Raw genomic sequence first — 72,089 nt, forward strand, 5'->3', positions numbered from 1 at the left:
ATTAAACACGCTTGCTTTTAAACCCTGTATTATATTTACAAAGGTACACTCACCAAAGGTGCCTTCTCCGGCTTCATGGCCTGGGAGCCTGCCCTGGAAGGGTTGGGAGGGTATTGGCTCCAGGGTGATGAACAGTTCCTGGCTGCCATGGTGAAGGGATTCTCAGCTTGCCTGGTGTGCGCTATCCTCAACCTCCTCCTCATCTTCCTCACCCACAAATCCATGAGTTCCTCCCTATGAACTTACTTATACAGTATAAGCAAGTCAGCTTTCAGTCTTTCAATATATTTACTTTTTAAACCACTTCTATATTTAAACTGAACAGACTGAACATTGAAATCTCTCAGATTTAAGGTACTGTAACTTGTGTGCTTTAACTTCACACCTTTAGCGTCACACCATGTAGACAAGCCCTTAATAAGGGAAGGGAATAAGGGGAAATGAGGATAAAAAAAACTATGTTAATTAGTCTAGTTTAAAATGTTTTAACTGCTTTTCCATAATATCCACACAAATGGGGGGCTGCAGACATTCAGACGCAAATACTTGTCATGGCAAAGAAGCAGCACTCGCCCCACATTCAGTATCAGAGTTGTCAAGATAATAATAATAATGTTTAATTTCGCATCTGAGTCAGCATTATAGTCTGTATCCTCAGTGCTAAGAAAATGTGTAAAAAGAAAAGGAGTACTTGTGGCACCTTAGAGACTAACCAATTTATTTGAGCATGAGCTTTCGTGAGCTACAGCTCACTTCATCAGATGTATGCCATGGAAACTGCAGCAGACTTTATATATACACAGAGAATATGAAAAAATACCTCCTCCCACCCCATTGTGCAGCTGGTAATAGCTTATCTAAAGTGATCATCAGGTGGGCCATTTCCAGCACAAATCCAGGTTTTCTCACCCTCCACCCCCCCACACAAATTCATTCTCCTGCTGGTGATAGCCCATCCAAAGTGACAACTCTTTACACAATGTGCATGATAATAAAGTTGGGCCATTTCCTGCACAAATCCAGGTTCTCTCACCCCCTCACCCCCCTCCCAAAAACCACACACACAAACTCACTATCCTGCTGGTAATAGCTCATCCAAAGTGACCATTCTCCCTACAATGTGCATAATTAAGGTGGGCCATTTCCAGCACAAATCCAGGTTTTCTCACATCCCCCCCACCCCCATACACACACAAACTCACTCTCCTGCTGGTAATAGCTCATCCAAACTGACCACTCTCCAAGTTTAAATCCAAGTTAAACCAGAACATCTGGGGGCGGGTAGGAAAAAACAAGAGGAAATAGGCTACCTTGCATAATGACTTAGCCACTCCCAGTCTCTATTTAAGCCTAAATTAATAGTATCCAATTTGCAAATGAATTCCAATTCAGCAGTTTCTCGCTGGAGTCTGGATTTGAAGTTTTTTTGTTTTAAGATAGCGACCTTCATGTCTGTGATTGCGTGACCAGAGAGATTGAAGTGTTCTCCGACTGGTTTATGAATGTTATAATTCTTGACATCTGATTTGTGTCCATTTATTCTTTTACGTAGAGACTGTCCAGTTTGACCAATGTACATGGCAGAGGGGCATTGCTGGCACATGATGGCATATATCACATTGGTGGATGTGCAGGTATACGAGCCTCTGATAGTGTGGCTGATGTTATTAGGCCCTGTGATGGTGTCCCCTGAATAGATATGTGGGCACAATTGGCAACGGGCTTTGTTGCAAGGATAAGTTCCTGGGTTAGTGGTTCTGTTGTGTGGTATGTGGTTGTTGGTGAGTATTTGCTTCAGGTTGCGGGGCTGTCTGTAGGCAAGGACTGGCCTGTCTCCCAAGATTTGTGAGAGTGTTGGGTCATCCTTTAGGATAGGTTGTAGATCCTTAATAATGCGTTGGAGGGGTTTTAGTTGGGGGCTGAAGGTGACAGCTAGTGGCGTTCTGTTATTTTCTTTTTTAGGCCTGTCCTGTAGTAGGTAACTTCTGGGAACTCTTCTGGCTCTATCAATCTGTTTCTTTACTTCTGCAGGTGGGTATTGTAGTTGTAAGAAAGCTTGACAGAGATCTTGTAGGTGTTTGTCTCTGTCTGAGGGGTTGGAGCAAATGCGGTTGTATCGCAGAGCTTGGCTGTAGATGATGGATCGTGTGGTGTGGTCCGGGTGAAAGCTGGAGGCATGCAGGTAGGAATAGCGGTCAGTAGGTTTCCGGTATAGGGTGGTGTTTATGTGACCATTGTTTATTAGCACTGTAGTGTCCAGGAAGTGGATCTCTTGTGTGGACTGGACCAGGCTGAGGTTGGTGGTGGGATGGAAATTGTTGAAATCATGGTGGAATTCCTCAAGGGCTTCTTTTCCATGGGTCCAGATGATGAAGATGTCATCAATATAGCGCAAGTAGAGTAGGGGCTTTAGGGGACGAGAGCTGAGGAAGCGTTGTTCTAAATCAGCCATAAAAATGTTGGCATACTGTGGGGCCATGCGGGTACCCATAGCAGTGCCGCTGATCTGAAGGTATACATTGTCCCCAAATGTGAAATAGTTATGGGTAAGGACAAAGTCACAAAGTTCAGCCACCAGGTTTGCCGTGACATTATCGGGGATAGTGTTCCTGACGGCTCGGAGTCCATCTTTTTGTGGAATGTTGGTGTAGAGGGCTTCTACATCCATAGTGGCCAGGATGGTGTTATCAGGAAGATCACCGATGGATTGAAGTTTCCTTAGGAAGTCAGTGGTGTCTCGAAGGTAGCTGGGAGTGCTGGTAGCGTAGGGCCTGAGGAGGGAGTCTACATAGCCAGACAATCCTGCTGTCAGGGTGCCAATGCCTGAGATGATGGGGCGCCCAGGATTTCCAGGTTTATGGATCTTGGGCAGTAGATAGAATATCCCAGGTCGGGGTTCCAGGGGTGTGTCTGTGCGGATTTGATCTTGTGCTTTTTCAGGAAGTTTCTTGAGCAAATGCTGTAGTTGCTTTTGGTAACTCTCAGTGGGATCATAGGGTAATGGCTTGTAGAAACTCGTGTTGGAGAGCTGCCGAGCAGCCTCTTGTTCATATTCCGACCTATTCATGATGACAACAGCACCTCCTTTGTCAGCCTTTTTGATTACGATGTCAGAGTTGTTTCTGAGGCTGTGGATGGCATTGTGTTCTGCACAGCTGAGGTTATGGAGCAAGTGATGCTGCTTTTCCACAATTTCAGCCCATGCACGTGGGTGGAAGCACTCTATGTAGAAGTCCAGTCTGCTGTTTTGACCTTCAGGAGGAGTCCACCTAGAATCCCTCTTTCTGTAGTGTTGGTAGGGAGGTCTCTGTGGATTAGTATGTTGTTCAGAGGTATTTTGGAAATATTCCTTGAGTCGGAGACGTCGAAAATAGGATTCTAGGTCACCACAGAAAATGAAAATGTGTGTCTCACAGTCTTGGACTAATTAACATGCATTAGCTATTCCCCTGTAAAAACATGGGGGGAATGCCAAATCTGGGGCGGTCAGAACTATGCCCCAGACCCAACCAATGCAAAAAAAGGATAATTCAATTTAAAAATCCTGAATTTTGGCAGCACAGAACAATAAGATTGTCAGAATGAAGAACATCACTGAATTGTATCATAACAATTGATGTAGCTTACATACAAAGCTAGGAAATTAAAATATGCAATTAGAAGTATAAACAAATGAGTAGAAAAGCCAACATTTATAGATGTAATAAATAAACTAACAGAAGAGTAAAGTGTTCATTACAGAGTTTGCAAGATGGGGAAATACTTACAGAAAAAAAGGATTTTTAATACGTTTTCTATTACAAAAGCATTTTCAAAAGCATCTAGGTCTGTAGCGAATATTTGGGAACCAAGGTCTACATGGTGACATGTGAAAAGGCACTAGGGTAGAGAGCATTAGGATAGAGAGGCAAAACAACAGTTGACAAAGGCAATCCCCTTTGGAGGATTAAAGGAAACTGAAGGAGTTTTGATACAAACCTATGAAATCTGTCAGCCTTGATATCATGTGGTCTGAAAGAATAAACTTGCACAGAAAACAAAACAACAACAACAACAAAAATTTAGAATTAAAAACCAATGTTGCCATACAAACAGGAAGTGCTATACTAGGAACACTGGGAGACGGAATTGCTGAAACTACCAGCAACAGAATATTTTCAGTGATCTCTTGCTATTAAAAATATACACAATGACACATAAGAACAGTCCTCTGCACAATGTAAATGAAGGTATATGATGAACTGCTCAGAGTAATAAAAGTAACAGTTTAAAAGTAACAGTTTAAAAAGGATGACTTAAAGGAACGAAACAACATTACAAGAAAAAGACAGAGGAATTCAGGCAATAGAACAGCAGCTAGGACACATTTGTGAACTCCTATGAGGTTTTAAGCAGACACAGAAACTGATAAGGGATTCTTGTAAACCCTAAAAATATGCCTGACAGTTATAATGTTTGGAAGGGACTGTATTTAAAATATTCACTCAATCTAGTCTCCTAAAATCCATCATTTGAGATAGAGACAAGGTGCCTTGTCCAGGCATTGGGTGACACTGTGCCATTCAGATTACAGCACTGGGAAGCTGACACTGGGTTGCCCCATCCTGGAAGTGGAAAAAAAGCCCTGTGCCCCAACATTCTATTTTTGCAAAGACTGCAGATGGCTCCCCCACGTCTGGGGTCACTTCTATCGCCTCTGCCGCTCCCTATCATGGGGTTTCCCCTCTGCCACTGGCTGGCAGTGCCTGTATCTGTTCTTAACCCCGCTGCCTACCCCCTGCCCTGATGTTGCCCCTTGGCCCCTCTCCTGGCCCTGCCTCCAGCTGTGTGACACTCCCCGCCCAGTCAGTCTGGCCCCTGCACGGACTTGGCCCCTCCGATTTGCCCCCTCAAGCCCCAGGAGCGCGTTGTGCAGGAGGGAGCCGGACAGGGATTTCCCTACACCCCCCCTGAATTTCCCCAAATGCCCCCACCCCCCGCCCAGTTTTGTGAACTAGTTACATGCAGTATTGCCTGTTTAGTGATTGGAAATTTGAATTGAAATTGAAACGTTAATACACACTTTAAAAACATATACAGTGTATGATAAAATACGTGTATCTGAAAAAGTATAATAGATTTGAAAAGTATAAACATAGGGCTTGGCTACATTTGCAAGTTAGAGCGCATTAAAGCAGCGCCAGGCACCCTAGCTCACTACCCGTCCACACTGGCAAGGCACGTAGAGAGCTCTGACTCCATGGCTAGAGCGCTCCTGGTGCTCCACCTCAGCGAGAAGATTAATGCTTGCTGCGTCTTCGCTGAAACACCTGGGTGTCAGTGTGGATGAGGTGTTGCGTTACTGCGCTCTGATCCAGAAACGTCCCATAATCCCCTTAAGTCAAGTGGCCACTCTTGTCATCGTTTTTGAATCGCTGCAGGAATGCAGATATGCTCTTTGAAAGCTCCATTTCTGATAGCCGGCTGCTTATCTGCTCTGAGACAAAGCAACCATTAGTGTGGAATGCTGTATGTGAGAGAGGGAGGTGTGGGGGGTGCCTGCTGCTGTCTGAACTTACAAGACAGCATGCTGACATGCTCTCAGTCCTCCAAAAACCCTCTCTCTCTCTCCCCACATATGCACAACACACTCCCTGTCACACTCCACCACCACCTCCATTTTAAAAGCACGTTGCAGTCACTTGCATGCTGGGATAGCTGCCCATAATGCACCGCTCCCAATGCCGCTGCAAGTGCCGTAAATGTGGCCACGCCAGTGCGCTTGAAGCTGTCAGTGTGGACAGACTGCAGCGCTTTCCCTACTGCAGTCTCCAAAGGCTGGTTTAACTCAAAGCGCTCTACATCTGTAAGCGTAGCCCCATAGACTAGCTTCCTTATACAGCTGTTGTTTTTTATGACAATGTCAGTGCATTCATTTCGGTGATGTTGACCAACCTAATAATTTCAAGCAAAGTCTGAATGAGCTCTCCCTGACAGCAGGTGATGAGCTGGGGCTGGGGGGGAAAGGCTTCAGGACCAGACTGTATTTACATTCACACCTAATCTACCTAGGTGTCCAGCAAACAGAGCTGTGTTTCCCAAGTGATAGATTTTGGCTGGGTTTGGATTATAAATCCCTTGAATGTGGGGAAGGGGGGGTAATGAAATGTTGTTATTCTTATTGTATGAGTAAAGGGCAGTACAACTGTACCTAGCCTGTGCTGATTGAGGGCATCAAGAGAGAGGGTGGGGACAGGTGTTTTGCTTGATGGTCTGCCTGTGTCACAAGTATGATTTGACCTGCCCCCTCCACAGTTTAAAGACAGAGCTGATTAGGCTCCATAGAGAGTCTTTTGTTTTGTTAAGTGACCACTACAGCTTAAATCACTGATAATCAGGTCTAAGTGCTTAGACCTGCTGTGGGACAGTGTTTCTGTGGAAGAGATGGCCCAGTCTGCACGAGCAGTGAGGTTCCCCCACTAAGAGCTCAGCTGAAATCACTGAGAGCTGGGTGGAACCTCAAGAGACCAAGTCGCAGCGGTCACACTGGCAGGTGGCAGCAGAAGGTGACGGCGCAGGGCCATTGGCAATAGAGCGATGGAGTGAACGGTGGTAAAACGAACAACAGTGGCCAGAGTAAACAGTGAGCAGCTGGAGGAACGAGCAAGGTGCCTTCTTGCCCCTCCACCTGGGAGGTGAACTCATGTGGAAATCTCCACTTACCAAGGACAACACCAGTGAGTGTTAATGAGGTTGTTAAGAATGCTGGAGACACAACACAGTTCATACAAACACACATGGCTGTGGCATCATACTTTCTATTTAGGCAAGAGATACCGCACATTACAAACTGGAGGCCAATGTTAAGTGCATTTTCACTTGTTCATCCTGAAGTTGAACACTGGTTCCGAACAAGACCAGCAAATGCTCACTATCTTTCTGCAAGAAACTCAACTGACTGGCTAGACACATGTGGTGCAACAGTGAAAGATTCAACAGTTGAAAAAGTGAAGAACTCTCTCACGACAAAAAAAATTTGCATACATGGCTGATGAATGCACCGATGCAAATGGGCATCAAGTATTAAGTCATTGGGTATGTTATCTTGATGTCAGTGGCAGGCCAGGAGATGCATTTCTAGATCTTCAAGTTATAGAAGGCAGATTGGCTGCATCTGTGACAACCCACATCTTAGAATTAAATGTCTGTCAATTGGACCCCAAACAGATGGCTGCTTGTGCATTTGATGGAGCTGCAAACTTCTCTAGAAGACATGGTGGAGTACAAGATTTGCTCAGAGAAAAGTGTAACCCTAATCTCTCCTATACACGCTGCAGAGGCCATCTACTCCAACAAGCGCTAGTACGAACTGAAGACTCTTCAAAAGACATTTAAAAAGCTATAAATTATAATGTCTTCATTATGTTCTTTTTTCAGCAAGAGTCCATGTCATAACCATACAGCTAAGGGTAGCCTAGAATTCCTCCTTACCTGAAGAGGTTAAGAAGCTCAAATAACCTGGTTGGCACCCAACCAAAAGGACCAATGGGGAAATAAGATACTTTTAAATCTTGTGGTGGGGGGGAAGGCTTTGTTGTGTGTGTTCTCTTGGGAAGCAGAGAAGCATCCGGTCATAAAACTCCTTCTCCTATAAAGCATCCTAAAAGTCTCTCATATTTCAGAAATTGTAAGTAAAGCCAGGCAATGCGTGTTAGATTATCTTTTGTTCTGCTTGTGAATTTTTCCTTTGCTGGAGGGAGGTTTATTCCTGTTTTTTGTAACTTTGAAACTAAGCCTAGAGGAAGTTGTGCTGTGTTTTTGAATCTTTTGTTACCCTGTAAAGTTATTTTCCATCCTGATTTTACAGAGGGGATTTTTACCTTTTTTTAAAATAAAATCCTTCTTTTAAGAACCTGATTTCTCTATTGTCTAAGACCCAGGGGGTTGGGTCTGTGATCACTTTGTAGCCAATTGGTTAGGATAGTATTCTCAAGCCTCCCCAGGAAAGGGGGTGTAAGGGCTTGGGAGGATATTTTGGGGGAATAGGAACTCCAAGTGGTCCTTTCCCTGATTCTTTGTTAAATCACTTGGTGGTGGCAGCATACCATCCAAGGGCAACGAATTTGTGCCTTGGGGAAGTTTTAACCTAAGCTGGTAGAAATGGGTGGGAGGGATAGCTCAGTGTTTTGAGCATTGCCCTGCTAAACCCAGGCTTGTGAGTTCAATACTTGAGGGGGGCCATTTAGGGATCTGGGGCAAAAATTGGGGATTGGTCCTGCTTTGAGCAGGGGGTTGGACTAGATGACTTCCTGAGGTCCATTCCAACTCTGATATTCTATGATTTAAATAAGCTTAGGGGGTCTTTCATGTGGGTTCCCACATCCGTACCCTAGAGTTCAGAATGGGGAGGGAACCCTGACAGTCCAAAAAGACTGAATATCTTGAAAAATACAGAAGATACACTGAGACTGAAGTTCAAATTAGTCCAGCCTCGGAAACCCTCTGGCTTTCTCATGAACGATCCTTGGCTGTTGTCTTAAAATTACTCCAGCTTTGGAAAGTATCTACCAAGATGGGATGGATCTAAGTAGTGAAGCTGGTGGATTACTTTTGCTACTACATTCAGCGAAGACTATTGCCATTCTCTCTCTTCTAAGTCTACTGTTGGAAACCACTTGGGTCATTAAATAATACCATCCAGGCATCTGCTACAACAGGAGTAGTTCTTTGTCCAGCAATAGAAGCTACAATTAGATCAATCAGAGAGCTATCCATTGAAAAAGTACTGGAAGAAGCAAAGACTTCAGTCCAGAAGTTGAGTAATGAAAGCATTTATATTGAATCCTTAAGTGAAGGGGACAAGAAGTGTTTGTTAAGACAACTGAAAAAGTACAGACTTGATTCTTAAAAATCTACAACAGTGACTTCTAGATTCTACTCAACCTCTACGCAGCTTTCACAGATCCCTGTCCTATAAAACACCGACAGCTGAGTGGAGTGAGGCTCTACCAGCTATGAGGCTGCCCTGTGCTCAGGACAGAATAGAGAATCTGAACACACAGTGGAATATCATACGATGAATGAATGAAGATTTGACTTCTACTTCTTTTTTATCATCACTAGTGGCTCGACCCGGTCTTTGCGCTGTGTTTCCTGGGATGAAAGAAGTAGGAATTCATCTCTTGTTACCCCCAGTCACAACCGCTACAGCTGAGCGTTCTGTTGCCTCATTGAATAAAATTTTGTGTTCTAAAAGAAGTCGCCTTCTGCCTGATCATGTGAATGATCTAATGAGCATATCAATGGAAGGAATGGAAGTACTGGACACAGGAGAAGCCACCAAAGATGAACGCATTGCATTCAAGAAGTTCATTAACAGAGTTGTGCAAAATTATAACAAGAAATCAAGAAGGATGTAGATGTAGTGCTTCATAGAAGCCTTGATTAGCCAACTTTAATTTTTGTGATGATTTTAAAACATGAGTTAAATCTAATTAAATGGTCATGAAACATTTTTCAGTTTTTACTATGGTGCCATAGAGCCACCTTCACCCTCAGGGTCTCACCCCTCATCAGCCCTGACACCCCACCCCTCCCCCCACATTTAAATTCCTGGGGAAAACTCAGCCCGGGCACCAGCAGCTGGGATGAGCAGCCTCGGTTTGCAGGAGGCTGCTCAGGAGCAGCAAAGCAGCAGATGGTGCCATAGCCCCGGCCCTTCCCCCGGGTCTCTCCCCTCCCCTGCAGGCTCCGGCTCAGGGGCTGGTGTCGGCAGAGCCCGGGGCTGGTTCCAGCCCCCGGAGAAAGTCCCCGCGGCTGGGCCCCGAGGGGCGCTGGGGAAGGGCTCTCCCCGCACACACCCCGCTGGGCAGCGGCAGCGGCTCAGCCCGGGCTCCGGCTCACGATGGAGGCGGCGGCAGCGTCTGACCCGGGAAGCTCAGCCCCGGAGCTGCGGAGCAGCAAGAGCCAGAGCAACTTCCCCGCCCCCAGCAGCGGGCCACAGGGTTAACCCCTCCGCTGCCAGAGACCAGCCACAAGCCTCGCCCTGCTCCCCGTCCGGAGCCCAGTGACACCCCCGGCGCGACCGAAGCCGAGAGAGTCCCCGAGAAACCGGCCCCTGGCGCTGCTGGGGCGGCTTGTTCCGAGTATAATGTAGGAAACTGGTCCCTGTAGCAATGTGCTCTCTGTAGCAACAGTTACTGATACGCAATGGATGTAAGAAACTGCTGCCTGATGTTCCTACAGGGAGCAGGTTCCTGTACTACCCTGGCAACGGGCCGCCCCGCTCTGCAGAGGTCGGGCAAGTGGCTGCTGTTACTCCAGAAGCCCCCACCTCTTTCCCGATGCTCCCCGCACAAGCCGCCCCAGCAGCGCCAGGGGCCGGTTTCTCGGGGACTCTCTCGGCTTCGGTCGCGCCGGGGGTGTCACTGGGCTCCGGACGGGGAGCAGGGCGAGGCTTGTGGCTGGTCTCTGGCAGCGGAGGGGTTAACCCTGTGGCCCGCTGCTGGGGGCGGGGAAGTTGCTCTGGCTCTTGCTGCTCCGCAGCTCCGGGGCTGAGCTTCCCGGGTCAGACGCTGCCGCCGCCTCCATCGTGAGCCGGAGCCCGGGCTGAGCCGCTGCCGCTGCCCAGCGGGGTGTGTGCGGGGAGAGCCCTTCCCCAGCGCCCCTCGGGGCCCAGCCGCGGGGACTTTCTCCGGGGGCTGGAACCAGCCCCGGGCTCTGCCGACACCAGCCCCTGAGCCGGAGCCTGCAGGTGAGGGGAGAGACCCGGGGGAAGGGCTGGGGCCGGGGCTATGGCACCATCTGCTGCTTTGCTGCTCCTGAGCAGCCTCCTGCAAACCGAGGCGGCTCAGTCCCACCAGGGCAGGGGGTAGGCACCAGGCTTAAGAACAGGATACAGGCACTGCCAGCCAGGGCCAATCGAGGGGTAGGAGGGCCATTTGGCCTGGGGCTCAAGCTCAAAGGGGGCCTCAAATTTAGACCCTTGTAAATTTTTTTGGTCTTTGATAAGTTTCACAACTTTTTTTAATGCTCATCTGTATTGGACTAAAATATGACACACTATCAGCTTAGAGCAGCAAATTTAAGCAAATAAGAGATGTGATTTGGTAAAAGACATATTTTTTTGTTAACTGATATATATATATGTTGTCAGATTAAAGAGTTAAAATGTTCATAAATATTAATAAAAATATACCGGTTCTGATGGCACAAGATTAGACAGTGATGAACCTATCCTCTCAGATCTGCTGATTATATAAACAAACCACTACTAGTGGCTGGTGCTGGATCAAGTGTAAGTTGAAAGGTAGAGAATTGTTACATTTTAGTATCTTTAGAATTTTACATCTAGTTGCCTAAGGAATTATTTATGTGTGAGAATTCCTCATTATTATCTTCATATGGTAGCTAAAAGAAGTGACTGGTTGGCTGAGCCTTAGCTTGGTAGCTTGGCCATCATCATAGGCTTTCGTAGTCTATAGGCCCAGACTCAAGGTGAAAATTTGTGAGGACAGTCTTGTACAGTGAGTTTCATGAGGACACACGTTTGAAATTTTTGGACATTATCCCTTTGTCTGTATCCGTGTCTGTGTTTACTGTATATATGTCATTCCTTTGTCCTCAGCTCAGCCTGTTATATTATACCTTGCATGCTTGAGTTTTGATTCAGTGATAAGGATAATAACCTCTCTGAGTGCTTCATTTTATGTTCTTAATTAGTATTCCTTCATTTTAAGTCTTTTCAGCATTTGTGTAACATGTTTACAATAGAAGATTTCAAGTGCAGATAAACTACTTATTTACAGCAGAATATTTTAAGTGTGGATAGGCTACATAGTAACTGGATAGATCACTATGAAGAGGAGATTTGAAAGCAAGAGATGGCGACAACTACTGAGTGAAGCAGCAGCTAAGAGCTCAAAGCCAATAACTTCATTTCTCAAACCACTGGAAAACACACCTTACCCAACAAACAATGCTACAGATAATGAAAACTCCGCAACTGCAACAGGAGATATTTCAATGCCAATACCTGAACATGAGGACACTAGTCAAGAAGGAGATGTACCAACAGTAACAGATGCAGCAGAAGACCCTGTGTAGGATCAAGAAAATCAACAGCAACAGGAAGATGTAGATCTTATGCAGCAAGAGCTATTCATGAGTACTACAGGTTTGACTGTGACTGACATTACATTTGAGCAGCATTGCTCTTGTCAATAATTCCAATCTTTTCTTCAGAGTAGTTGTTTTGAAATTCCAAGTAACATTCCATGCTTTCCCTACTTGTCTGCTGACATTCAAAAACTCTTCCAAATGGTGAGACCTGCAACAACAGACTGGTTATGCTGGAGTATGGAAGAACAATCTCTGGACTGTGCACCCTGCTTATTTTGAACAAAAATGCTGCAAATGCATCAGTTCTCTCTGATCAATCAGGATGGAGCATCAGCAGACGTTGGAGGAAGTTGAAAGGCTGAATACTATTATATGAGAGTTCAACATCACACAAAGAAAGCTATGTTGCATGGAAATCAGCCAGTAAGGCAGCATCAGCTGAAAGTTCAGTTGAGAATTTACTCTTGACTGAACTCTCTACAGAAGCTAGTAACTGGAAAAAACTTCTTGAGTGCATCCTGAACATAAGAACAGCCATACTGGGTCAGACCAAAGGTCCATCCAGCCCAGTATCCTGTCTACCGACAGTGACCAATGCCAGGTGCCCCAGAGGGAGTGAACCTAACAGCTAATGATCTAGTGATATCTCTCCTACCATCCAGCTCCACCTGCTGACAAACAGAGGCTAGGGACACCATTCCTTACCCATCCTGGCTAATGGCCATTAATGGACTTAACCTCCATGAATTTATCCAGTTCTCTTTTAAACCCTGTTATAGTCCTAGCCTTCACAATCTCCTCAGGCAAGGAGTTCCAGAGGTTGACTGTGCACTGTGTGAAGAAGAACTTCCTTTTATTTGTTTTAAACCTGCTGCCCATTAATTTAATTTGGTGGCCCCTAGTTCTTATATTATGGGAACAAGTAAATAACTTTTCCTTATTCACTTTCTCCACACCACTCATGATTTTCATACATTCATAGATATTAAGGTTAGAAGGGACCATTATGATCATCTAGTCTGACCTTCTGCACAATGCAGGCCACCAAATCTCACCCACGCATTCCTGCAATAAACCTCTCATCTATGTCTGAGCTATTCAAGTACTCAAATCATGGTTTAAAGACTTCAAGGTGCAGAGAATCCTCCAGCAAGTGACCCATGCTCCATGCTGCAGAGGAAGGCGAAAAAATCCCAGAGCCTCTTCCATTCTGCCCTGGACGAAAATTCCTTCCTGACCTCAAATATGGCGATCAGCTGAACTCTGAGCATATGGGCAAGACTCACCAGCCAGATACCCAGGAAAGAAATCTCTGTACTAACTCAGATCCCACCCCATCTAACATTCCATCACAGGCCATTGGGCCTATTTACCATGAAAAGTTATCAATCAATTAATTGCCAAAATCATGTTATCCCATCGTACCATCTCCTCCATAAACTTATCAAGTTTAATCTTGAAGCCAAAAAATTGTCTTTTGCCCCCACTGCTTCCCTTGGAAGGCTATTCCAGAACTTCACTCCTCTGATGGTTGGAAACTTTTGTCTAATTTCAAGTCTAAACTTCCTGATGGCCAGTTTATATCCATTTGTTCTTGTGTCCACATTGGTACTGAGCTTAAATAATTCCTCTCCCTCCCTGGTATTTATCCCTCTGATATATTTATAGAGAGCAATCATATCTCCCCTCAGCCTTCTTTTGGTTAAGCTAAACAAGCCAAGCTCCTTGAGTCTCCTTTCATAAGACAGGTTTTCCATTCCTCAGATCATCCTAGTAGCCCTTCTCTGTACCTGTTCCAGTTTGAATTCATCCTTCTTAAACATGGGAGACCAGAACTGCACACAGTATTCCAGGTGAGGTCTCACCAGTGCCTTTTATAACAGTACTAACACCTCCTTATCTCTACTGGAAATACCTCGCCCGATGCATCCCAAGACCGCATTAGCTTTTTTCACGGCCATATCACATTGGTGGCTCATAGTCATCCTGTGGTCAACCAATACTCCTAGGTCCTTCTCCTCTGTTACTTCCAAGTGATGCATCCCCAGTTTATAACAAAAATTCTTGTTCTTAATCCCTAAATACATGACCTTACACTTTTCACTATTAAATTTCATCCTGTTACTATTACTCCAGTTTACAAGGTCATCCAGGTCTCCCTGTATGATATCCCAGTCCTTCTGTGTATTGGCAATACCTCCTAGCTTCGTGTCATCTTCAAACTTTATTAGCACATTCCAACTTTTTGTGCTGAGGTCAGTAATAAAAAGATTGGTCCCAAAACTGATCCCTGAGGAACTCCACTGGTAACTTCCCTCCAGCCTGACAGTTCACCTTTCGGTAAGACCCGCTGTAGTCTCTCCTTTAACCAATTCCTTATCCACTTTCAATTTTCATATTGATCCCCATCTTTTCCAATTTAACTAATAATTCCCCAAGTGGCACCTTATCAAACGCCTTACTGAAATCTAGGTGAATTAGATCCACTGCATTTCCTTTGACTAAAAAATCTGTTACTTTCTCAAAGAAGGAGATCAGGTTGGTTTGACATGATCTACCTTTTGTAAAACCATCTTGTAGTTTTTCCCATTTACCATTGACCTCAATGTCCTTAACTACTTTCTCCTTCAATTTTTTTTCCAAGACCTTGCATACTACAGATGTCAAACTAACAGGCCTGTAGTTACTAGGATCACTTTTTTTTTTCCTTTCTTAAAAAGAGGAACTATATTAGTAATTCTCCAGTCATACGGTACAACTCTATCATATCCCCCCTTAGTCTCCTCTTTTCCAAGCTGAAAAGTACTAGCCTCTTTAATCTCTCCTCATATGGGATCTGTTCCAAACTCCTAATCATTTTAGTTGCCCTTTTCTGAACCTTTTCTAATGCCAGTATCTCTTTTTTGAGATGAGGAGACCACATCTGTACGCAGTATTCAGGATGTGGGCATACCATGGATTTATATATCGGCAATAAGATATTCTCCGTTTGATTCTCTGTCCCTTTTTTAATGATTCCTAACATCCCGTTTGCTTTTTTGACTGCCACTGCACACTGCGAGGACGTCTTTAAAGAACCATCCACAATGACTCCAAGATCTTTCTCCCGATTAGTTGTAGCTAAATTAGCCCCCATCGTATTGTATGTATAGTTGGGGTTATTTTTTCCAATGTTCATTACTTTACATTTATCCACATTAAATTCCATTTCCCATTTTGTTGCCCAATCACTTAGTTTTGTGAGATCTTTTGAAGTTCTGCACAGTCTGCTTTGGTCTTAACTATCTTGAGCAGTTTAGTATCATCTGCAAACTTTACCACCTCACTGTTTACCCCTTTCTCCAGATCATTTATGAATAAATTGAATAGGATTGGTCCTAGGACTGACCCTTGGGGAACACCATTCCATTCTGAAAATTTACCATTTACTTCTACTCTTTGTTCCCTGTCTTTTAACCAGTTCTCAATCCATGAAAGGATCTTCCCTCTTATCCCATGACAATTTATCATCCTTTTTCTTTCTGAGTGGGTATTAGGTTTCTTTGGTTCCAGTCAACATATTGGTGATTGTGTAAATGGAAACTTTCTACGCATAGTTGAGCTCCTCAGCAAATATGACCCACTTCTATCAGAGCATGTTAAACGTGTTCAAGAATCGCAAGAGAGTCAAAAGCGCATGCAAGTCCATTATCTCTCCACACACATACAAAACAAGTTTATTGAGCTATGTGGGTCATTCGTACAAACAACAATTCTTGATGATATTCAAAATGCCAAGTATTTTTCAATCATTGTTGATGCAACTCCAGATTGTTCTCACAAGGAACAGACTACTATGGTTATTCAATATGTTAAGATTGTAGACAGCTCAAAATTTTCAATTGAAGAAAGGTTTATTTTGTTTGATAATTTCACGATAAAAACTGAAAAAGAAATTGCTGCTTGAGTACTAGCAATTCTAGAAGGTTTTAAGTTAGACTTTCAAGTCTGCATTGGTCAAGCCTATGACAATGGATCTAATATGGCTGGGAAGTACAAAGGTGTACAGGCAGTTCTGCTTGAGCATACTTCAGACTGTATTTTCTCCAGCTGTGGAAACCACGCACTAAACCTTGTAGGTGTTGACTGTGCTGAATCATGCAAGGAGGCAATTATTTACTTTGGAACTGTTCAGCAAATGTACAATCTCATCAGTAGCAGTCCCCAAAGGTGGGAAATTCTGAAGCAATATCTTCCTGTTTCACTGCATGAGATGTCCAAAACTAGATGGTCTGCAAGGATTCAACCAGTTGCGCAGCATTTGAATTCAGTGAGAAAGGCTTTAAATGAGCTTGAATTTCTCAATCTCATTGCACAGGCTTGAACTGACCTTCAGTTTATTCAGAAGCACATGTCCAAATTTGAATGCATTCAGATGTCATCTTTGTGGAGAAAGCTACTTAAAATGATCCATCAAACTAATCTGGTAATTAAAGCACACAATGCTACACTTGATGTTGAGAGGGATAACATTGAAAGTCTTATCAATGACATTCAACAGATTCATGAACAATGGGATGCGATCCTGACTGAGTCCAAATTAGTAGCACAGAATATTGGTGTGACGGTGCCCCCCATAAGCCTTTATGGAAGTATGCTTATGAATGAATATATATATATATATATATATATATATATATGACATAACTGGAATATGTTTTATGCTACATGTGCCATGTAGCATATCTATGTAAAGTTTATGATCTACTGAATTTATTAATCCTATTTGTATGCATATATCGTTTTTGTATTTGAAGTTATGAAGATTGGCTTTGTACTGGCTTGTTTTTTAAGTAACCTTTGTAAAAAGTTTGGTCAGTTCCTTGAGAAAGGAATGTGCAGATTAGGTACCCAATCAAGAAACACTTAAAGGACAATGAATCTTGGAATGCTCCAACCCATATAAGAAGTCTACCTGAGGATGTTCAAGGAAGCCTGTGAACCATGGCTGCCACCTCTAAGTTCTGAGTCATGCATGGACGTGTGACTTGCCCATGTGCCTCCAAAACTCCATCTTGGAGCTGGACTTTGCATAGGAGAGAGGACGGGGTCTCCACCCACAGAGTGAAGTCTATTTAAACCCCTGGGAGGCCCCTCCATTTTGTCTTCAGCTAGCTAAAGAGAGATCCTCTCCAACCCCAAGGATACCTGAAAGAAACTGGAACAAAGGACAGTAAGTACAGGGGGTATGAGTGATTGCTGGACCCAGACTAGAAGGAGACTAGTCTGTAAAAGAAAGCTTACTGTAACTGGTGAGGTTTTTATCTGTATTCAGTTTTATTATTGTACTAGACTTAGACTTGCGTGTTTTATTTTATTTTGCTTGGTAATTCACTTTGTTCTGTCTGTTACTACTTGGAACCACTTAAATCCTACTTTCTGTATTTAATAAAATCACATTTTACTTATTAATTAACCCAGAATATATATTAAAACCGGGGTAGGGGGCAGCAAACAGCTGTGCATACCTCTCTATCAGTGTTATGTCCTTATGTCAGCATAATTATGATATGTATTTCAGTATATTATTTATAAATATGTTGTTCCATTTTATAGCATACTGAAAATGTATTAAGAAATGAAACCGCTTCAGAAATATACATTATGTATTTATTGCATTTACTTCACTTGCAAATTACTTCCATGAATTATCAACAATCCCAGATAAATTCATTGTAATTGATATGTACAGCTACATACATTTGGAATGTAGACGTAAAATGGGATAAAAAGTTAGACAAGACACATTTGTTGTTGATGTTTTTATTAAAAGCAAACAAACAAAACCCTCCATTTCCACAAAAGACATAGACCATGTTAGTAAGGAGAGAGCTCTATCTGATTGTTGTGATTTTATAGCACAAAGATTTTACTATTATTTATTTTTTTCTAAACTGAATGAAATGTAACATGAAGTCCTGATGTAACACTGAAAAGAAATACTAAGCCATTGAGGGAAGTCTGTGCTATTCTCCTTATGTTCCTGAAATTCCCATTCCACATCTAGCTAGCAAGAGATGTTAAGAGTAACGAGAGAGGTTTTTTCAGGTATGTTAGCAACAAGAAGAAAGTCAAGGAAAGTGTGGGCCCCTTACAGAATGAGGGAGGCAACCAAGTGACAGAGAATGTGGAAAAAGCTAATGTACTCAATGCTTTTTTTGCCTCTGTCTTCATGAACAAGGTCAGCTCCCAGACCACTGACTGGGCAGCACAGCATGAGGAGGAGGTGACCAGCCCTCTGTGGAGAAAGAAGTGGTTCGGGACTATTTAGAAAAGCTGGATGAGCACAAGTCCATGGGGCCGGATGTGCTGCATCCGAGAGTGCTAAAGGAGTTGGTGGATGTGACTGCAGAGCCATTGGCCATTATCTTTGAAAACTCATGGCGATCAGGGGAGGTCCTGGATGACTGGAAAAAGGAGAATATAGTGCCCACCTTTAAAAAAGGGAAGAAGGAGGATCCGGGGAACTACAGGCTAGTCAGCCTCACCTCAGTCCCTGGAAATATCATGGAGCAGGTCCTCAAGGAATCAATTCTGAAGCACTTAAAGGAGAGGAAAGTGATCAGGAACAGTCAGCATGGATTCACCAAGGGCAAGTCATGCCTGACTAATCTAATTGTCTTCTATGATGAGATAACTGTCTCTGTGGAGGAGGGTAAAGCAGTGGACGTGTTGTTCCTTGACTTTAGCAAAGCTTTTGACACGGTCTCCCACAGTATTCTTGCCAGCAAGTTAAAGAAGTATGGGCTGGATGAATGGACTATAAGGTGGATAGAAAGCTGGCTAGATTGTCGGGCTCAATGGGTAGTGATCAATGGCTCCATGTCTAGTTGGCAGCCAGCATCAAGTGGAGTGCTCCAAGGGTCGGACCTGGGGTTGGTTTTGTTCAATATCTTCTTTAATGATCTGGAGGATGGCGTGGATTGCACCCTCAGCAGGTTTGCAAGTGACACTAAACTGGGAGGAGAGGTAGATACGCAGGACGGTAGGGATAGGATACAGAGGGACCTAGACAAATTAGAGGATTGGGCCAAAAGAAATCTGATCAGGTTCAGCAAGGATAAGTGCAGAGTCCTGCACTTAGGACGGAAGAATCCCATACACTGCTACAGACGAGGGACCAAATGACTAGGCCGCAGTTCTGCAGAAAAGGACCTAGGGGTTACACTGGAAGAGAAGCTGGATATGAGTCAACAGTGTGCCGTTGTTGCCAAGAAGGCCAATGGCATTTTGGGATGTATAAGTAGGGGCATTGCCAACAGATCGAGGGACGTGATCGTCCCCCTCTATTCGACATTGGTGAGGCCTCATCTGGAGTACTGTGTCCAGTTTTGGGCCCCACACTACAAGAAGGATGTGGAAAAATTGGAGAGAGTCCAACGTAAGGCAACAAAAACGATTAGGGGACTGGAACACATGACTTATGAGGAGAGGCTGAGGGAACTGGATTGTTTAGTCTACGGAAGAGAAGAATGAGGGGGGATTTGATAGCTGCTTTCAACTACCTGAAAGTGGGTTCCAGAGAGGATGGATCTAGACTGTTCTCAGTGGTAGCAGATGACAGAACAAGGAGTAATGGTCTCAAGTTGCAGTGGGGGAGGTTTAGGTTGGATATTAGGAAAACTTTTTCACTAGGAGGGTAGTGAAGCACTGGAATGCATTACCTAGGGAGGTGGTGGAATCTCCTTCCTTAGAAGTTTTAAAGGTCAGGCTTGACAAAGCCCTGGCTGAGATTATTTAGTTGGGGATTGGTCCTGCTTGAGCAGGGGGTTGGACTAGATGACCTCCTGAGGTCCCTTCCAACCCTGATATTCTATGATCTGCTATTGACTTGCAGAGTCACCTTGATCTAGTCCAGTGGCCATCAACCGGTTGATCGCAATCGACTGGTCGATTCTAGAGGATTTCCCAGTCAATCGCAATCTCAGGTGGCAGCACAGCGTGGCTGCTGTTGAGGCAGACTCCCTGCCTACTCTGGCCCCACACTGCTCCCAGAAGTGGCCACTGCATCCCCGTGGCCCCAGGGGCAGGGAAGCAGGGGTCTTCCTCCATGCTCTGCTCCCGCCTGCAAGCACCACCCCCACAGCTCCCATTGGCCAGGAGAGGTGCGGAGGCGATGCTTGCAGAGAGGGGCAGCACACGGAGCCACATGCCCCCTGCATCGCAGGGGCCACTGGGATGTGTTGGCCCCTTCCGGGAGCAGTGTAGGGCTGGGGTAGGCAGGAAGCCTGCCTTAGCCTTGCTGCGCCTGCTGCCAACCAGGAGCCACTGGAGGTAAGTGCTGCCCAGCGGGAGACCGCACCCTAACCCCCATCCCTGAGCCCCCTCCCAGAGCCAGCACCCCAACCCCCCTCCTGCACCCCAACATACAGCCCTGAGCTCCCTTCTGGAGCCAGCACCCCATACCGCTCTTGCACCCTATGCCCCAGCCCTGACTCCTCTCCCAGAGCCATCATCCTGTACCCACTCCTGCACCCCAACACTCTGCCCCAGCCTGGAGCCCTGTCCTGCTCCCTCCCAGAGCCCACACCCTGCACCCCCTCCTGCACCCAAACTCTCTGCCTCTACCCCAGCCCGTAGCCCCCTCCTGCACCCCAACCACCTGCCCCAGGCTCAGCCCAGAGCCCCCTCTCACACTGCGAACCCCTTGGCCCCAGCCCAGAACCTGCACCCCCTCCTGAACCCCTGCCCCAGTCCAGTGAAAGTGAGTGAGGGTGCAGTAGAGTGAGCGACGGGCGGGTGGAGTGAGTGGGGCGGGGCTTTGGGGAAGAGTCAGGGCCTCTGGGAAGAGGCGGGGTAGATCCTGAGTTGCCCTTAGCCCTGGTCTACACTAGGACTTTAGGTCGAATTTAGCAGCGTTAAATCGATTTAAACCTGCACCCGTCCACACAGTGAAGCCCTTTATTTCGACTTAAAGGGCTCTTAAAATCGATTTCCTTACTCCACCCCTGACAAGTGGATTAGCGCTTAAATCGACGTTCCCGGCTCGAATTTGGGGTACTGTGGACACAATTCGATGGTATTGGCCTCCGGGAGCTATCCCAGAGTGCTCCATTCTGACCGCTCTGGACAGCACTCTCAACTCAGATGCACTGGCCAGGTAGACAGGAAAAGAACCGCAAACTTTTGAATCTCATTTCCTGTTTGGCCAGCGTGGCAAGCTGCAGGTGACCATGCAGAGCTCATCAGCACAGGTGACCATGATGGAGTCCCAGAATCGCAAAAGAGCTCCAGCATGGACCGAACGGGAGGTACGGGATCTGATCGCTGTTTGGGGAGAGGAATCCGTGCTATCAGAACTCCGTTCCAGTTTTCGAAATGCCAAAACCTTTGTGAAAATCTCCCAGGGCATGAAGGACAGAGGCCATAACAGGGACCCGAAGCAGTGCCGCGTGAAACTGAAGGAGCTGAGGCAAGCCTACCAGAAAACCAGAGAGGCGAACAGCCGCTCTGGGTCAGAGCCCCAAACATGCCGCTTCTATGATGAGCTGCATGCCATTTTAGGGGGTTCAGCCACCACTACCCCAGCCGTGTTGTTTGACTCCTTCAATGGAGATGGAGGCAATACGGAAGCAGGTTTTGGGGACGAAGAAGATGAGGAGGAGGAGGAGGTTGTAGATAGCTCACAGCAAGCAAGCTGAGAAACCGGTTTTCCCGACAGCCAGGAACTGTTTCTCACCCTAGACCTGGAGCCAGTATCCCCCGAACCCACCCAAGGCTGCCTCCTGGACCCAGCAGGCGGAAAAGGGACCTCTGGTGAGTGTACCTTTTAAAATGCTATACATGGTTTAAAAGCAAGCATGTGAAAGGATTACTTTGCCCTGGCATTTGCGGTTCTCCTAGATGTAGTCCTAAAGCCTTTGCAAAAGGTTTCTGGGGAGGGCAGCCTTATTTCGTCCTTCATGGTAGGACACTTTACCACTCCAGGCCAGTAACACGTACTCAGGAATCACTGTAGAACAAAGCATTGCAGTGTATGTTTGCTGGCATTCAACCAAAATCCGTTCTTTCTCTCTCTGTGTTATCCTCAGGAGAGTGAGATATAATTCATGGTCACCTGGTTGAAATAGAGTGCTTTTCTTCAGGGACACTCAGAGGTGCCCGTTCCTGCTGGGCTGTTTGCCTGTGGCTAAACAGAAATGTTCCCCACTGTTAGCCACAGGGAGGGGGGAAGGTTGAGGGGGTAGTCACGCGGTGGGAGGAGGCAAAATGCGACCTTGTAACGAAAGCACATGTGCTATGTATGTAATGTGAACAGCAAGGTTTACCCTGAAAGAGTGTAGCCACTGTTTTATAAAATGTGTCTTTTTAAATACCGCTGTCCCTTTTTTTTTCTCCACCAGCTGCATGTGTTTCAATGATCACAGGATCTTCTCCTTCCCAGAGGCTAGTGAAGCTTAGAAAGAAAAAAAAACGCACTCGCGATGAAATGTTCTCCGAGCTCATGCTGTCCTCCCACACTGACAGAGCACAGACAAATGCGTGGAGGCAAATAATGTCAGAGTGCAGGAAAGCACAAAATGACCGGGAGGAGAGGTGGAGGGCTGAAGAGAGTAAGTGGCGGGCTGAAGAGAGTAAGTGGCGGGCTGAAGACAGGGCTGAAGCTCAAATGTGGCGGCAGCGTGATGAGAGGAGGCAGGATTCAATGCTGAGGCTGCTGCAGGACCAAACCAGTATGCTCCAGTGTATGGTTGAGCTGCAGCAAAGGCAGCTGGAGCACAGACTGCCACTGCAGCCCCTCTGTAACCAACCGCCCTCCTCCCCAAGTTCCATAGCCTCCACACCCAGACGCCCAAGAATGCGGTGGGGGGGCCTCCGGCCAATCAGCCACTCCACCACAGAGGATTGCCCAAAAAAAAGAAGGTTGTCATTCAATAAATTTTAAAGTTGTCAACTTTTAAAGTGCTGTGCTTAAAGTGCTGTGTGGCATTTTCCTTCCCTCCTCCACCACCCCTCCTGGAATACCTTGGTAGTCATCTCCCTATTTGTGTGATGAATGAATAACGAATGCATGACTGTGAAGCAGCAATGACTTTATTGCCTCTGCAAGCGGTGATTAAAGGGAGGAGGGGAGGGTGGTTAGCTTACAGGGAAGTAGAGTGAACCAAGGGGCGGGGGGTTTCATCAAGGAGAAACAAACAGAACTTTCACACCGTAGCCTGGCCAGTCATGAAACTGGTTTTCAAAGCTTCTCTGATGCGTACCGCGCCCTCCTGTGCTCTTCTAACCGCCCTGGTGTCTGGCTGCGCGTAACCAGCAGCTAGGCGATTTGCCTCAGCCTCCCAACCCCCCATAAACGTCTCCCCCTTACTCTCACAGATATTGTGGAGCACACAGCAAGCAGTAATAACAGTGGGAATATTGGTTTCGCTGAGGTCTAAGCGAGACAGTAAACTGCGCCAGCGCGCCTTTAAACGTCCAAATGCACATTCTACCACCATTCTGCACTTGCTCAGCCTGTAGTTGAACAGCTCCTGACTACTGTCCAGGCTGCCTGTGTACGGCTTCATGAGCCATGGCATTAAGGGGTAGGCTGGGTCCCCAAGGATACATATAGGCATTTCAACATCCCCAACAGTTATTTTCTGGTCTGGGAATAAAGTCCCTTCCTGCAGCTTTTGAAACAGACCAGAGTTCCTGAAGATGCGAGCGTCATGCACCTTTCCTGGCCATCCCACGTTGATGTTGGTGAAACGTCCCTTGTGATCCACCAGAGCTTGCAGCACTATCGAAAAGTACCCCTTGCGGTTTATGTACTCGGCGGCTTGGTGCTCCGGTGCCAAGATAGGGATATGGGTTCCGTCTATAGCCCCACCACAGTTAGGGAATCCCATTGCAGCAAAGCCATCCACTATGACCTGCACATTTCCCAGGGTCACTACCCTTGATATCAGCAGATCTTTGATTGCGTGAGCTACTTGCATCACAGCAGCCCCCACAGTAGATTTGCCCACTCCAAATTGATTCCCAACTGACCGGCAGCTGTCTGGCGTTGCAAGCTTCCACAGGGCTATCGCCACTCGCTTCTCAACTGTGAGGGCTGCTCTCATCCTGGTATTCATGCGCTTCAGGGCAGGGGAAAGCAAGTCACAAAGTTCCATGAAAGTGCCCTTACGCACGCAAAAGTTTCGCAGCCACTGGGAATCGTCCCAGACCCGCAACACTATGCGGTCCCACCAGTCTGTGCTTGTTTCCCGAGCCCAGAATCGGCGTTCCACAGCATGAACCTGCCCCATTAGCACCATGATGCATGCATTGTCAGGGCCCATGCTTTCAGAGAAATCTGTGTCCATGTCCTGATCACTCACGGGACCGCGCTGACATCGCCTCCTCGCCCGGTATCGCGTTGCTATGTTCTGGTGCTGCATATACTGCTGGATAATGCGTGTGGTGGTTAATGTGCTCCTAATTGCCAAAATGAGCTCAGCGGCCTCCATGCTTGCCTTGGTATGGCGTCCGCACAGAAAAAAGGCGCGGAACGATTGTCTGCCGTTGCTCTGACGGAGGGAGGGGCGACTGATGACACGGCTTACAGGGTTGGCTTCAGGGAGCTAAAATCAACAAAGGGTGTGCCTGTACATCAAGGAGTATTTCAGGCAGGACTGCACGGAGGGTTCCAATAAGAAATGGTGCACCTAAGTTATTGTCGTTATTGGAACAAGAAGGTTAGCCTGGCCTCTGATTGATACATGGCTAGATTTACCTCGCTGTACCTTCTCTGTAAGTGACTGCAGTGTGATCTAGAAGAATGAGTCCCCCTAGACAGGGGAGGGGGGGAAGCAAATGAGTACAAAACAAATCTGGTCTATTTCTTGTTTTGATCCACTCCATCTATCTTTTACATCTTTGGCTGGCAGCAGACGGTGCAGAAGGACTGCATGCCATCCACATCTCATGGCTGCTCGGCAGAAGATGGTACAGTACGACTGCTAGCAGTCCGTATCGCCTGCCCGCTCACCATAAGATGGTTCAATAGGACTGACTGCAGGACTAAAGAGAATGACCTGCTCAAGTCACTCCAAATTTAGTCCCTGCGCCCATGTCTGCCCAGGCGCTCCTGATCGACCTCACAGAGGCGACCAGGAGCACCTCAGACATGACGATGACGGCTACCAGTTGTACTGTACCGTCTGCTGCCACAAGGCAAGGGGTTGCTGCTACTTTGTAGCAATGCCGTACCGCGTCTGCCAGCACCCAGGAGACATAGGGTGACGGTTACCTGAGCGGGCTCCATGCTTGCCGTGGTATTGTTGCCGGCACCCAGTGCCGAGAGGCTGAACAACAGCTTGAGTGGTTTGTTACCCGGTGTGCTATATTTAATAATTACAACGGGGTGGAGAAGCAGAAAAGTTTATTTGCAGCTGCAAAAAGGTACAGGGAGAATAAAATTTTAAATTTTGTATAATAGAGCAGGGAGTTATATAGGCTTTTATATATATATATTTTTTAGTATATTTATTTAATAGCAAGCTGCTTTAAGTATTTATATAGCCAGCTAATTTAGTTTTTAGCTAGTTTTTTGATTTTTTGTATTATTTGTTAAACTATACATAAAGCTGCTTTATTTAGCATTGTTTTTTTATATTTTCCCTGTTTGGCCTTGCTTAGTTTCAGGCAGTCTGACTCTGCAACATACTGTTGCAGATTTTCAGCATAACTGCTGTGTGTGCCTCCAGGCGGGGGGGCCAAGGACACTTGGGCCTAGCACGCAGAGCTGCTGCGAGTGCCTCCAGGCAGGAGGGGGGGCCAAGGACACCGGGGCCTAGTGCAAGGGGGCTTCATTGACACTCGTGGTCTTCCATCCCCTCGAGTTACCTAGTGGCCATGCCCCAGTGTTCCCAACAGTATGGCGTCTGCACAGGTAACTCAGGAAAAAAGGCGCGAAATGATTGTCTGCCCTTGCTTTCACGGGGGGAGGGAGGGAACGGGGGCCTGACGATATGTACCCAGAACCACCCGCGACAATGTTTTAGCCCCATCAGGCATTGGGATATCAACCCAGAATTCCAATGGGCAGCGGAGACTGCGGGAACTGTGGGATAGCTACCCACAGTGCAACGCTCCGGAAGTCGACGCTTGCCTCGGTACTGTGGAAGCGCTCCGCCGAGTTAATGCACTTAATGCACTTAGAGCATTTTCTGTGGGGACACACACACTCGAATATATAAAACCGATTTCTAAAAAAACGACTTCTATAAATTCGACCTAATTTCGTAGTGTAGACATACCCTTAGATTCAAAAAGTTATCTTGGGCATAAAAAGGTTGGAGACCAGTGAATTGAAGGAATTAACATAGGGTTTTTACCTTCAATTCCTGTTATTCTGTTCCCTTATTAAGGGCTTGTCTATACGGTATGACACTAAAGAGGTGAAGTTAAAGTACATAAATTGCAGCACCTTAAATCTGAGAGACTTAAATATTTAATCTGGTCAGTTTAAATATAGCTGTGGTTTAAACAAATAAATATGTTGAAAGACTGAAAGCTGACTTGCTTACACTGTATAAGTATTTTCATGGACAGAAACTAATGGATCCCCAAGGTGTCTTCAGTCTAGTGCAGCAGTTCTCAAACTGTGAGTCGGGACCCCAAAGTGGGTCGCAACCCCATTTTAATGGGGTCGCCAGGGCTGACTTAGACGTGCTGGAGCCCTGGGCTGAGGCCAAAGCCCAAGGCCCACCACCTGGGGACAAAGCCAAAGCCCGAGGCTTTCAGCCCTGGGTGGTGGGGCTCAGGTTACTGGCTGGGGCTGACACCTTTGGGCTTTGGCTTTGCCCTCCTCTTTCCCGCCTGGGGCGGTGGGGCTCGGGCTTTGGCCCCAACCTGGTGTGGCAGTGCTCAGACAAGCTCAGGTTTTGATCCCTCCTTCTGGGGTCTTGTAGTAATTTTTGTTGTCAGAAGGGGGTCACAGTGCAATGAAATTTGAGAACCCTTGGTCTAGTGGATAAAGGTTTAGTGTGAACAAACAAGTGAAAATGGAAGCCAGACAAATTTAGATTAGAGACTAGGCACAAATGTTTGATAGTAAAGATGATTAGCCACTGAAACAAATGACCAATGGATATCTCTTGATGTCTTCAAATCAAGACTGGATGACTTTCTAGAAAATATGCTTTTGGGAAATACAGGTTTGTACCTGGGTAACTGTGTTAAGTGTAATGGCTTGTGACACACAGTAGGTCAGATTACGTGACTAATGATCCCTTCTGGTACTGTGAATCTATTCTGTGGATTTTAGGATCTCATCCTGCAAACACTCACAACACATGTTTAATATTAAGCATCTGAATGGTCCCATTGACTTCACCTAATCTCTGTTGTGAAGAGGGCTTAAAAAGTCTCCATTTCTTTAGTCCTGGTGAAAGGGCCTTGCTCTGTGCTTCAAATAGACTGATGAAGACTAGGGGCTTTAAATACAGGAGCCTAAATTTAGACACCTAAATCCATATTCAGGCAGCTGAATAAGCATCTTGTTTTTTAGAAACACCGGACACTCAGAACTGAATCCCATTGTTGTAGGCGCAGTAATTTGGAAACTCAAGCCACGTATTGAAAGAAATGAATATGGATTTGGGATCTAACTTTTGTGTGTTGTGTATGTAATATCTAGATTCAAGCATTTGCCCAAAATATCAGAGTCTAGAATGTCTGTTAACAGGAAAAGAGTTTGGGGGGGATGGGGGTGTGGAAAGGATTAAAGCCCCTCCTGAAATGTCTCCAATTGTCCTTCTCACCCTGACAGGCTGCAGAACACGCATGTCTTGCTCCGGATCATCCCATGCCCTCCAGAGACAGGGAAAGGAAATGGCAGCAGCGGAGCCAGTGACCTTCGAGGAGGTGGCTGTGTATTTCTCTGAGAAGGAATGGGCTCTGCTGGACCCGGGTCAGAGAGCCCTCTACAGGGATGTGCTCCAGGAGAATTATGAGACTGTGACCTCGCTGGGTAAGGATTCCTGTCCCCTCAGCTGCCAGATGCTGTGTGGGCTCTGGAGTAGCTGAGTTGAGTTTGGCTCAGGATTCTTCATTGGCCCCCCATATGTCAGGGGGATCAGCCCCAATAATCACTGGCTCCCGTGTGAGAGACTGTCCACTCCCATACAACAGCAGATTCAGTGACATAACAATGATGCTATTCTTCCCACAAACAAGGTTTCAATGTGCTTCACCACCATCTTGTGCATGTTCTGTCTTGGCTAGAGGTATGAGTGGAAGGGCCCAGTCAGGAACAGCATATACCAGAGTGCTGGAGCTGGGGCTGGCTGCTGTTCGTGCCTCCAGGCCTACCTCTTGTGCCAGTGTGCTGAACTCTGGGAAGGAGGGTGCAGTTCCTGGAGTCCTTTCCTGGCTATGGCTGATCGCTGTGAGCGGGGCTGGGTTCTGGGACTGAGCAGTTAATGCTCTGTGAGCCTTCTGTGGGGTGTATCGCTGTAGTAGAAAAAAGTGAGGAGGGCTCTTCTTGTTTTCAGACACTACACTTGGTCTCAGGAGACCTCCGTTCAATTCCCTGTTCTGCCACAGACTTCATGAGTAACCTTGGGCAAGTCACTTAGACTGTGCCTCAGCCCCTGTCTCTGCAATGGGTATCATAGTATGTCTCTATTTCACAGTTCTGTATAAGGATAAATACATTAAATCTGGGAGATGCTCAGATACTGTGATCATGGGGGCCCCTGTAAGTACCCTGATAGCACAATGGGGTCCTGATTTACACTGGAGATTCCAGGTGCTGCTGTAATTCATAATCTTCACTTCCTGTAGCGGCTGCAGTGATGTATGATTTGTTGTTAGCGCCACAGTGTGTTGTAACAGCTGCTCAGTGCTGCTGTTTCTGGAGCTCTGATGTCAGCTGCACTAGCAGAGAGTGCAGCTTGCCCATTCAGCACACCTCAGTGGTGTTCCTAAAGAAAGATCACAGGCTGGGTTCAGTGGCTAACGCATTCGGCCAGGTTTATTGTCAACGAAGCACAGTACTAGTGTCCCAGGTCAATGGGTACAGGTACAGTAACGTGTTTTAGTCCCTCCACACCCGCCCCCCACCCCGACAATGGTACCGACTCAATCAGCAAACCAAGATGCTGTCCCCTGAGCTACCACAAATATCCCCTCCTGTGACTTCTTCTATACATTGATGCAAAGAAGATACATCTTACACGCCAACTGTAGCTACCACCCTTATCCATGTACCAGTTAGTTTGAACAAAACATCCCTATCCATTATCCTGTCATCCCATCCTTATTTTCACAAGGGGTCAGTGTGTTCCTATACCGTCTCTTAGCAATGTGTTTATGTAGTTACTGTTAGAGAGCTTATTCCTTCACTCTCCCACTTCCCTGGTCCTTCTCGCATGAACAGAGAGCAACAATACCCGAAGTCCGAAGGTGCAAACAATTCGATGTTTATTGGGGTGAACTTCCAGCAAGCTTAAATACAAGTTCCTTTTTCCTTATTTTCGATCCCAACTTACTTCCTGTTTGCCCCTAATTTATATAGTATTATTCTTAGCTATACCTTAACCAATCATTCTACTGAAATTTAACTAACCAATCCTAACATATTTTAACATGATTAGCTAACCAATTATATCCCACCACCTCAATTAGTTTACACCCAGCAAAATTAATTATACAGCAGACAGGAACAATCACAGAACCAGACAGAGATTATACAGACAAACAATAGCAAAGTGGGAACTATAATGACAAAACAATACAGAAGTGAGGATTTTACATCCCAGCTATTGATAAGTGAGTTCTTGCCAGACAGGATGCTATCAAACTAAGTTTCCTTTTACATTTTCTAGGCACTTCCCTTTCTCTGGAGGTGATAGGAATACAATCCTGTCCTGATAGTGCCTGACAGCCCAAATAGCACCTTATTTCAATGTGACTAGTTTGGAATGTGAGGATGTGACTGTTCGCTTCCTAGCTTATGGCTGCCTCTGCTGCTTAGCCAAAGGCCTTAGCCTAAGAACAGGGCCTCAAACTGTCACAGTAAGAGAAGGCCCTTACACCAGCAGACAGTGATTTTGATTCTTTCTTTTATACCTCTAGAACTAGCCAAGTAATAAGAATACCCCTAAATTCTTAAAGTACAGGCCTTTACAGACAGGCCTGAATATCTATATCCTAACAGATACTTGAGAGATCTTTTTGTTTTTATGCCCTCCTTACCCATCAGGAATGTGCTTACTTGCTTAGCTGACACCTAGTGTGGTACCATTCTGCCAAGGCCAGGCCTATTCTGATTCCCAGCCATTGGTTCACACTGTTAGTTATGCCTAGGGCTCCAACAAGGTCTACATTCCCTTCTTTTTTTGTCTTTTTATGGGAGGATGTTTACCCATCATCCCGGAAAAGCATACTGTATGAACTGAAAATACTCAGTGGGCTAAACGCTGTTTCTTGGCCATTTTGCTTTACCCATCTATACATTCATGCCCCATGTGTCCACTGGTCTCCACATTCTCTCATATGACCTGTGGACAGTTTCCTCTCCCCCACCGCCCAGTTGTTTCTAATGATCAAATATTACTTTGTCAGGATTGAGTGTTGGTTACCAGACACTGAACAAGATGGTTTTGAATAATATGTGCCTCAGTTAGGATTCTGTGTCACTGACCGCACATCACAAAATACACCCCATCCAATGTTCTCCTCCTGGATAGATATATGGCCTTCTTCACCAGGGTGAAGAATAGGCCGACGAGGAGGTCCCGAGATTTTGTGGGGCCATGGATGGGCAGGGAGTAAATAAAAATGTTGAGATTCTTGCTGCACTTTTCCCTGCACAAGGGGTTCCAGAGGGTGCAGAAAAGGGGCTGCCACCTGTCACACTCCAGATACGGATATGCCAGGGTCTCCCTCTCCCACAGAATGAACAAGTGCCAGGGAAGTCTGAAAATTGTGTCAACAACATGCCCGCGCTACGTGAAAGAGCCCAACCAACTTATATTCCTGGTCGGCCGCGGAATCAAGGTGGAATACAGGCTGGCCCACCAGGGCTCCTTCTCCTCAATAGGTGACAAAATGTCCAGCCATTTTGTATCTGGGGAGGACATGAGTGCAAGGAAATGAATTGGGGACAGTGTGTGTGTATATAGCTTCTCTTGTGATGTGGCTGAGGGGCTCACTGGCTGTATCAATATGAGTCAGCTCAAATGGGAGATTGAAAATGATGGTGGGGCTCATGGGCTAGGAGCCTGACATCCATGCTCCAGAGAGCCAGGGGATACGGGCAGGTCGGGAACACCTTGCCCAGGAAAAGCCACAGAGACGGGGGATAGGGCAGCCTTTATCTTCTGGAGCACATAGTGGGGGACATGTGGGGTGGGCAGTGCTATATACTGAGCAAGCATACTGGGTCCACCCAGTCCTGCAAAACATAGTTGAGAAGGTCACGGACTTTGATTACACCAGCCAAAACCAGGAACCTCCACCCCCTGTGCCACAAAAGGTGGATTGTGCAACAGGAGTTCAGGAAGGAGGTGTCCACCCTCAGCAGCTGCAACAGATCTGATTGCAGAGACCAACTTGTGTGGCCTGAGGAGATCGCTGTCAATTCACAGAGATTTTGGAGGAGACATCTCAGATGGAGGAAAGCAAGCTGCTGGTCATATCAGAAGACTCAGAGGCAATGGAGGAAGGCATAAGACCTCAAAATTATAAGAAAGGCCCTGTGGGACACCACTATTTACCTCTCACCATTCTGAAACTGACCATTTATTCCTACCATTTGTTTCCCGCTTTTAACCAGTTATTGATCTATGAGAGGACCTTCCCTCTTATCCCATGACTGCTTACTTTGCTTCAGAGCTTTTGGTGAGAGATCTTGTCAAACACTTTCTGAAAGTCCAGGTTCATTATATCCACTGGATCACCCTTGTCCACTTGCTTGTTGACCCCCTCAAAGAATTCTAATAGATTGATGAGGCATGATTTCCTTTTACAAAAACATTTGTCACTCCCAGCTATGTCTATATGAGTTGCAGTCAGATAGCCTGCGACACCCTGGCTTTTAGCAGCCTTAAAGATTACCTCAGGGTGACCCCAACACACTCCTCTCTTAACAAACTGTATTCTCTTCAAGCAAAGTTTCTCATCACATGCTTTCAGCAGTCTTACGAACCAAACTCTTTAGGTCAGGACCACTCTCCCAGAGTCCAACAGCTGTTTTGTCTTCTTAGGTGCGATGCCAGAGACAGACAGGGAGAGGGAGGGGGTGTCTTGGGGTGTTTTCCCCTTTTTATAGTTCTGTCCTCCCTTTGAGAAGAAGCATTTTCAGCTGGGGGCAAGGTGACAGGAAGTCTGTGTGGATGGAAACCATGCTTTTTCTTTGCCAGGATGTAAATTTTTGTCCCACCCCATTTCTTGCCAAAGAATGGCCATTGAGCAGGTAATGGTCCATTAGCCTTGTTTTCACCTTACTGAGGCATCAGCTTGCTCTTTGTCCCTGAGGAACTGGTTTGGCCACTGTGATGGTGCCCCCCGTAAGGCTTTATGGAAATATGCTTATGAATGTGTGTGTGTGTGTGTGTGTGTGTATATATATGCCATAACTGGAATATGTTTTATGCTACATATGCCATGTAACGTATCTCTGTGAAGGTTATGATCTACTGAATCTATTCATCCTATTTGTATGCATGTATCTTTTTTGTATTCAAAGTTATGAATATTGGCTGTGTACTGGCTTGATTTTGAAGTAGACTTACTAGGCATTTGGTCAGCTTCTTGAGAAAGGAATGTGCAAGTTAAATGCCCAGTCAAGAAGCACTTAACAGACAATGGATCTTGAAGATGCCAATCCACATCTGAGCTTTCCCAGGAATGTGGCTTGGCCGGTAAAAAACTCAGTCATACGTGGACATGTGACTTGCCCATGTGACTCCAAAACTCCATTTTGTAGCTGGATTCTACACAGGGGGTGGGGTGTCCACCCACAGGAGAAAGTCTATTTAAACCTCTGGGAGACCCCTCCATTTTGTCTTCATCTGGCTCAAGAGATAGCCTCTGAGCTAAGAAACTGGAACAAAGGACAGTAAGTACAGGGGGTGTGAGTGATTGCTGGAACCAGACTAGAAGGAGACTAGTCTGTAAAAGGAAGCTTACTGGGTGAGGTTTTTATCTGTATTCAGTTTTCTTAGACATAGACTTGCATGTTCTATTTTATTTTGCTTGGTAAGTCACTTTGTTCTGTCTGTCACTACTTGGAACCACTTAAATCCTACTTTCTGTACTTAATAAAATCACTTTTTACTTATTAATTAACCCAGAGTATGTACTAATACCTGGGGGGAGGGGGCAAACAGCTGTGCATATCTCTCTATCAGTGTTACAGAGGGCAAACAATTTATGAGTTTACTCTGTATAAACTTTACACAGGGTAAAATGGATTTATTTAGATTTTGGACCCCATTGGGCGTTGAGCATCTGAGTGTTAAAGGTAGGAACGCTTCTTTAGTTGCTTTCAGCTAAGTCTGCAGCTTTGGGGCACATGGTTCAGACCCTGGGTCTGCGTTGGAGCAGACTGGTGTATCTGGCTCAGCAAGACAGGGTGCTGGAGTCTCAAGCTGGCAGGGAAAGCAGGGGCAGAATTAGTCTTGGCAAATCAGTTGGCAGCCCCAAGGGGATTTTTGTGATCCAACCCATCACAGTGGTGTAGTCAAGCAGGATCTGTGCACAGCTGATTGCTTTGAGATACTGGTAGTGATTTTAAGTGAGTTTTCAGTGTGGTGGCTGGAGAACAGACTTACCTGTAAAACATATTTTTAGTTATGATTGCAGCTTATGTTTATAACTTCACATACAATACTGCTACGTGCATTGATATTATTGATCAGCAAATTATGAGTTTTTAAATGATACCTCACAAGGCATGCCTTGTGTCATCAGTTGTTGGCCGCGTGTGTGTTCTCTCTGTGTGCTGCACCAGCTCTGTGCAGCTAGCTGACACAGGAGACTTTAATCGAACTGCCCAAGAACACCACAGACTCAGGTCATGGGAAGATGCTCAGCCAGGTTTATTGCCAACAAAGCATAGTACTAGTGTCCCTGCTCAATGATTACAGGTACACCAATACATGTATGCCTGTGACAATGGACCAGCTCAGTGAGTGGCAGGAATTTCTGCTCCCTCCTTGGCCAAAGATACCCCTTCTGTCACCCCTCTTTTATACACTGTTACAAACAAGTTATGTATTGCCCCTCTGATGCGATTAGTTCCCACCCTTTACATTCATAGAATCATAGACTTTAAGGTCAGAAGGGACCATTATGATCGTCTAGTCTGACCTCCTGCACAATGCAGGCCTCAGAATCTCACCCACCCATCCTGTAACAAACCCCTGACCTAGGTCTGAGCTGTTGAAGTCCTCAAATCGTGGTTTAAAGACTTCAAGGTGCAGAGAATCCTCCAGCAAGTGACCCATGCCCCATGCTGCAGAGGAAGGCGAAAAATCCTTAGGGCCTCTGCCAATCTGCCCTGGAGGAAAATTGCTTCCTGACCCCAAATATGGCGATCATCTAAACCCTGAGCATATGGGCAAGACTCACCAGCCAGACACCCAGGAAAGAATTCTCTGTACTAACTCAGATCCCACCTTATCTAGCGTCCCATCACAGGCCACTGGGCATATTTACTGCTAATAGTCAAAGATCAATTAATTGCCAAAATTAGGCTATCTCATCATACCATCCCCTCCAAAAACTTATCAAGCTTAGTCTTGAAGCCAGATATGTCTTTTGTCTCCACAGCTCCCCTTGGAAGGCTATTCCAGAACTTCACTCCTCTGATGGTTGGAAACTTTTGTCTAATTTCAAGTCTAAACTTCCTGATGGCCAGTTTATATCCATTTGTTCTTGTGTCCACATTGGTACTGAGCTTAAATAATTCCTCTCCCTCCCTGGTATTTATCCCTCTGATATATTTATAAAAAACAATCATATCTGCCCTCAGCCTTCTTTTGGTTAGGCTAAACAAGCCAAGCTCCTTGAGTCTCCTTTCATAAGACAGGTTTTCCATTCCTCAGATCATCCTAGTAGCCCTTCTCTGCACCTGTTCCAGTTTGAATTCATCCTTCTTAAACATGGGAGGCCAGAATTGCACACAGTAGTCAAGATGAGATCTCAGCAGTGCCTTGTATAATGGTACTAACACCTCCTTATCTCCACTGGAAATACTTCTCCTGATGTATCCCAAGACCGCATTAGCTTTTTTCACGGTCATATCACATTGGCGGCTCATAGTCATCTTGTGGTCAACCAATACTCCTAGGTCCTTCTCCTCTGTTACTTCCAAGTGATGCATCCCCAGTTTATAACAAAAATTCTTGTTCTTAATCCCTAAATGCATGACCTTACACTTTTCACTATTAAATTTCATCCTATTACTATTACTCCAGTTTACAAGGTCATCCAGATCTCCCTGTATGATATCCCGGTCCTTCTTTGTATTAGGAATACCTCCCAGCTTCGTGTCATCTTCAAACTTTATTAGCATATTCCCACTTTTTGTGCCAAGGTCAGTAATAAAAAGATAAAATAAGATTGGTCCCAAAACTGATCCCTGAGGAACTCCACTAGTAACCTCCTGACAGTTCATCTTTCAGTATGACCCGTTGTTGTCTCCCCTTTAACCAGTTCCTTATCCACCTTTCAATTTTCATATTGATCCCCATCTTTTCCAATTGAGCTAATAATTCCCCATGTGGAATCATATCAGATGCCTTATTGAAATCGAGGTAAATTAGATCCACTGCATTTCATTTATCTAAAAAATCTGTTACCTTCTCAAAGAAGGAGATCAGGTTGGTTTGGCACGATCTACCTTTTGTAAAACCATGTTGTATTTTTTCCCATTTACCATTGACCTCAATGTCCTTAACTACTTTTCCCTTCAAAAGTTTTTCCAAGACCTTGCATACTACAGATGCATCTGTAGATTCAATCAAAACATCTCTATCCATTCCCTTGTCATTCTGACCTTATCCTTAGGAGGGGTCAGTGTGTCCCTGTATCATCTTCTGGGAATGTGTTTACACCATAACCTTGTATCTGGGTGTTCTTGTACTATCCTTCTGGAATGTGATTACATGAATACTTAGATAGAATCGTAGAAGTGGTAGGGCCTTGAAGAGGTCATCTAGTCCAGTCCCCTGCACTCATGGCAGGACTAAGTATTATCTAGACCATCCCTGACAGGTGTCTGTCTGACCTGCTCTTAAAAATCTTCAACTCCTTAGTGCCTAGGAGTGCTTGTGTTTTTGTAAAACCAGCCCTGCTTTTGCCAAGTTCATGTATTGGACAGTGAACCTGCAAATAGGCATATTTGTCACAGGGTCTGATTTTTGCTTATAGCCTGGACTCTTGCTAACTTTCCTTTTACAGCAGCAGAGGCACTGGGACATCTGATTGGTAGAGGGCAATAGGGGGAGATCTTAGAGGAGTCACATGACCCTCTTCTGGGAGGGTTACCCTCGCCCCAGAACTCCCCCCGATTGATTAAATCCACTCTCCGGGAGGCCCTCTGCAGCTGGAACCCATCCTGATTGATAGAGGGTGATGGGAGGAGTTCTTAGAGCGGTCACATGACCCACTTCTGGATGGATCACCCCGCCCCAGAACTCATAGAATCATGGAATATCAGGGTTGGAAGGGACCTCAGGAGGTCATCTAATCCAAACCCCCTGCTCAAAGAGGACCAATCCCCAATTTTTGCCCCAGATCCCTAAATGGCCCCCTCAAGGATTGAACTCACAACCCTGGGTTTAGCAGGCCAATGCTCAAACCACTGAGCTATCCCTCCCCCAACTGGTTAAATCTCCTCTCAGGGCGGTCCTACGGGGGAAAAAATCCTGATTGGTAGAGGGTGGTGAGAGGAGTTCCTAGAGGGGTCACATGACACCTTTTGCTTCTGGTCATGTGTCCGTCTTGACCCCAGAAATAATACCCCTTGGGGCAGGGCCTGAGGGGCCAGGCCTGATGGGACGGGGTGGGGGGGGCTGTGTTTGATTGATGGTAGGCCCCTTATACTACTAGCACATCCTACCTGCATGACAGGAGCACCATTCCTCATGCCATATTTCAGGGATCCGTAATGTCCTTAAGGTAGTGGAGTACAACGTTGCTAGCCATTGGAGTCCTTTGAGATCCAGAAGGTGGAGGAATTCTGGCAGAATACCGTCAGGGCCTGCAGCCTTCCCTTTTTTTCATCGCAGCAAGTCCTTCTTTCACTTCCTCAATGTTGGCAGTGGAAGGTTCTCCTCCGGGGATTGATGCAAGTGTTCAGTAAAGTTGTTAGAATCATAGAATATCAGGGTTGAAAGGGACCTCAGGAAGTCATCTAGTCCAACCCCCTGCTCAAAGCAGGGCCAATCCCCAATTTTTGCCCCAGATCCCTAAATGGCCTCCTCAAGGATTGAACTCACAACCCTGGGTTTAGCAGGCCAATGCTCAAACCACTGAGCTATCCCTCCCCCAACAGATACACCTCTCTTCTTGTGTGTTTATCAAGTGGTGGCCAGTACTCTGTGGGATTAGTGGCCCCAAGATGATGTAGTAGTGTCCAGGCTCGACAACTTGAATTTGTAAAATCAAGGTTTTGCATGCACTCAAGCTATCACTGGCATCTTGCTGTGTCAAGGGAGTGTAGCAAGGTTTTTGCGGTGTGAGAGTTCCTGGTCTGCTTGTATTGCTGGAGCAACTCCTGCGTCTCTCTCGTCCAGCAGGGAGTGTGCTTTTTCCAGAAGCCTCAGGGAATGTTCTTCTTTCCTGCTACTTTCAGGAGTCCTGCAAACCGTTGATAGCATTCCAGTCTTGCTAGAATCCTTGCAACAGTTTTCTGAACAGTTTCTTTATACGCAACCCAATCAGCTTTAGCAAAATTCCATCGTACTACCTCTTTTGGAAAGAACACAGGGATTTCAATGCCTACGTGGATCATTATAGGTCTGTGTTGGCTGTTTGGAAATGCCAATTGTCCTTCACATGTTACGATGAGTGTTACCACTTTGGTCTTTAGACATGAATGTTAGGTCCTGATTGTACCCACATTGCCAGCGGCTTGACTGGAATGCTGATTGTTGTTTTAGTTCATAGATTAGTTGTAAGTCTTGTGCAGATATCTAGTCCATGAGATTTTTGCCATCGGTTTCATTTGTTTTATAGCCCCACATAGCGTGGTGACTATTAAAATCACCTGCATAGATGCATGGAATAAGAGTGCTGAGTAGCACTGGTTTTGGCCATCTTGTGCTGGGGGCTTTATAGATGTTGGTAATGTGGAGCTCCCCTACTTTGATAGCTGTGGTAAAGGTGGTCTCCTCTTTGGTTGATGGGATAATATTAAAATCTGTAATGGTGTCCTTGATGTATATTGCCAAGCCATATTTAGGATGATAATGGCTAGTCGTTAGGTTGTATCCATAGATACAGTAGCACCTAGCCTGTTGGTCATTGCCAACATGGGTCTCTTGCAACATGAGGATATCAGTGTTGTAAGTCTTCAGCAAGTTTCCAAGTGTAACAGAGTGTACGTGGGCCTCTCTATCTTCTGCCGCTTCTGCACCCACAAACCACCTTTGCTTTGGTGCAATCACCTGTGTGCTTTATTTACAGTACAAGTTCCTACCACCTTGTAGCTACAGACAGCATCAGGCTTACAGCCTCAGGGACCGCTAGCTTCTGCGGCCAGCAGGGGAGATTGGCCTCTAACTCCCTGACTCCTCCCTTTCCTCCCCCTGGCTTCCTTCCCTCTAGCCTTTATGTAGTCCCTGGCTAACGAGGCTGGCAGCTCTTCCCTATTTGCCACTTGGGCCTGGGCTTGCTCAGCCAACTCCAATTCCCCTTTCCTGATTGGAGCTGGCGTGACAGAGGTCTGGCTCAGGGTTTCCTAGCCAGCACCCTGTCACACATCTCCCCCCTTATGAATCACCAGGTTAGTCAGTCCTTGGCCTCTCTGCCCCCTTCCGGTGGGGTTCGTCCTGGGAAGTCTCTTCCCCCTCTTTTGGACAATCACCTGCATCATCTCTTGGGGTTTCCTTCATACCCCAGGAAGTACACTGGTCGGGGGGTGGATGTCCCCATAGCTCTGCCGCCACCCACAGATCTTCACACCAATCGCATCTTTGTGGGCATCCCTTTTCCTTTATTCCCTTTTCTTTCAGTAGGGGGTCAGGGCCAATCCCAACCTCCTGCTGGACACCCTGAGCCTCGGGTTCTCCCAAGCCACCAAGCAGGGTCCCCATTTCTTCTCCTGGGATCTGTGTTGTGGGGAACTCCAGTTGCCACTTTTCTTCCTCTAAGGGGCTTGGGCTGGCCATCTGCCCCGCACCTCCTTCCCCTCTGTCTACCCTATCTGGGCTCTGATGTCTAGGGTTCTCATACTACTAGGGTTCTCTCGCTACCCCGAGGACCTTGCTCCTCTTCCTCCCCAGGGCTTCTCAGTCTAGGAGTGCCCGCCTCCTCCTTCGGGGGACCTTTCCTTTTCCCTCTGTGGGGAGGGCCCCAGTCCATACCTAACATAACAGGGTATGGTAACCCCTCTACTACCCCGATCCACTTCCATTTAAAGCTGCCCTGCACTTCTAGGGGCACCTGGGCCACCGAGCAGTATCTCCTGTCCCTGTGGATACACTCCAGGGCCATCCGTGCACCTGGAGTCATCCAGTGCTGTTTTATCCGCCCCCTCTGGACAAGCAAGCAGGCTGAAGCTGTATCCACTAGGCCCCTATGGGATTTCCTCCCCACCTGCACCGGGATAGTGGACAGCCCCTGCCCCCTTGCCTGCCCTTCATCATTAGTCCAGCCACAAAATTTGGTCCAGCCACATTCCATATCCAAGCAGTACCACTTTTTATGTCCTGGCCACCCACACTGCCAGCAAACTATCGCGCCGGCTGTAATGGGAGCTCCTCAGGGTTTCTTCTTCCTCTCTGGGCCTTTCCCAGGAAGGAGTTTCTTCCCCAACGCTCTGTCTTTATAGGGTTGGCGCTCCCCTCGGGGAACGTCTGCCTCCGTGTACTCCTCGGTCAGCTTGACTGCTGCATGGACTGTACTTGGCTGATGTTGTCTGACCCAGACTTGGATATTCTCTGGGAGGCCCTGTAGCAAAGTATTACTCTGCCAACAGGCCCACCCAGTCTAGGATGGCCACCCTCACCATCTCATAGTTCCGGGCCTGTTCCTTACACAAGGCCATGTAGGCCACTTGAGCTTCTCCCACCACGTAGGGAGCCAGCCATAGGGCCCAGGTTGCCCTACCCCATCTGGCACCCATGGCTACCCACTCGAACGTACTGGGGAAGGCATCCAGGTCATCTGCCGGGCCCGTTTTACAGAGTCCCAAGGCTGGTGGCCAGGTGCCATCCCCTACCACAGGAGTCACCATTCGTTGCAGGAGTTGCTGCTGCACGCTGACATGCTCTCTCATAAAGTTCTGTAGGCTTTTCTGCTGTTCTGCCTGCCAGGTTAGTAAGGCCTGTCTCTCAGCCTGCTGGGACTGCTGGAAGCCTTGCAGGGTCTTCTGCATCTGTTCCTGCTGTTTTACAAGCCATTGCAGGGTCTCCTCCATCTCTAGGCTGCCAACCACGTCCGTTGGCTCAGGATCCCAGACAAGCCCCCACATGTAACATGGCACAGGTGGGCCTCTCTATCTTCTGCTGCTTCGGCAACCACAAACCAATCGACACAGGTTTAGGATTAGTCCCTTCCTGGTCATAACTCTCCACACTAGTAGCAGGTAAAGCACAGGGCATACCTTCATACTTCATGTCTGACTGGTTCATGGTATTAACTTGATTTGAATAAAGCTTTAATGTCACCCCCAGTTAAAAGATCTGTAGGCAATACATTCCTTACACCAATTATAACTTCATGTTTACTACCATTCCATTCCAGGTGGGTTCTGGCTAAAGGCACACTCACAGTAAACTCATAAAAGGATTACAAAATTTTGCACTCTTATCTGGTAAATAATCTTCCTCTTTTGACAAGATCTGCTTGAACTAGAATGATGTTAGAAGCTGTAACTTGCCCTAAACAGCTTTTACCATTGATTTTTACACTCTTTAGGAATTTCCTATTGCTACCCCCATACATAGCATTGGCACAATTTATGGTTACCTCCTCCTGAGCTCACAGTAACAGCATTTACATAAAAGGTGGCAGTGTTGGGGTATATTTGGTTACCCTCTTTCTAGTCAAAGTCCTTTAGCAGATTTTTCAGTGCTTGATCAGTGGCTTTCTTCTTAAAGGATAAAGCCTTTTGGGAGCACAAATCTTCCAGGGTTTTTCTGTCAGGACCCTCATATGATCGTTGCTCACTCATTGTAATTACTCTTCAACCACCAAAACTCTCAATGTAAAATTTCAAATGTTTGACTAGTTTGGGTTCTGATCCAAAGTTTAATTGACCTGGTTCCATGGATTTTACCAAAACTTTGCCTCCGTGGGTCACAACTGAGAATACCAAATTCAGGACAAACTGCTAAGCAATAGGGCAGACACACCCCAAAACTGGTGATTATTCTTCCATAAGATATACCAAACCAGCAACGAAAATAAACTTCTGTCTCACCACACTGGCTAACAAGAAGTCAGAAAGGCAGCCTCCTTGGGTATTCCAGTCCTTATTTCAACACCCAAACGCTAGACTTAATGATGAGTGGCTATTTAAAACCAATTTAATCAACCAAGGGATTCTTCCAATCCCAAAGGACCAGCCATGTACCCAGCTCAATATATAACTCAGATGTTACCCAATAATCACATTGTTGCCAATCCTTTAGTATCTAATTATCTAAAGGTTTATTTATAAGAGAAGAGAAAGAGGAGAGAGTTAAAATCAGTTAAAGGAATCAAATACATACACACATTGCAAAGTTTTTGTATCAGGTTTGAAGCAGTGATGACATAAACTACTGGCTTGTTAAGTCTCTGCTTCCTTCTAAAAGATTGGAAGGTCCTCAGTCCTTTGGTTAGAATGCTCCCATTAGTATAAGCGTGTAGTCCAGAGATCAGAGCAGGAAAGCGGAAAAATGAAGATGTTCCTAGGGCCTTTTGTAGTTTCTGCCATGTGGAGTGACACTCATTGTTCCAAGAAAAGCCCCCAGCATAGTTAGTTGAAAAGTACAGGCACAAGATGGAATTTAGTGACACATGAGCTGGTCACATGCTCTTGCATACTTCGATGCGTCATGGCAGGCATTACCCATAGTCTGGCTGAAACGTCCACAGGAAAGTCCATCAAGTGCGGATGAGCTTTTTCCATGGTTTTTGTTGATTGGCCATCAACCAGAATACTCTATTCACAATATGCAGGCTAGACTAGATGTAAACTACCTTGTGGGTACAAAAACAAGAGCAAACACATTTGAAATAGAGATACATAGGCAATATTCATAACTTGAGATACAAAAATGATATACACATACAAACAGGATAATCATAGTCAGCAAATCATAACTTTTCCATTGACACCTCACATGACATACTTTGCACAAGATTTGTTCCAGTTGTATAACAGTGGTAGCAAGAATGATTTACATGGTCATATTTTAATCATATAATGGCACAGGGGGACCTTCCCAAGACTAAATGATGGTCCAAGACAGTGCTCCCTCTAATTTTTTACATCCATGTGCAGAATGAATTTTGTTATGTGCACCAATATGGATTTCATATTGGTGCACATAACAAAATTCATGTGGTGGGTTGGGGCCAAGGGGTTTGGAGTGTGGGAGGGGGCTCAGGGCTGGGGCAGAGTGTTGGGGTGTGGGGGGATGAGGGCTCTGTCTGGGAGTGCGGGCTCTGGGATGGGGCTGGGGATGAGAGGTTTGGGGTACAGGCTGCCCTGGGGCTGCGGTGGGGAGAGAGGACTCCCCCCAGCCCTCTCTCGCTGCAGCAGCTCGGGGGGAGAGTCGCCTCTCCCCAACTGCAGCAGCTCTGGCAGGTCTGGGCTGGGCTGAGGGAGGGGCTCCTCTCCCCAGCCGTGGCAAGTCTGGGGCAGGTCCGTGCTGGGGCCAGCAGGGAGGGACGCCTCTCCCCTCTGCAGTCCATGCGCAGGGCTTAATAGGCAGCTGCGCACCATGCAGCTTAGAGGGAACTTAGGTCTGAGAAGGGGTCTGGCTGAATGTGTGAGGAATGGGCCCACAAGGTATGAAAATGTGAAAAGTAGATTCTGTCCAACCAAGAGGGGTGTGACTGAGCCACCTGCACCCAGACAAAGGTGAAGGAGGTGGGGGACTGGGCACCCGAGGAAGGTTGGGAAACAACACAAAGAGGCTGCTGCTGCTGCTGGCAGAGTAGGACCAAAGCAGTTGAGGGGGAGCTCAGCTGCAGCAATAGCCACACACACTCCTGGAGGATCAGCACAGCCAAACGCCACTATGGCCAGCTGCGGGAGCAGCAGCTATTGTGGGCAGCTGGAGGGTCCCACCCAGGCACAGGCAGTAAGGCGTTCAGGACTTTGGAGTAAAGGGAGGATCTGAAGCAGCCAGCCAAGGATTCACCTCGTTCCTCAGACAGCTTCCTCTCTCTCCTTCTGGTTTAAGTAGTGCATCCGAGCCAAGGAGTGGGGCTAGCTTCCCCCCCAAGTCAGAAGAGAGCCCCTGGGAGCTAGAACTCTGCTAACTCCTTTCTCTGCGAGCTCTAAGTGGTCTGCCAGGCGGCAGCTGCAGTATGAGCACTGCCTGAGGGCCTCGGTTTCAGACCTACAAGCCCTCATAGGAGCTCACATTTTAAGTAATGTGTTCTGGCCTGTGATGCGGTGCATGGAATGGGCCGTGATGGAGATTCAGTTGTATCCTAGAGTGTAGCAGAATGCTCAACTTCCCTGGGGCACAAGCTGGGGCATTCCCAAGGCAGAGGCGATGCACCTTTACTCCAGATGAGTGTGTCATGGGATCTTGTACAATCTATAGCCCAGTCTCTGTAAGATGGGAGAGGAGCCTCTCTGGGTGGGCGACTCAGATCCTGGGTCTGGAAGTAGTAATAGGACTGATGTTAATGAACAAAATCAACACTTGATTAATTGTTTCCCAAGTAGGATTTCCAATTTCCAAACCTAATGTGATATCTTGGGTGGAGCGAGGTGAGGAGCTGTGGGTCCCGGATCTCCAGGGCTCTGAGGAAGGGGAGATCATCAGCGACACCCACACAGGTGAGGAATCAGCTACACTGACTCAAACCTCATAGCAGATGTCACTTCTGCATTTTCATCAAGTGTATGTGACCCTTCAGCCTGTCTTCATCTCTAGTGAGAGGATGTGAAGGAAAGATGGATTCTCTCCTCTGGGGAGGGGTTTTGAGGAAGGAGAATGAACTCAGCTCATGATATTTCAATCTCCCCAGCCGTTATTTGTGTGTGTTCCCCCCTTTTCCTGTTCCCCTTTCAGAGTTTTCCTTTCCCTCAAGCACAGAGAATGACTCCTTTCTGGATTATCTCTCTATCCCACAGGGGAGGGGACAGTGAATGAGAACAGTGAGGAAAGTCTTCAGCAGGAAGGTCCTGAGCAAGTGGCACTGTGTGGGATGTTATGGGGAAGATCTGAAGAGCGTGTTTCCCAGAGTCCTGAGCAGGGAGAAACCTTCGAGAGTCAGCACAGGCCACAAAGACAGCAGGGAAACCATCTAGGGGAGGGACGGAGTACATCCTCTCACAGGAGCAGAGGGGTGAAAAGAAACAAAGAAACCAATCAACAGAAAATCCCCCATGAAGAGGGACACTACACTTGCAGTGATTACAGGAAAAGCTTCCGTCAGCACTCAAGTCTTGAACATCAGAGAACCCACACAGGAGAGAAGCCCTTCAACTGCTCTGACTGTGGGAAAAGCTTCAGTTGGAACTCATACCTTATTAAACATCAGAGACGACATACAAGAGAGACACCCTATAACTGCCCTGACTGTGAGAAAAGCTTCAGTCAGAGCTCAGACCTTGTTAGACATAGGAGAATCCACACAGGAGAGAAACCCTATAACTGCCCTGACTGTGGGAAAAGCTTTAGTCGGCGCTCAAATCTTAACAGTCATCGTACAATCCACACAGGAAAGAAACCGTATAACTGCTCTGACTGCAGGAAAAGGTTCACGCGGCGGTCATACCTTATTAAACATCAGATAATACATACAAGAGAGACACCCTATAACTGCCCTGACTGTGGGAAAAGGTTCAGTCGAAACTCATACCTTATTAAACATCAGATAATACATACAAGAGAGACACCCTATAACTGCGGGAAAAGCTTCAGTCAGAGTTCAGACCTTGTTAGACATAGGAGAACCCACACAGGAGAGAAACCCTGTAACTGCTCTGACTGCGGGAAAAGCTTCAGTGAAAGCTCACACCTTATTGCACATCAGAAAATTCACACAAGACAGAAACCCTATAACCTAAGTTCCCTCTAAACTGCACAGCAGGCTATCAAGGGCTGCCCAGGTGGGGAGAGATGCTTCTCCCCTGGCCCCAACCCGGAGCTATTGGGGATGGGGAGAGGTGCCTCTCCTCCGGACCCATAGCTATCGTGGATGGGGAGACACGGAGAGGTGCTTTCCCCTGACCCCAGGCTGGTGTGGTGAGAGAGGGCTGGGGGGAGTCTTTTCTCCTTGGGGCAGCCTGCACCCCAAACCCCTCATCCCCAGCCCCACACCCCCAACTAGAGCCCTCACCCCCTATACCCCAACCCTCTGCCCCAGCTCTGAGCCCCCTCCCACACCTTGAACCCCTCATCCCTGGCCCCACCCCGAAGTCCTCACCCCCCCATACCCCAACTCTCTGCCCTAACTCTGAGCCCCGTCCTGCATCCCAAACCCCTCATCCACGGCCCCACCCTAGAGCCCACACCTCCAACCAGATTCCTCACCCCCATGCACCACAACTCTCTGCCCCAGCCCTGAGCAACCCACACACACACTCTGAACCCCTTGGGCCCCACCCCCGCCACACATCACCTCCATATTGGTGAACATAACAAAATTAATTCCGTACATGGATGTAAAATAAAAGAAGAAATATTGCCAATAGCTGCTCTGACTGCGGAACAAGGTTCAATCAGAGCTGATACCTTATTGAACATCAGAGAACGCACACAGGCGAGAAGCCCTTTAACTGCCTCGATATTGGGAAAAGGTTCAGTCAACGCTTAAATCTTAACAGACATTGTATAATCCAACCAGGAGAAAAACCCTTCAGCTGCTCTGACTGCGAGAGAAGCTTCAGTGAACACTCACACCTCATTTTACAACAGAGAATTCATATAGGACAGAAACCCTATAACTACTCTGATTGCAGGCAAAGGTTCAGTCAAAGCTCAGACCTTGTTAGACATACGAGAATTCACACACGAGTGAAACCCTATAACTAGATATAGGAGGAGTGGTAGATACGCTGGAGGGTAAGAATAGGATACAGAGGGACATAGACAAATTGGAGGATTGGGCCAAAAGAAATCTGATGAGGTTCAACAAGGACAAGTGCAGAGTCCTGCACTTAGGACAGAAGAATCCAATGCACCGCTACAGACTAGGGACCGAATGGCTAGGCAGCAGTTCTGCAGAGAAGGACCTAGGAGTTACAGTGGACGAGAAGCGGGATATGAGTCAACAGTGTGCCCTTGTTGCCAAGAAGGCCAATGGCATTTTGGGATGTATAAGTAGGGGCATTGCCAACAGATCGAGGGATGTAATCATTCCCCTCTATTCAACATTGGTGAGGCCTCATCTGGAGTACTGTGTCCAGTTTTGGGCCCCACACTACAAGAAGGATGTGGATAAATTGGAGAGAGTCCAGCGAAGGGCAACAAAAATGATTAGGGGTCTGGAACACATGACTTATGAGGAGAGGCTGAGGGAACTGGGATTGTTTAGTCTACGGAAGAGAAGAATGAGGGGAGATTTGATAGCTGCTTTTAACTACCTGAAAGGTGGATCCAAAGAGGATGGATCTAGACTATTCTCAGTGATAGCAGATGACAGGACAAGGAGTAATGGTCTCAAGTTGCAGTGGGGGCGATTTAGGTTGGATATTAGGAAAAACTTTTTCACTAGGAGGGTGGTGAAACACTGGAATGCGTTACCTAGGGAGGTGGTGGAATCTCCTTCCTTACATATTTTTAAGGTCAGGCTTGACAAAGCCCTGGCTGGGATGATTTAGCTGGGGATTGGTCCTGATTTGAGCAGGGGGTTGGACTAGATGACCTCCAGAGGTCCCTTCCAACTCTGATATTCTATGATTCTATGAACTGCCCTGACTACAGGAAAAGCTTCAGTCAGAGCTCTGACCTTGTTAGACATAGGAGAATCCACACAAGAGAGAAACACTTCTACTGCTCTGACTGTGGGAAAAGCTTCACTCAGTGCTCAAGCCTTATTGAACATCAGAGAACCCACACAAAAGAGAGAGCCTACAGATGCATTGCAAGCAGAAAAAGCTTCAGCCAGTGCTCATACATTCTATCACATCAGAGAACCTAAAGGTGAGAAAGACCCTATGAATTGCCAAGTGCAGGAAAAGCCTCAGTTGGAGGTCAATCCTGTTGCCCACCAGAGAATCCACACAGGGAAGAAGTTTTTAAATGCCCTGAATTTAGGAAATGTTCAGTGAGAGCTCAGCCCCTAATAAACCTCAGAGAACCTACAGGGAAGAGTGCCCTGAGTGCGGGAAAGCCTTCTAGCACAACTCATCCCTCACGAGATGTCTGAGAATCCACCCAGGACACATACCGTAAAAGTGTGCTGGCTAGGGATGAGCCAAATGAATAACATTTTTTCGTATTCTGACAAATATCAGAGGCCATGTAGTGAGGACAAGTTGCAGTGGGGAAAGTCTAGGTTGGATATTAGGAAACACTATTTCACTAGGAGGGTAGTGAAGCACTGGAATGTGTTACCTAGGGAGGTTGTGGAATCTCCATCCTTATTGTTTTTCAAGGCCCAGCTTGACAAATCCTTGGCTGGGATGATTTAGTTGGTGTTGGTCCTGCTTTGAGAGGGGATTGGACTAGATGGCCTCCTGAGGTCTCTTCCAACCCTAATCTTCTATGATTCTATGACATGCAACCTTATTAAAGCAGAGAATGAAATCTCCTCTCTAGAACAGAGCCATGCAGAACAAGAGGCTGAGATAAGATTCCAACATTATGATGGGACTTGATTATGACTTGCTGGGAAATTTGAATGTTTTGTGTTCAGCCACTTCATTTAAGTTTGATGTTATACACCTAACCCCCTCTTTTTCTTGTCTGCTGTGACTTCTCATTCATCCCTGATAGTGTTTTTAGGCTGGAATCCACCAAAGGACTTAAGCCTTGTGACACTGAGTGTTGCAAATGCCTAACTTTTGGGTACCTTGAATATCAGAGAAACAGTTGTGGGATCCACAAAGACTGAGTTATGTGACCAAGCCCCTTATAAAATGAATGAGGAGAGAGGGGTGCCTTAGAATAGAATCCCCAAATCCCCACACATTACATGGGGAGCCATGTAAGGTAGCCAGTTAAGCATGCTGATGAGAGTGGTATGTCCTAAGCCCTGACCCTTTTATGGGAATAGGCGCATATCTCTGCTTGCAATTCATGAGTCATGGAAGTGAGACGATGCTCTGATGATAGAACTCAGTTCAGTAGATGTTTTCAGAGGCTGCCTAACTCTGCGGTGCAGGAATCTCCTACATAAGCTTTTGCTCAGAGGTTAGGGTACTCACCCAAGATGTGGGAGACCAGGTCCCCTCCCCGCCTACTTAATCCAAGGGTTTAGAACAGGGTTCTGCCACGTCTCAGGGGAGTGCCCTGGCCTCTCAGCTCTCAGATATTCTGATGTGGGTGTCTCAATCTGTCCTAGAACCAAGAGTCATTTGCTCAAGACAGAGAGTGAAAATGACTCTATAGACTGGTGGTTAGGGCACCCATGTGTGAGGTGGATATCCCTGAGTCCAGTCCCTGTGCTCCAATGACTCTCTAAGTGTCCCTGAAGACAAAATCCTACATCCTGCCACGAAGAAGAAGATTACAGAAATTTCAGCTGCTAAAATGTTCACAAATGTTTAAGAAATCAATTGTTGTTGCTCAAATTCCATAGGGAATTTCTGTGCTTAAGAGAAGTTGGAATTTGGCCTTGGAGAAGATAGTTATTGCTTTCCTAGAACACTGAACCCATTGGAGTTCAGTTCTGTTCTGTAAAACCGGACTCTTGGGCTGGTAGGTGCTGTTAACTGAAAAGTACCCAAGTCATATAAACCCAGCAACTTCCATCCAACTATGAAAAAGATCCTAATTTCAAATGGTACAAAAGAAAAGAATTAGAAATAGTAAAAGTAGTACAGCCTTAAAAGTGCTTCAGATTGGGGAAAATTCTTCGAAACACAAACTGGAATGGGTTATAGGATTTCAATGTGACACCATTGTAACTAAAACTGACTTTGTGCTGTTTTAAACTGCATGCTTTCACATGTAACTTCCACATCCTGGCTAAACACCCTAACTACAGGGTTAAAAGTTATGAGGGAAATATCTCCTTTCACGTTCTCCCAGACTCCTGGCTGTTTTGTGTGGAGTGAGGGAGCCTCTGATCATGCCTACCAGATTGGGCCTCTGCCTACCTTCCCTTGGTTTGTGAATTGTACTGGGGCTTAGAGTAGAAAAAAGGGCTTGGTTGCCTAGAGTGAGGCAGTCGGGTGCATGCCCAGAAGTAGGAGCACAGGCATCTAGAAGACTTTTACTGCAAAAAGTGAGTGAGTTTAAGAGCCTACAGGGATAGACGACAAGTAAATGGAAGTGTTGTAATCACAGGGGTGCCTAGAAAGGTGCCTAAGAACCTTTTGTGAATCCTGCCTCCCCTTAGTACAATTGATACATACAGATGCAGAGATGGGCTCTGTTAGGTTGTCAATGTGATGTCCTGACTTGCCTCTGGGCACTGAGGCAGGAGAATGGTTTATTTGCGACTTTCTTGCTTTGAACCAGGAAGAATTGGTGATTCATGTACTCCAACTTTTGTATGCATTATTCTAACCATTTTCAGCTAGAGACATGTCTAAATGCTGTTGCATTTCAAGCTGTAGTAATCATATGACTGTGAATTTCATTTAAGAATCATGCTTAGCCTAAGAATGCTTCCTTCTTAAGACAAAATAAGAGAAGTATTAATGATTTTGCTAGATTTTGTTAAGTTGACACTGATTTAAATTCCATTGTCCCATCCACCCTATCTAGTTTTGTCCAATTTTGTTTTTTGTTCAAAAGTTTTAATATCAAGTCAAATTATAGTTTTAAATTGAGTTACTTCATTGAATTTGCAAAAAGAAAAGGAGTACTTGTGGCACCTTAGAGACTAACCAATTTATTTGAGCATAAGCTTTCGTGAGCTACAGCTCACTTCATCGGATGCATACTGTGGAAAATACAGAAGATGTTTTTATACACACAGACCATGAAAAAATGGGTGTTTATCACTACAAAAGGTTTTCTCTCCCCCTACCCCACTCTCCTGCTGGTAATAACTTCTCTAAAGTGATCACTCTCCTTACACTGTGTATGATAATCAAGGTGGGCCATTTCCAGCACAAATCCAGGGTTTAACAAGAACGTCTGAGGAACAGTGGGGGGGAAGGAATAAACAAGGGGAAATAGGTTATTTTTTATAATGAATCAACCATTCCCAGTCTCTATTCAAGCCTAAGTTAATTGTATCCAATTTGCAAATTAATTCCAATTCAGCAGTCTCTCGTTGGAGTCTGTTTTTGAAGTTTTTTTGTTGAAGGATAGTCACTTTGAGATCAGAAATCGAGTGACCAGAGAGATTGATGTGTTCTGCGACTGGTTTATGAATAAAAAGAAAAGGAGGACTTGTGGCACCTTAGAGACTAACCAATTTATTAGAGCATAAGCTTTCGTGAGCTACAGCTCACTTCCTCAGATGCATCTGAGGAAGTGAGCTGTAGCTCACGAAAGCTTATGCTCTAATAAATTGGTTAGTCTCTAAGGTGCCACAAGTCCTCCTTTTCTTTTTGCGAATACAGACTAACACGGCTGTTACTCTGAAACCTGGTTTATGAATGTTATAATTCTTGACATCTGATTTGTGTCCATTTATTCTTTTACGTAGAGACTGTCCAGTTTGACCAATGTACATGGCAGAGGGGCATTGCTGGCACATGATGGTATATATCACATTGGTAGATGTGCAGGTGAACGAGCCTCTGATAGTGTGGCTGATGTTATTAGGCCCTGTGATGGTGTCCCCTGAATAGATATGTGGGCACAGTTGGCAACGGGCTTTGTTGCAAGGATAGGTTCCTGGGTTAGTGGTTCTGTGGTGTGGTGTGTGGTTGCTGGTGAGTATTCGCTTCAGGTTGGGGGGCTGTCTGTAGGCAAGGACTGGCCTGTCTCCCAAGATTTGTGAGAGTGTGGGGTCGTCCTTCAGGATAGGTTGTAGATCCTTTATAATGCGTTGGAGGGGTTTTAGTTGGGGGCTGAAAGTGACGGCTAGTTGTGTTCTGTTATTTTCTTTGTTAGGCCTGTCCTGTAGTAGGTGACTTCTGGGAACTCTTCGGGCTCTATCAATCTGTTTCTTCACTTCCACAGGTGGGTATTGTAGTTGTAACATTATATATATATATATATATATATAACATTCATAAACCAGTTGGAGAACACATCAATCTTTCTGGTCACTCGATTTCTGATCTCAAAGTGACTATCCTTCAACAAAAAAACTTCAAAAACCTTTTGTAGTGATAAACATCCATTTTTTCATGGTCTGTGTGTATAAAAACATCTTCTGTATTTTCCACAGTATGCATCCAATGAAGTGAGCTGTTGCTCACAAAAGCTTATGCTCAAATAAATTGATTAGTCTCTAAGGTGCCACAAGTACTCCTTTTCTTTTTGCGAATACAGACTAACATGGCTGTTACTCTGAAACCTTTCATTGAATTTATACTTGGTTATTTGATACTAGAGCCATGTTTACATCACAAACTTTGGTTGATGCAAGTTGCCTCAAGATAAAGATGCCCCAGCATATCACTTGCACACTTGCAAACTTGGCTCCTTGTAGCATGTTCTTCAGACATCCTCTGCAGCATGTCCTTTCCTTTGTCTATGTTTTTCCTTGGGAGCAGGGGTCAGGATAGTAACTATGGGTGCAACTCTACAGGCTGTTACCCTGAAGCAAGTCTCCAATAGGCACAGAAGTGCCTTGTTTAAAAAGATAGTGGATACATCTGGAAGATATGCAGGTGACTGATCACACTGTGAGCCAAAGGACATTTTCTGTTGCCTTTATTCTTTCTGTATCTTCCAGAACAGTAAACATGCCTGCCCTGTAATCTGTTTTGTTCGTTTGTTTTTTGTTTTCTGAAATACTACAATGCCATTTTCTTGGAAAGGGGAGGAGGGAGGGCAGCAGTGGACCAGGCAGGAGAGAGAGCACCAGGCAGCCCAGAATCTTGGGTGGCACATTGCGCTGATGGTTGTGGTATTTGATACTTTTAGGGAAATAAACCCATTAGAGTTTAAAAGTCTCTTGTATCAATGCCATTTTGAGCATGCTGTATGTCAGGGTAGGGAAAACAGAGCAGGTGTAGAAAGGCTTGATCCATCCCACATGTCAACGGCCAGCCAGTACCCAGAACATAGTGTTTAAATCCCCCTATACAGTTGTACTGCAAATAATACTGACTGGTAGAGCTGTGCTCTGCAGCAGTCCACATTGGCATCCATAAATCAGCCTCTGTGGTTAACAAAGGCCTGCATAACAATGGGATAGTACCCTTTGCAGTTTATGTACTCATGCTACTTGCATCCTATCTGTGGTCCCCGTGTAGTTTAGAGGCTGCATTCTCTCAAAACAGGCAATTACTTCAGAGATCTTTGTTTGTGCCCACCGAATTTGGGTAAATCACACTCCTGATCAAGAGTTCTGAAGGAACTCAAATATTAAATTGCAGAATTACTAACTGGTATGGAACCTATCATTTAAATCAGGTTCTGTAACAGATGACTGGAGGATGGCTACCGTGATGCCAATTTTTAAAAAAGGCTCCAGAGGCAATCCCAGCAATTACAGGTAGGCAAGCCTAACATCAGGACCAGGGAAATTGGTTGAAACCATAGTAAAGAACAGAATTACCAGACACGTAGATGAACATGATTTTTTGGAGAAGAATCCACATGGCTTTTGTAAAGAGAAATCATGCCTCACCAATCTATTAGAATTTTTTGAGGGGGGTCAATAAATACGTGAACAAGCATGATCCTGTGCATATAATAAATGCCTTTGATGCGGTCCCTCACGAAATGCTCTGAAGCAAAGTAAGCAGTCATGGTGTTGTGGGGAGAATTAAATTTGACATTACTGGAATTAGCTATTTTGTGTGTGCCGTAAATATAAAGGGAAGGGTAAACACCTTTAAATCCCTCCTGGCCAGAGGAAAAACCCTTTCACCTGTAAAGGGTTAAGAAGCTAAGATAACCTCGCTGGCACCTGACCAAAATGACCAATGAGGAGACAAGATACTTTCAAAGCTGGGGGGGGGAGGGAAACAAAGGGTTCTCTCTGTCTGTGTGATGTTTTTGCTGGGACAAGAGCAGGAATGCAGGTCAGAACTCCTGTAAAGAGTTAGTAAGCAATCTAGTTAGATATGTGTTAGATTCTGTTTTGTTTAACTGGCTGATAAAATAAGCTGTGCTGAATGGAGGATTGGGCCAAAAGAAATCTGATGAGGTTCAATAAGGATAAGTGCAGGGTCCTGCACTTAGGACGGAAGAATCCAATGCACAGCTACAGACTAGGGACTGAATGGCTAGGCAGCAGTTCTGCGGAAAAGGACCTAGGGGTGACAGTGGACGAGAAGCTGGATATGAGTCAGCAGTGTGCCCTTGTTGCCAAGAAGGCCAATGGCATTTTGGGATGTATAAGTAGGGGCATAGCGAGCAGATCGAGGGACGTGATCGTTCCCCTCTATTCGACATTGGTGAGGCCTCATCTGGAGTACTGTGTCCAGTTTTGGGCCCCACACTTCAAGAAGGATGTGGATAAATTGGAGAGAGTCCAACGAAGGGCAACAAAAATGATTAGTGGTCTGGAACACATGACTTATGAGGAGAGGCTGAGGGAGATGGGATTGTTTAGCCTGCAGAAGAGAAGAATGAGGGGGGATTTGATAGCTGCTTTCAACTACCTGAAAGGGGGTTCCAAAGAGGATGGCTCTAGACTGTTCTCAATGGTAGCAGATGACAGAACGAGGAGTAATGGTCTCAAGTTGCAGTGGGGGAGGTTTAGATTGGATATTAGGAAAAACTTTTTCACTAAGAGGGTGGTGAAACACTGGAATGCGTTACCTAGGGAGGTGGTAGAATCTCCTTCCTTAGAGGTTTTTAAGGTCAGGCTTGACAAAGCCCTGGCTGGGATGATTTAACTGGGAATTGGTCCTGCTTCGAGCAGGGGGTTGGACTAGATGACCTTCTGGGGTCCCTTCCAACCCTGATATTCTATGATTCTATGAATGTATATTCCTGTTTTTGTGTCTTTTTGTAACTTAAGGTTTTGCCTAGAGGGATTCTCTATATTTTTGAATCTGATTACCCTGTAAGGTATTTACCATCCTGATTTTACAGAGGTGATTCTTTTACTTTTTCTTTAATTAAAATTCTCTTTTAAGAACCTGATTGCTTTTTCATTGTTCTTAAGATCCAAGGGTTTGTGTCTGTGTTCACCTATGCAAATTGGTGAGAATTTTGATCAAGGCTTCCCCAGGAAAGGGGGTGTAGGGCTTGGGGGGGATTTTTTGGGGAGGGAGACGTTTCCAAGTGGGCACTTCCCCTGTTATTATTGTTAAACACTTTGGTGGTGGTAGCATTTAACCTAAGCTGGTAAGAATAAGCTTAGGGGGTCTTTCATACAGGTCCCCACATCTGTACCCTAGAGTTCAGAGTGGGGAAGGAACCTTGACAGTGTGTCCAGCCACTGGTAGCAGAAAACCAAATATTATATAGTTAGGAATAATTTATAGCTGCGTGTTTACAGTTTTGCTAATCAGAATGGGACAAAAAGTTAATGTACCATAAAAGGTGTGTTTAAACAACTGACCTTGGGTTGAAGTGCTCCTAACACATAATTTGTATTATTATAACTAAAAATACTTTAATAAAAGATAATAAAATTGCTAAAACTAGAAGAATTAGTGACCCACTAGGGGTTCCTATGGTGATCTACTAGGCATCACTATGAGTTATGTGCTTTATTTAAATTAGCTATAAAAAATTAAGCAAAAAATATACTGTGGAGCAGTCCAAGGGTGGTTTTCTTTGGGCAGGGACCTGACACCTAAACTCTGCAGCAACTGGACAAAAGGAGGGCCCCCGGAAGGCTGACTGTTAATCACTCAGAACCATCTCAGACTTAGGGTAACTAATGTTTGGAATGCTCTAAATCTACTGCTATAGCATATACGTGTGTTTATCTGCTCAAAACCTAATTTTTAAAAAGCACTCTGGTTTGTATCAATCATTTGTCAATCTGAGAAGCTGATTTATTTAATTGATTGATTTAAGCCCATTAATTGATTCCTGACAGCCCCTGGAAAGAAACAGTTAATTTACCACTGCTTTGGCTTCTGTAACCCCTAGGTAAAAGATTTGGCCAGCCAGCCAGGAGTGATGGAGAGGAGGGAACGACTGATACTGGTGGGATATAAATCGTATATGTTGTAATACGCTATAGGCCATGGAGGCCTAGTATGAACGCTGTGTGCTTGACATAAGTATGTGAGGTACATGTTGCAACTGAAGCAAGGTTATAAGCAGTCAAGGACTGGTTAGTGTTAAATTTGTCATGTCCATAAGAGGAAAAGGAATGTCTTGGATTATGGTGGCCTACCCAGAACAGTTTTCCTGGAGTTATGGGTGAAAGGCTTAGTAAACAGAGACAAAGAGCTGATGACACAACAGACTGGTCTATAAATGGTTGCCTAACGTATCTGAAATTTGAAGTCAGACATTGATCCAGAGCCCTGATAAAGAAGAGGTGTGTAACGTTGGCTGCCCACACCTTGTGATTGGACTGAATTTCAACTGGCCATTGGGACTTCGTTCTGATCTTTGGACTATGGTGTAGTATGAAAGGGATGGGAAGGTGGAGTGGGTGGGGTTTATATTGTAATCAATAAGAGTATTTAGAGCCTTATATACCAACACCACATGTGCTATCTTCCTGCTCCCCCATCCTGTAGGGCAGCCTCTACCAGAGCATAACATTACAAATGATTGGCTGTGCAAGAGTAAAAGGCAGCAGGGCAGGATATCTATCTGTAGTTTCCCTGTGTCCTAGTCTGAGAGTTCATTTACAGATACATTGTGTTAGTGGGACTCAGGGCGGTAGCCTCGTCGACTGAAAAATGTGGCGGAAGGAAAGGGAACATCTAGAAAGAAAACCATTTTCCTAAAAATGATTTTAGGAAACAACTTGACTGATTTTTCAGAGGAACATGATAATGATCTTTAGAAGCTTGGAGTCTTCACCAGCCCTGCACATTCCTGCAGCTCTGTAATCAAAGAGTAGCAATTATAAATAATCTTATTTAAATTTTTTGCTTTTAATTAATTTAAAGTAAAAAAGGAGCTGGCCTGAAAGCAGAGTCAAACACCCTCTGGGCAATAAACCTGACTTGGACAGCAAAGGTGATGGCATTGCAGAAGCCAGTGTGTGACAGTGAAAGAGTAACAGGCTGAAGCAGGAGGTATTTGAATTAAAAACAGCAAACAATGGAAAGCAAAGGTACTGTTAGAGCCTTACTGAAGGATTCCCATAATAAGACCCAGGCAAATCCTGGGGAATGTAAGAAACAAAGTTATGCTGTCAGAGCCAAATTGGGAGAGCAGAAGGGAATAGTGGCTGCAATTAAAGGAAGTTGCAGACTGGGGAGGGGAGATGGGTCAAAGGAGGACCCAAATTCCATCCTTATTATAATTATGAGAGGGATGATCCACATGAGCTTCCCTTTCCCCTGGGCCTTTCCACACCAGTTGCCAGATAGTCCCTTGCTTGATGCACTTGAAGAGATGCAGAAGCCTCCAACCATAGCTTCCACAGTAAACACCACTGTAAAGAAGATTGGTCCCCAAGGATGGGAAGAAGGGGTAGAGATCAGCCCCTTCTCTCCTGACCAGGTCAGAACCATAGGGAAAGTGGTTAGCCTGTTAAACTGGAGCACAGCCTTAGGATGGCTGGCAAGAGCTGGCACCCCTGGTCTTACTCCAGTGGATGTGGTGCCTTGGTCAGGGAATGCATGACCCCAGAGGTTTTTGCAGGGCTCCCTTATGCTATCCAAGTAGGGATATCTCCTGAAAAAGAACATGCTGTTGTAGAATCATTGTGGCACTGTTCGGGAATAACTCTGTATGAAGCCAGTCAGGACTCTGGGGTAGCATGCCGCCTCTTTGAGCATACTGTCACCAGGGCAGACTGCCCTGGACCCCGCTGCCTGGCCTCCCACACACCTGTTGCTCCTCCTCTGGTCTTTGTCCTGCTTCCAGGCAAAGTGTCTCCTTGTCGCCTCCCCCTCCTGGCTCTCAGGTTATGAAGGGCATTGGCCATCACCTACGTGCAGACAGCTGGGCAGCCTTCCCTGCCCCAAGGACCTCAGCAAAAGACATGCAATTCCCACCACATAGGTGCAGTACACAGGGAAACTGAGTTGCATGTGAGTCTTAGGGTATATCTACACTACGGAATAAGGTCGAATTTATAGAAGTCGGTTTTTTAGAAATCAGTTTTATATATTCGAGTGTGTGTGTCCCCACAGAAAATGCTCTAAGTGCATTAAGTGCATTAACTCGGCGGAGCGCTTCCACAGTACCAAGGCTAGAGTCGACTTCCGGAGCGTTGCACTGTGGGTAGCTATCCCACAGTTCCCGCAGTCTCCGCTGCCCATTGGAATTCTGGGTTGAGATCCCAATGCCTGATGGAGCTAAAACATTGTCGCGGGTGGTTCTGGGTACATATCGTCAGGCCCCCGTTCCCTCCCTCCCTCCGTGAAAGCAAGGCCAGACAATCATTTCGCGCCTTTTTTCCTGAGTTACCTGTGCAGACGCCATACCACGGCAAGCATGGAGCCCGCTCAGGTAACCGTCACCCTATGTCTCCTGGATGCTGGCAGACGCAGTACGGCATTGCTACACAGTAGCAGCAACCTCTTGCTTTGTGGCAGCAGACGGTACAATTACGACTGGTAGCTGTCATCGTCATGTCCGAGGTGCTCCTGGCCACGTCGGCTGGGAGCGCCTGGGCAGACATGGGCGCAGGGACTAAATTTGGAGTGACTTGACCAGGTCATTCTCTTTAGTCCTGCAGTCAGTCCTATTGAACCGTCTTATGATGAGCGGGCAGGTGATACGGACTGCTAGCAGTCGTACTGTACCATCTTCTGCCGAGCAGCCCTGAGATGTGGATGGCATGCAGTCCTTCTGCACCGTCTGCTGCCAGCCAAAGATGTAAAAGATAGATGGAGTGGATCAAAACAAGAAATAGACCAGATTTGTTTTGTACTCATTTGCTTCCCCCCCTCCCCTGTCTAGGGGACTCATTCTTCTAGGTCACACTGCAGTCACTCACAGAGAAGGTGCAGCGAGGTAAATCTAGCCATGTATCAATCAGAGGCCAGGCTAACCTTCTTGTTCCAATAAGAACGATAACTTAGGTGCACCATTTCTTATTGGAACCCTTCGTGAAGTCCTGCCTGAAATACTCCTTGATGTAAAGCCACCCCCTTTGTTGATTTTAGCTCCCTGAAGCCAACCCTGTAAGCCGTGTCCTTAGTCGCCCCTCCCGGCGTCAGAGCAACGGCAAACAATCGGGCATCTGAGAGTGCTGTCCAGAGCAGTCACAATAGAGCACTCTGTTGGGGCTAAAACATTGTCGCGGGTGGTTCTGGGTACGTATCGTCAGGCCCCCGTTTCCTCCCTCCCTCCGTGAAAGCAAGGGCAGACAATCATTTTGAGCCTTTTTTCCTGAGTTACCTGTGCAGACGCCATACCACGGCAAGCATGGAGCTCGCTCAGGTAACCGTCACCCTATGTCTCCTGGGTGCTGGCAGACGTGGTACGGCTTTGCTGCACATTAGCAGCAACCCATTGCCTTCTGGCAGCAGATGGTGCAATATGACTGGTAGTCGTCCTCGTCGTGTCCGAGGTGCTCCTGGCCACGTCGGCTGGGAGCGCCTGGGCAGACATGGGCGCAGGGACTAAATTTGGAGTGACTTGACCAGGTCATTCTCTGTAGTCCTGCAGTCAGTCCTATTGAACTGTCTTATGGTGAGCGGGCAGGCGATACGGACTGCTAGCAGTCGTACTGTACCATCTTCTGCCGGGCAGGCAAGAGATGAGGATTGCTAGCAGTCGTACTGTACCATCTTCTGCTGAGCAGCCATGAGATGTGGATGGCATGCAGTCCTTCTGTACCGTCTGCTGCCAGCCAAAGATGTAAAAGATAGATGGAGTGGGTCAAAACAAGAAATAGACCAGATTTGTTTTGTACTCATTTGCCTCCTCCCCTGTCTAGGGGACTCATTCCTCTAGGTCACACTGCAGTCACTCACAGAGAAGGTGCAGCGAGGTAAATCTAGCCATGTATCAATCAGAGGCCAGGCTAACCTCCTTGTTCCAATAAGAACGATAACTTAGGTACACCATTTCTTATTGGAACCCTCCGTGAAGTCCTGTCTGAAATACTCCTTGATGTACACACACCCCCTTTGTTGATTTTAACTCCCTGAAGCCAACCCTGTAAGCCGTGTCATCAGTCGCCCCTCCCTCTGTCAGAGCAATGGCAGACAATCGTTCCGCGCCTTTTTTTTGTGCGGACGCCATACCAAGGCAAGCATGGAGGCCGCTCAGCTCACTTTGGCAATTAGGAGCACATTAAACACCACACGCATTATCCAGCAGTATATGCAGCACCAGAACCTGGCAAAGCGATACCGGGCGAGGAGGCGATGTCAGCGCGGTCACGTGAGTGATCAGGACATGGACACAGATTTCTCTGAAAGCATGGGCCCTGCCAATGCATGCATCATGGTGCAAATGGGGCAGGTTCATGCTGTGGAACGCCGATTCAAGGGCTCGGGAAACAAGCACAGACTGGTGGGACCGCATAGTGTTGCGGGTCTGGGACGATTCCCAGTGGCTGCGAAACTTTTGCATGCGTAAGGGCACTTTCATGGAACTTTGTGACATGCTTTCCCCTGCCCTGAGGCACATGAATACCAAGATGAGAGCAGCCCTCACAGTTGAGAAGCGAGTGGCAATAGCCGTGTGGAAGCTTGCAACGCCAGACAGCTACCGGTCAGTTGGGAATCAATTTGGAGTGGGCAAATCTACTGTGGGGGCTGCTGTGATGCAAGTAGCCCACGCAATCAAAGATCTGCTGATATCAAGGGTAGTGACCCTGGGAAATGTGCAGGTCATAGTGGATGGCTTTGCTGCAATGGGATTCCCTAACTGTGGTGGGGCCATAGACGGAACCCATATCCCTATCTTGGCACAGGAGCACCAAGCCGCCGAGTACATAAACCGCTAGGGGTACTTTTTGATAGTGCTGCAAGCTCTGGTGGATCACAAGAGACGTTTCACCAACATCAACGTGGGATGGCCGGGAAAGGTACATGACGCTCGCATCTTCAGGAACTCTGGTCTGTTTCAAAAGCTGCAGGAAGGGACTTTATTCCCAGACCAGAAAATAACTGTTGGGGATGTTGAAATGCCTATATGTATCCTTGGGGACCCAGCCTACCCCTTAATGCCATGGCTCATGAAGCCGTACACAGGCAGCCTGGACAGTAGGCAGGAGCTGTTCAACTACAGGCTGAGCAAGTGCAGAATGGTGGTAGAATGTGCATTTGGACGTTTAAAGGCGCGCTGGCGCAGTTTACTGACTCGCTTAGACCTCAGTGAAACCAATATTCCCACTGTTATTACTGCTTGCTGTGTGCTCCACAATATCTGTGAGAGTAAGGGGGAGACGTTTATGGTGGGGTGGGAGGTTGAGGCAAATCGCCTGGCTGCTGGTTACGCGCAGCCAGACACCAGGGCGGTTAGAAGAGCACAGGAGGGCGTGGTACGCATCAGAGAAGCTTTGAAAACCAGTTTCATGACTGGCCAGGCTACGGTGTGAAAGTTCTCTTTGTTTCTCCTTGATGAACCCCCCCGCCCCTTGGTTCACTCTACTTCCCTGTAAGCTAACCACCCGCCCCTCCTCCCTTCAATCACCGCTTGGAGAGGCAATAAAGTCATTGTTGCTTCACATTCATGCATTCTTTACTCATTCATCACACAAATAGGGGGGTGACTACCAAGGTAGCCCAGGAGGGGTGGTGGAGGAAGGAAGGAAAATGCCACACAGCACTTTAAGCACAGCACTTTAAAAGTTGACAACTTTAAAATTTATTGAATGCCAGCCTTCTTTTTTTTGGGCAATCCTCTGTGGCGGAGTGGCTGGTTGGCCGGAGGCCCCCCCACCACGTTCTTGGGCGTCTGGGTGTGGAGGCTATGGAACTTGGGGAGGAGGGCGGTTGGTTACAGAGGGGCTGCAGTGGCAGTCTGTGCTCCAGCTGCCTTTGCTGCAGCTCAACCATACACTGGAGCATACTGGTTTGGTCCTGCAGCAGCCTCAGCATTGAATCCTGCCTCCTCTCATCACACTGCCGCCACATTTGAGCTTCATCCCTGTCTTCAGCCCGCCACCTCTCCTCCCTATCATTTTGTGCTTTCCTGCACTCTGACATTATTTGCCTCCACGCATTCATCTGTGCTCTGTCAGTGTGGGAGGACAGCATGAGCTCGGAGAACATTTCATCGCGAGTGTGTTTTTTTTTTCCCTTTCTAAGCTTCACTAGCCTCTGGGAAGGAGAAGATCCTGTGATCATTGAAACACATGCAGCTGGTGGAGAAAAAAAAAAAAAGAGACAGTGGTATTTAAAAAGACACATTTTATAAAACAGTGGCTACACTCTTTCAGGGTAAACCTTGCTGTTAACATTACATACATAGCACATGTGCTTTCGTTACAAGGTCGCATTTTGCCTCCTCCCACCGCGTGACTACCCCCTCAACCTTCCCCCCTCCCTGTGGCTAACAGCGGGGAACATTTCTGTTTAGCCACAGGCAAACAGCCCAGCAGGAATGGGCTCCTCTGAGTGTCCCCTGAAGAAAAGCACTCTATTTCAACCAGGTGACCATGAATTATATCTCACTCTCCTGAGGATAACACAGAGAGATAAAGAACGGATGTTGTTTGAATGCCAGCAAACATACACTGCAATGCTTTGTTCTACAATGATTCCCGAGTACGTGTTACTGGCCTGGAGTGGTAAAGTGTCCTACCATGAAGGACACAATAAGGCTGCCCTCCCCAGAAACCTTTTGCAAAGGCTTTAGGACTACATCTAGGAGAACCGCAAATGCCAGGGCAAAAGTAATCCTTTCACATGCTTGCTTTTAAACCATGTATAGTATTTTAAAAGGTACACTCACCAGAGGTCCCTTCTCCACCTGCTGGGTCCAGGATGCAGCCTTGGGTGGGTTCGGGGGTACTGGCTCCAGGTCTAGGGTGAGAAACAGTTCCTGGCTGTCGGGAAAACCGGTTTCTCTGCTTGCTTGCTGTGAGCTATCTTCTTTGTCCCCAAAACCTGCTTCCGTATTGCCTCCATCTCCATTGAAGGAGTCAAACAACACGGCTGGGGTAGTGGTGGCTGAACCCCCTAAAATGGCATGCAGCTCATCATAGAAGCGGCATGTTTGGGGCTCTGACCCAGAGCGGCTGTTCGCCTCTCTGGTAGGCTTCCCTCAGCTCCTTCAGTTTCACGCAGCACTGCTTCGGGTCCCTGTTATGGCCTCTGTCCTTCATGCCCTGGGAGATTTTCACAAAGGTTTTGGCATTTCGAAAACTGGAACGGAGTTCTGATAGCACGGATTCCTCTCCCCATACAGCGATCAGATCCCGTACCTCCCGTTCGGTCCATGCTGGAGGTCTTTTGTGATTCTGGGACTCCATCATGGTCACCTGTGCTGATGAGCTCTGCATGGTCACCTGCAGCTTGCCACGCTGGCCAAACAGGAAATGAGATTCAAAAATTTGCGGTTCTTTTCCTGTCTACCTGGCCAGTGCATCTGAGTTGAGAGTGCTGTCCAGAGCGGTCATAATGGAGCACTCTGGGATAGCTCCCGGAGGCCAATACCATCGAATTGTGTCCACAGTACCCCAAATTCGAGCCGGCAACGTCGATTTAAGCGCTAATCCACTTGTCAGGGGTGGAGTAAGGAAATCGATTTTAAGAGCCCTTTAAGTCGAAATAAAGGGCTTCATTGTGTGGACGGGTGCAGGTTTACATCGATTTAACACTGCTAAATTCAACCTAAAGTCCTAGTGTAGACCAGGGCTTACTGTGTGTAAGATAGGTGGGGAGGGGGAAAGAAAAAAAAACCCACTTTACCACAGGTTCCCAAAGGCATATTAATTTTTAAGAGCAGATAACCTCTCTGAGCCAGGAAAGGGACCAGGGTATGGGTTTCCAGATGCTTTGGCCTATAAAGCCCCACTTACTTTTCATTTGTTAGAAAAAGCAGAAGCAACAAATCTTTCTCCACACACAGTTTCCACTGCTGTTTTTTTCTTGTGCGCTTTTTATTTTAAAAGTTGTGTTAATTCCACATCTAAAAATATTTCTACTCCCCTTAAAAACATAATTGCCAAGCAATAGGAATATTAACTGTGCTACTAATCCTAATTACTTCCTTAAAAATAGTTTAAGTAGTAATACATTAACAAAACAAGAATTGGGCCCAAAAAGTGCTGTTTATTTTCATGGTCATAAGAGGATCTATGGCTCTGCATGAAGCAACTCCATTTAAAGTAATAACCCTCCCAAATAAGATTCTTACAAAACCACACACAAAAACCAAGCAGGCCCCACAAAAAGTGGGAAAAGTCCCTAATCCCTGCTGGGTAAATTTAAAAAACAGCTCCTAAAATGCAGACCCCCCTCAAAAAAAGGGCTTGTGCACCCCAGAACTTTTGTTAAGGCTGGCTGAAGGAAAGAGTGTGCCTCCCGCTGCGTTTCTTTAGGGAGGCCAGATGCCCCTATGTCCCCAGACAGTGGCATGTTTGTACATTGGTGGGCGGGGAGGGGGGAATTTCACACTATGTAAAATTTGAAGGAGGGGCATTTGGACAGAATTTGTTGTTGCTGGTGCTAACATGCTAAACAAAAATCGGTTGCAAACACCCTCCCCCTCCAAAAAAACAAACAAAAAAAAAACAAAAGAAAAAAGCCACCTTACATAAAGGCAAAAATCAAAAGTAAAAACTAAAAGTACCAGCAACAAATATATAATTGATTGGTTTCAGTTAAAAACCTTAAGTCTATGCTGGGCCTCACCAGTAACCCACTAAAGTTGTTTTCTATGTGTTTGAGCAAATCTTAATATTAAAAAAAACTATACACACACAGTCTGCAAAGAGGGGAATGTTGTGGGATAATTAAATTTAACATTACTGCAATCAGCTATTGTGTATCCAGACACTGTGAGCTGAAAACCAAATACCACATAGCTAGACTTCTCAATTATTTCTGAGAGGCAAGGCCAAATAACTGCATGTTTGCAATTTTGCTAATCAGAATGGGAGAATAGAACAAAAAGTTATGATCCATAAAAATAAAAGGATGTTTAAACAGCTGACCTTGGTTTTAAGTACCCTGAACATATAAAGTTATTAAAATACTAAAAATGCTTTAATAAAAAATAAATGTTAGGGCTGTCAAGTGATTAAAAAAATTGCAATTAATTGCATTGTTAATAGAATACCATTTATTTTTGAATGTTTTCTACATTTTCAATATTGATTTCAGTTACAACACAGAATACAAAGTGTACAGTGCTCACTTGATATTTTTTTTTACAAGTATTTGCACTGAAAGATATTGGTATTTTTACAATTCACCTAATACAAGTACTGTAGTGCAATCACTTTATCATGAAAGTTGAACTTAAAATGTAGAATTATGTACAAAAACTGCATTCAAAAATAAAACAATGTAAAATTTTAGAGCCTGCTAGACCACTGAGTCCTACTTCTTGTTCAGCCAATTGCTCAGACAAAAAGTTGGTTTACTTTTCAGAAGATAATGCTGCCTGCTTCTTGTTTACAATGTCTGTTCTCACTTTCAGGTGACATTCTCATCGCACTATTGTATCCGGTGTTGCAAGATATTTACGTGCCAGATACGCTAAAAATTCATGTGTCCCTTCATGCTTCAGCGACCATTCCAGGGGACATGCATCCATGCCAATTATGGGTTCTGCTTGATAACAATCCAAAGCAGTGTGGACAGATGCATGTTTTCTTCATTTTCTGAGTCAGATGCCACCAGCAGAAAGTTGATTCTTTTTTGGTGGTTTGGGTTCTGAAGTTTCTGCATTGGAGTGTTGCTCTTTGAAGGCTTCTGAAAGCATGCTCCACATCTCACCCCCCTCAGATTTTGGGAGGCACTTCAGATTCTTAAACCTTGGGTTGAGTGCTATAGCTATCTTTAGAAATCTCACATTGGTATCTTCTTTGCATTTTGTCAAATCTGCAGTGAAAGTGTTCTTAAAATGAAGACTATGTGCTAGGTCACCATCCAAAACTGCTATAACATGAAATATATGGCAGAATGTGGGTAAAACAGAGCAGGGGACATTGAACTCCCTAGGGGGAGAATTGTGTCACAAATTTAATTAATGCATTTTTTTTTAAACGAGCATCATCAGCATGGAAGCATGTCCTCTGGAACGGTGGCTGAAGTGGCATACGAATGTTTAGCCTATCTGGCCCGTAAATACCTTGCAATGCCAGCTACAAAAGTGCCATGCAAATGTCTGTTCTCACTTTCAGGTGAGAATGTAAAGGAGAGGGCAGCATTATCTCCTGTAAGTGTAAACAAACTTGTTTGTCTGAGCAATTGGCTGAACAAGAAGTAGGACTAAGTGGACTTGCAGGTCACTAATTACATCTGAAGTGTTACATTGTTTTGTTTTTGAGTGCAGTTATGGAACAACAACAACTCCTCTATATTTGTAAGTCGCACTTTCATAACAAAGATTGCACTACAGTACTTGTATGAGGTGAATTGAAAAATACTTGTTTGTAATTTTTACAGTGCAAATATTTATAATAAAAACTGCTTATTTCAATTACACAGAATACAATGTATACGAAAATGTAGAAATATCCAAAATATTTAATACATTTCAATTGGTATTCTATTGTTTAACTGTGATTAAAACAGATTAATCACAATTAATTTTTTTGAGTTAATTGTGTGAGTTAACTGATTAATTGACAGCCCTATAAATGTTCTAAGACTAGAAGAATTAATGATCCATTAGGGGTTACTATGGTGACCCCCTAGGAGTCACTATGAGTTATGTGCTTTGTTTAAATTCGCTATTAAAAGCTAAATATATACTTTAAAAACAATCTGAGAAAATCTTTTCTTTGGGCAAAATTTAGATCTGAACTCCTTGAAGAACGGCCATACTGGGTCAGATCAAAGATCCATTTAGCCCAGTATCCTGTCTTCTGATAGTAGCCAGTGCCAGGTGCTTCAGAGGAAGATTACCTGGTCTGTTCATTTCAAGTGATCCATTCCCCCCCTGCCCCATCACCCATTCCCAGAAGCTAAACAAAAAAACACCCCCTAAAGTCCACTGGTTAATCACTGAAATCCCTCTCAAACTTTAACTGTAGTATTTTAAATACTCTAAACCTACTAGTATAGCATATATATATTCTTAAAACCTAATAAAAAGTAATTTTAAATAAAAGCACTTTGGTTCGTATCAATCATTTATCAAATGAAAGCTGTCGCTGTTCATTTTTCCTTCATGAAGCCTTTAATGAAGAAAAAGTTACCACTGCTCTAAGTTCTAAAACCCCTAAATAATAATGGGATAAGAGGGAGGGTCCTCTCATGGATCAATAATTAGTTAAAAGATGGGAAACAAAGGGTAGGAATTAATGGTCAGTTTTCAGAATGGAAAAAGATAAATAGTGGTATAAATAGGGGGGTCTAACTTAGCTATTACCATTCAAGAAAGGGATCTTGGTTTCATTGTGGCCAATTCTCTGAAAAGTTCTGTTCAATGTGCAGCAGTCAAAAAAGCTAACAGCATGTTAGGAACCATTAGGAAAGGGATAGATAATAAGACAGAAAATATCAGAATGCTTCTACAGAAATCCATGGTATGTTCACATCTTGAATAGTGTGTGCAGTATTTGAGATGGTCACTCTATCTTAGTGTCATTTGCAAACTTGCTGAGGGTGCAATCCACGCCATCCTCCAGATCATTAAAGAAGGTATTGAACAAAACCAGCCCCAGGACCAACCCTTGGGACACTCCACTTGATACCGGCTGCCAACTAGGCATGGAGCCATTGATCACTACCCGTTGAGCCCGACAATCTAGCCAGCTTTCTATCCACCTTGTAGTCCATTCATCCAGCCCATACTTTAACTTGCTGGCAAGAATACCGTGGGAGACTGTGTCAAAAGCTTTGCTAAAGTCAAGGAATAACACGTCCACTGCTTTCCCCTCATCCACAGAGCCAGTTATCATACAAGGCAATTAGATTAGTCAGGCATGACTTGCCCTTGGTGAATCCATACTGACTGTTCCGGATCACTTTCCTCTCCTCTAAGTGCTTCAGAATTGATTCCTTGAGGACCTGCTCCATGATTTTTCCAGGGACTGAGGTGAGGCTGACTGACCTGTAGTTCCCAGGATCCTCCTCCCCCCCTTTTTTAAAGATGGGCACTACATTAGCCTTTTTCCAGTCATCCGGGACCTCCCCTGATCGCCATGAGTTTTCAAAGATAATGGCCAGTGGTTCTGTAATCACATCCGCCAACTCCTTTAGCACCTTCGGATGCAGTGCATCTCATCCCATGGACTTGTGCTCTTCCAGCTTTTCTAAATAGTCCCGAACCACTTCTTTCTCCACAGAGGGCTGGTCACCTCCTCCCCATGCTGTGCTGCTCAGTGCAGTAGTCTGGAGCTGACCTTGTTCGTGAAGACAGAAGCAAAGAAAGCATTGAGTACATTAGCTTTTTCCACATCCTCTGTCACTAGGTTGCCTCCCTCATTCAGTAAAGGGCCTACACTTCCCTTGACTTTCTTCTTGTTGCTAACATAGCTGAAGAAACCCTTCTTGTTACTCTTAACATCTCTTGCTAGCTGCAACTCCAGGTGTTATTTGGCCTTCCTGATTTTACTCCTGCATGCCTGAGCAATATTTTTATACTTGGTCATTTGTCCAAGCTTCCACTTCTTGTAAGCTTCTGTTTTGTGTTTAAGATCAGCAAGGATTTAACTGTTAAGCCAAGCTGGTCACCTGCCATATTTACTATTCTTTCTACACATCAGGGTGGTTTGTCCCTGTAACCTCAATAAGGATTCTTTAAAATACAGCCAGCTCTCCCGGACTCCTTTCCTACTCATGTTATTCCCCCAGGGGATCCTGCCATCAGTCCCCTGAGGTTGTCAAAGTCTGCTTTTCTGAAGTCCAGGATCCGTATTCTGCTGCTTTCCTTTCTTCTTTGTGTCAGGATCCTGAACTTGATTATCTCATGGTCACTGCCTCCCAGGTTCCCATCCACTTTTGCCCCCCCCTACTAAATTCTTCCTGGTTTGTGAGCAGTAGGTCAAGAAGAGCTCCACCCCTAGTTGGTTCCTCCAGCACTTGCACCAGGAAATTGTCCCCTACATTTTCCAAAAACTTCCTGGATTGCCTGTGCACCGCTGTATTGCTCTCCCAGCAGATATCAGGGTGATTGAAGTCTCCCATGAGAATCAGGGCCTGCGATCTAGTAACTTCCGTTAGTTGCCGGAAGAAAGCCTTGTCCACCTCATCCCCCTAGTCCGGTGGTCTATAGCAGACTCCCAGCACGACATCACCCTTGTTGCTCACACTTCTAAACTTAATCCAGAGACTCTCAGGTTTTTCCTGCAGTTTCATACTGGAGCTCTGAGCAGTCATACTGCTCTTGCATACAATGCAACTCCCCCACCTTTTCTTCCCTGCCTGTCCTTCCCAAACAGTTTATATCCATCCATGACAGTACTCCAGTCATGTGAGTTATCCCATCAAGTCTCCGTTATTCCAGAGAGATCATAATTCCTTGACTGTGCCAGGACTTCCAGTTCTCCCTGCTTGTTTTCCAGGCTTCTTGCATTTGTGCCTAGGCACTTAAGATAACTCGCTAATTGTCCCTCTTTCTCAGTATGAGGCAGGAGCCCTCCCCTCTTGCACTCTCCTGCTCATGCTTCCTCCCGGTATCCCACGTTCCCACTTACCTCAGGGCTTTGGTCTCCTTCCCCCGGTGAACCTAGTTTAAAGCCCTCCTCACTAGGTTAGCCAGCCTCCTTGCTAAGATGCTCTTCCCTCTCTTAGTTAGGTGGAGCCCATCTCTGCCTAGCACTCTTTCTTGGAACACCATCCCATGATCAAAGAATCCAAAGCCGTCTCTCCGACACTACCTGCGTAGCCATATGTTAACTTCCATGATTCGATGGTCTCTACCTGGGCCTTTTCCTTCCATGGGGAGGATGGACGAGAACACCACTTGCTCCTCAAACTCCTTTATCCTTCTTCCCAGAGCCACGTAGTCTACAGTGATCTGCTCAAAGTCATTCTTGGCAGTATCGTTGGTGCCCACATGGAGAAGCAGGAAGGGGTAGCGATCCGAGGGCTTGATGTGTCTCGGCAGTCTCTCCATCACAGCACCACAACCAAGAATCTGAGCAGCAGCCACTTGGAGTCTGCCCCAGAGCAGATTTAGATTAAATCTCAGGGAAAACTTCCTAACTGAAAGAACAGTAGGAGAATGGAACAGAGGCCTCAGGATGTTGTGAAAGCTCCTTCACTGAAGGTTTTCAAAAGGAGGCTGCATAGCCATCTGTCTTGGATGGTTTAGACACAACAAATCCTGCATCTTGGCATGGGGTTAGACTATACCCTTGTGATGCCTTCTAACCCTGTGGTTCTATGTATGTATCATCATCATCCTCTGACAGGTGCCTTTGGTAGGTCATAAAATGCCACTGAAGTGTCCAAACATATCATGGATGTGTTGCCTGTTTCCAGACACAGGAGTGAAAGTGCAAGCAGGACAAGTACCCTCAAAGGCTGTGGTTGATGGGAGTGCGAAAACCCAAAAGATGGCTCAGTTGGATGTGTTGAAGGCCTGAGACAACTTCTGGTAAAGTGCCATGGGATAGACATTACATTTTCCCCATAGTGCACCATGAACCAAGGGCTAGAGTGGCTACAGTATGAGAAGGCACTAAGAAACCTGTGATAGGCTAGTTTGACTTAGGAGTGCACATTACATATGGCCACTTGAGCACAGGTGTGAGCCTGAGTCCAGAAACTGTAAACCCAGATTCACTAATCAGTGTGCACGCTCAAGGGCATAGACATAGAAATACTAAGCCTACAGACTTAAGCCACATAGACCCTGGGCTTACATTACAGCAGAGACCAGTGGTTTCCAACCTTTTAAAGGCAACCCAGGATCTACCCCGCCCCTTCCCTGAGGCCCCACCCCACTCACTCCATCCCCCCCCTCTCTCCTTGGCTCGCTCTTCCCCATCCACACTCATTTTCACCAGACTGGGACAGAGGGTAGGGGTTCGGGAGGGAGTGCAGGCTCTGGGCTGAGGCTGACGGGTTTGCAGTGTGGGAGGGAGCTCCGGGCTGAGCCTGGGGCAGGGGGTGGGATGGAGGAGGGGGTGCAACCTCTGGGAGGAAGTTTGGGTGGAGAAGGGGGCTCCGGGCTGGGGCAAAGTGTTGGGATGCAGGAGGGGGTATGGGTAGCTGGCTCTGGGAGGGAGGACAGGGCTAGGGGAGGGTTGGGGTGCAGCAGGAGGTATGGTGTGCAGGAGGGGGTATGGGGTGCTGGCTCTGGGAGGGGGCTTGGGATGCAGCATTTACCTCAAGCAGCTCCCAGTTGGTGGTGCAACGGGGCTAAGGCAGGCTCCCTGCCTGCCCCAGTGGCCCCATGACACTCCTGGAAGGGGCCAACACACCCCTGCAGCCTCTGGGAGGGGGCATGTGGCTCCACATGTTGTCCCTCTCTACAGGCCCTGCCCCTACAGCTCCCCTTGGCCACAGTTCCCTATTCCCAGCCAATGGGAGCTGCGTGGGGTGGTGCTTGCAGGCAGAAGCAGTGTGCAGAGACCGCTTCCCCCCCACCCCCAGGGCCGAGCAGCATGGGAGCCTGCCTTAGCGGCAGCAGGCAACCCCACTGCGCTGCTGGAGATCGTGATTGACTGCTTGGTGACCACTGGCGTAGACTTACCCTCTGTGCCCTCTCGTAGTTGAGCCCAGGCTTACTTTTGCTGAGCCAGCTCCCTCCCTGGGGAAATTCTGTCTGGAGCCTTCTCCTAAAATCTAGGGAAGGCAGTTGCCAGCAGGAGAAGGCAGTTGCCAGCAGAGATAGGCCATGTACATGCTTCCACTTACTGCAGTATAACTTACATCGCTAAGGAGACTGGGTAAGCCACCCCACAGCGCAACATAATTTACACTGACCTAAGCGCCGGTGCAGACAGTGCTAGGTCAGTGGGAGAGCTTCTCCCCACAGAGCTACTGCCTCTCGGGTGGCAGGAGGGCTGGAGTAATTAAATTGATGGGAGACCTCTCTCCCATCGGCTTAGAGCAGGGGCAGGAAAACTTTTTGGCCTGAGGGCCACATCAGGTTTTGGAAATTGTATGGAGGGCCGGTTAGGGGAGGCTATGCTCCCGCCCCCTATCCGCACCCCCCCTTGCCTCTCACCCCCAGACAGCCCCCCCCAGGACCCGTGCCCCATCTACCCCCCCACACTCCCTGTCACCTGACCACCCCCGGAACCCCTGCCCGCCCCCC

The 72,089-nt window shown here is 46.2% G+C and overlaps 1 protein-coding gene across 2 annotated transcripts; it reads left to right on the forward strand.

Moving 5' to 3' along the window:
- The first annotated feature begins 10,494 nt into the window (after positions 1–10,494).
- Positions 10,495–50,335, forward strand: LOC140898231 (uncharacterized). Of its 2 annotated transcripts, none has more exons than XM_073311773.1 (4): positions 10,495–10,732; positions 27,881–28,081; positions 44,177–44,293; positions 44,591–50,335. In XM_073311773.1, exons 2-4 carry the CDS (start codon positions 27,895–27,897, stop codon positions 45,538–45,540), a joined length of 1,254 nt encoding a protein of 417 aa, XP_073167874.1. In that variant the 5' UTR covers positions 10,495–10,732; positions 27,881–27,894; the 3' UTR covers positions 45,541–50,335. The 2 variants fall into 2 exon arrangements, with proteins under 2 accessions (XP_073167874.1, XP_073167875.1); XM_073311774.1 differs by having other exon boundaries at positions 44,180–44,293.
- Positions 50,336–72,089: the final 21,754 nt, after the last annotated feature.

Source organism: Lepidochelys kempii, chromosome 14, assembly GCF_965140265.1.
Source record: "Lepidochelys kempii isolate rLepKem1 chromosome 14, rLepKem1.hap2, whole genome shotgun sequence".
Lineage (NCBI taxonomy): Eukaryota > Metazoa > Chordata > Testudines > Cheloniidae > Lepidochelys > Lepidochelys kempii.

Excerpts from the sequence above, each read along its gene's own strand:
- LOC140898231 (XM_073311773.1), top strand. The coding sequence starts at position 27,895 with ATGTCTTGCTCCGGATCATCCCATGCCCTCCAGAGACAGGGAAAGGAA. Across the intron at positions 28,082-44,176 it reads TGAGACTGTGACCTCGCTGG|TAGGATTTCCAATTTCCAAA; the intron begins GTAAGGATTCCT and ends TTGTTTCCCAAG. Across the intron at positions 44,294-44,590 it reads CATCAGCGACACCCACACAG|GGGAGGGGACAGTGAATGAG; the intron begins GTGAGGAATCAG and ends TCTATCCCACAG.